Below are 72089 nucleotides of genomic sequence, written 5' to 3'. Positions count from 1 at the left end.
AGTCAAGATTCCTTTCTGGATAAAGATAATTACCATCATTGGAAGGTAAAATTGCATCTCCATTTACTTTCTCAAGATGAGGCCTATGTAGATTGCATAGAGAGAGGCTCTCATGTACCAATGAGAGCTGCAACTGGAAATGAGCCATCAGTCCCCAAGCCAAGGCATGAATGGTCTGATCCTGATATTGAACAAGTCAAAAAATATAAGAAGGCCATGAATATTCTGTTCAATGGAGTTGATGGTGACATGTTTGACAACATCATCAACTGTAAAACTGCCAAGGAAGTTTGGGATACTATACAGATTATCTGTGATGGCACTGAGCAAGTAAGGGAAAATAAGATGCAGCTACTCATTCAACAATATGAGCATTTTTATAGTGAAGAAAGTGAGTCTCTCACTGACATCTTTAGTAGGTTTCAAAACCTACTAAATGCTCCGATGTTGCATGGAAGGGTCTATCAGACAAAAGACTCCAATATTAAGTTCCTTAGATCTCTTCCAAAGGAATGGAAACCTATGACAGTTTTATTGAGAAACTCTCAAGATTATAAGGAGTTTACTTTGGAGAGACTGTATTGCATCCTGAAAACTTATGAGCTTGAAATAGAGCAAGATGAGAGGATGGAGAGAGGAAAGAAGAAAGGAGGGTCCATTGCACTAGTTGCCGAGTTAGAGAAAGAGAAGGAGATGAAGATGGAAGCTGTTGAGTCAACTTCAAAGGTCTGTGAAAATAAGGGCAAGGGGCTAGTAGCAGAAAATGAAGATTCTTTGAGCCGAGATGATATGGAAGATATTGATGAACATCTAGCATTTCTTTCCAGAAGATTTGCAAAGCTCAAGTTCAGGAAGAACTTTGGAGCAGCCAAGCCAAATAGAAACATGGTGGATAAATCAAAGTTCAAATGTTTCAAATGTGGCTTGGCAGGGCAATTTTCCAGTGAGTGTAGAAAGTCAGATTCCAGCAAGAAAAAGTTTGAGCCTGTGGATTATAAACATAAATACTTTGAGTTGCTCAAACAAAAGGAAAGGGCTTTCATTACATAAGAAAATGACTGGGCATCAGATGGTCTGGATGAAGATGAAGATGTCAGCTATGTCAATCTAGCCCTAATGGCCAAGTCTGATGAAACAGAGACAAGTTCTTCAAGTAATCAGGTAATCACTACTAACCTTGCACATTTATCTAAAGCTGAGTGTAATGATGCTATAAATGATATGTCTACAGAATTATATCATTTGCGTGTTACACTTAAGTCTCTTACTAAGAAAAATGCTAAAATCAAAGAAAACAATTTGTTTTTAAGTGAGAGGAATAATGTGCGAGAGTCTCAGTTCATTGAATTTGAAAAATTAAGAATTGAGTGTAAAATTGCTAAGGATGAATTAACTGAGTCCTTGAAGAAAGAAGAGATCTTGAAGAAGCAGCTTGAACGGGAACATGAGGTGATTAAGGCATGGAAAACATCTAGAGATGTTCATGCTCAAATCACCAAAGTTCAAGGTATTGAGTCCTTTTGTGATGCAGCCTGGAAGAAGAACAAGGAGAAGCTAGAATCCAATTTGGTGGAAGGATTGCTAACAGATGTAGACTCTACGGAATATGAGAGTCATCCGTCGGATAACAAAAAGGGTTATCCGTCGAGTGATATAAATCCTCATCCGTCGATTATGAGCAAGCCTGTCAGTAAAGCCAAACTTGTCAAGTTAAATGAGAAATATGGATCAGTTTCCAAGAACTTTGTTTCAGGAGAATCCAGTCTAGTGAAGAAGGAGAAAAAGGCTAATGTTGGTCATATGACTGTCAAGCAATTGAGTGACAGACTGGAAAAAATTGAGGTTAAAACAGAGGCTAAAAGGAAAAATAATAGAAATGGTAAAGTAGGAATTAACAAGCATAACAACTACAGACATGATAAATATGCTCCAAGAAAAATCTGTGTTAAGTGTGGTAGTGTAAATCATTTGTCTGTTAATTGCAAATCTGCCATACCTACTTCCATATCTGTGCCACCTCACTTTCCCAACATGAATGCCATGCCTTCTATGCCTATGAATGCTATGTCTACACAGAATATGAATGCATAGTTTGCTAATATGCCATTTGCACCTAATCCTTATTATGATGCATTTAGTATGCCACAAATGCCATTTAGCATGCCTTACTGGAATAACATGTTTACTAATAGCATGTCATTCCCTGTCAATCAAAATATGCATGATAATTCTGGTGTAATGAATGGTTTCAAAGGTCCAACTCAAATGACTAAGGATGAATCTGATATCCCAAGTCAAATGAGATCAAACCTAAGAAACAGAAAAAGAAAGCTAACAAGGCGGGACCCAAGGAAACTTGGATACCAAAATCAACTTGATTTGATTTTGATGTGTGCAGGGAAACAGAAAGAATCTATGGTACTTGGATAGTGGTTGTTCAAGACACATGGATGGTGATTCTACCCTGCTCACAGAGTTGAAGGAGAGAGCTGGCCCAAGTATTACTTTTGGAGATGACAGCAAGGGTTATACTGTAAGATATGGCTTGATTTCAAAAGACAATGTCATTATTGAGGAGGTTGCCTTAGTGGATGGTCTCAAGCACAATTTGTTGAGTATCAGCCAGCTTTGTGATAAAGGCAACTCAGTAACCTTCAACTCAGAAGCCTGTGTTGTGACTAACAAGAGGAGCAACAAAGTGGTTCTCACTGGTGTGAGAAAAGGTAATGTGTACCTAGCTGACTTCAACTCATCAAATGCAGAATCTGTTACTTGTCTTCTTAGCAAAGCAAGTAAGGATGAAAGTTGGTTATGGCACAAGAAGCTATCCCATCTAAACTTCAAGACCATGAATGAACTAGTAAAGAAAGAACTGGTAAGAGGCATTCCTCAAGTGGAGTTTTCTAAGGATGGATTGTGTGATGCCTGCCAAAAAGGAAAGCAGATCAAATCATCATTCAGGAAGAAGCTTGATTCAATAATTGAAGAACCTTTGCAATTGCTACACATGGATTTGTTTGGACCAGTCAATGTGTTGTCCATTTCAAGCAAAAGATTTTGCCTAGTAATTGTAGATGATTTCTCAAAGTTCTCTTGGACATATTTCCTAAAGTCTAAAGATGAGGCTAGTGAAATCATCATCAATCACATAAGGCAAGTCAATAATCATCCTGATTTCAAAGTTAGAAGAATCAGGAGTGACAATGGAACTGAGTTCAAGAATTCCGTCATAAGAGAATTTTATGAAGAAAATGGGATTTTGCATGAGTTTTCTGCAGCAAGAACTCCACAACAAAATGGAGTAGTAGAAAGGATGAACAGATCACTTATTGAAGCTACAAGGACAATGCTTGAAGAATCAAATTTACCTACATATTTCTGGGCTGAAGCTGTAAATACTGCATGCTACACTCAGAATATTTCTCTGGTTAATCAAGCAAAATGCATGACTCCCTATCAATTATTCAAGAACAAGAAGCCAACTATAAATTTTCTTCATGTCTTTGGCTGCAAATGCTATATTTTGAGAAATTAAACTGATCAGAATGGGAAGTTTGATGCTAAAGCAGATGAAGGAATTTTTGTTGGATATGTTGTTGGTAAAGCATATAGAGTCTACAATCTAAGAACCAACATTATTGTGGAATCAATACATGTTGTGGTTGATGATAAAAAGATTGAAAGACTGCAAGATGAAGATTACCATGAGAGACTCAAATTTGACAATGTGGAGATGGTTAGTGATGACAATGATGATGAAAGTGATCAAGAAATATTATCAAAGAATAATGCAGAAAACTTACCAATGAAGCACAAAATTCAACATCTGTCGAGTTGCAAAATGCTTCATCCGTCGGGACACAATCTGTTTTATCCGTCGGGAGACAATTAGCTTCATTCGTCGGTACTCAAAATTCACCATCCGTCGGGTCATTAAGAGAAGCTGGAAGTCAGAATAGATCACTTACAGAAAGCTCCCCTTTCTCAAATCAAAGATCCACTAACTCATGGGGAGTTTCTAATAATCAAAACTCAATCACACATCAAGACAACAATGAGGCCTCTTCATCTAGAGCTAATCTACCTCAACAAAGAAAATGGACAAAGGATCACCCATTTGAGCTCATCATTGGTGATGTATCTTCTAGAGTTCAAATAAGGAGAGCAACTCAAGAAGAGTGTCTATACAACAGCTTTCTTTCCAAGGAAGAACCAAAGAAGGTAGAAGAAGCTTTGTTGGATCCTGATTGGATTTTAGCTATGTAGGAGGAGCTAAACCAATTTGAGAGGAATAAGGTATGGAAGCTAGTGCCCAAGCCTAAAGGAAAGAATCCAATAGACACCAAATGGGTATTCAGAAAAAAGATGGATGAAAATGGCATAGTAGTCAGGAACAAAGCCAGATTGGTTGCTAAGGGCTATTGTCAACAAGATGGAATAGATTTTGATAAAACATTTGCTCCTGTTGCAAGACTTGAAGCCATCAAAATTTTCTTAGCCTATGCAGCCCATTCCAATTTCAAGGTCTATCAAATGGATGTCAAAAGTGCCTTTCTGAATGGAGACTTGGAGGAGGAAGTCTATGTCAGTCAGCCTCCTGGTTTTGAAGACCCAAATTTTCCAGAATATGTCTACTATATTTTGAAAGTACTTTATGGACTGAAGCAAGCACCTAGAGCCTGGTATGACCCTTTATTAAAGTTCCTTTTGGAAAATCACTTCACAAGAGGTACTGTAGATAAAACTCTATTCTTTAGAAATGTTAACGGCTCTAATATACTTGTTCAAATTTATGTAGATGACATTATTTTTGGCTCTACAGATGAAAAACTTTGCAAAAAGTTTGCCAAATTGATGCAGAGTAAGTATGAAATGAGTTTGATGGGAGAACTAACTTACTTTCTTTGTTTGCAAGTTAAGCAAGTTAGTGATGGAATATTCATTAGTCAAACTAAATACATTTATGATCTTTTAAAGAAGTTTGATGTAATGGATTGCACATCTTCAAAAACTCCCATGGCCACTGCAACTAAGCTACTGAAAAGTCTGTGGATATTTCAAGTTATAGGGGCATAGTTGGCTCACTTCTGTACTTAACAGCTAGTAGGCCAGATATAATATTTGCTACATGTTTGTGTGCTAGATTTCAGGCTGATCCTAGAGAATCTCACTTAGTAGCTATTAAGAGAATTTTCAGATATCTCAAGGGAACACCAAAACTTGGCATTCGGTACCCTAGAGATTCTGGTTTTGATCTAACTAGTTATTCAGATACAGATTTTGCAGGTTGTAGAATTGATAGAAAAAGTATAACAGGAACCTGTCAATTTCTAGAAAACAAGCTTTTGCCCTGGTTCAGTAAAAAGCAAAATTCAGTTTCTACTTCTACAGCTGAAGCTGAATATATTGCTGCTGGCAGTTGCTGTGCACAGATTTTGTGGATGAAGAATCAATTGCTAGACTATGGTTTGCAAGTTGAAAGGATTCCTATTTTCTGTGATAACACAAGTGCAATTGTCATCACTGAAAATACAGTACAACATTCAAGGACAAAGCACATAGACATCAAGTACCACTTCATAAGGGAACATGTAATGAATGGTACTGTGGAACTACATTTTGTTCCAAGTGAGAAGCAGCTTGCAGATATTTTTACCAAGCCACTGGATGAATCCACCTTTTCAAGGTTGGTAAGTGAGTTAGGTATGCTCAATTATTCTTAAATCTTTTCAGATAATTTGCAAGTTGTTATGCAGCAAGAAATCTAATTGATTTTTAAGTCTTAGATGGAATTTTGGCTAAGTCAAAATTTACATCTCGACGGATGATCTTTATCCATCGAGTTTGATCATCCGTCGGAATGCTGTTTGTAAATAAAACCAATTATTTTTTTGGAATATTTTATAACTCGACGGATAACAGTTTATCCTCATCCGTCGAATTGTCTAAATCCTAGCCCTTAATTCCCTAAACAGTATCCATCGAGTATACTTACAGTTTGTAAGTATAACACGGCGAATAATTAAGGAATTTTTATAGTTTATTTTTAAATGGCTATTTTGGGCAATTCTAATTGGTTACTTTATTTTACTTTATTATTTTTTGACAGTTATTTTTGAGATAGAATAAAAGCTTAATTCATTTCCATTGCTTTTCTTTTATCATTCTCAAATTATCTGCTCTAAATTCTCTCTCTCAAAAGCAACTATCATCTCAATCTCTGCAATTTCCACTCTCTAACAATGGCACCAGTAGTCAAGATCATGTCACAAACTGGATACATCTATGAGAAGAACAACTTCACGGCTCTGGTAAATAAGGGGATTCAACATTCAAGTGACTACCACAAAATGATGGATTTTGTGAAGAACTGCAAACTTAGCTATGCAATGCTAGAATCACCCACCATCTTCTATGAGGTTGTTGAAGAGATGTGGACCACTGCTACATACCACTCAACTGATAAGACCATCACACTTACTATCAAAGGTAAGGAATTCTGTATTAATAGTGTTGTTATTAAAATATATTTCAAAATTCCTGATAATACTGTGACCTCACCACACACAGATACTTATATTATTAATATGCTTAATTCCATGAACTATGCACTTTTTACTTCTAAGTTAAGTGATATTAGGAGGTTGGGTCTTAAGAAAGAATGAAGTTTCATGCGTGATATAGTTACCAAGGTCTTTTCTGGTAAAGTCAGTAATTTTGATTCTGTCAATATTTCCATATTTAACATGCTTTACATGCTAGTGACATATAAGTTCTTTAATTTTAGTGATCTTATTTTGTTTGAGTTGGGGTTTAAATTAGGGGAGTTAAACAAGAGGGGTAAAAATATTTATTATGCTAGATTTTTCATGATGTTAGTTAACCACCTCTCTGAGGAAATTGTGCTTGAGAACCCAAACAACAAATTAGATTGTTGGGTTCAAGAGAGAAGAATTATTGCAGATTTGAACAGGACAAATTATCATGGAGAGGTGCCACTCATCTATTTCCCTGTAATGGAAGCACCTCAGGTAAGTGAAGTAAGTTCATCTGTCCCTACTATTCCAACTTCACAAATTTCTTTGAATTCTAGTGTAGCTATGGCAACTGTGTCAATGACCTAACAGTTGCCTACCCAAGCTACCAAACCATAAAAAGTTTCAAAATCCAAATCAAAGAAAGCCCCCTCTGGTATCTCTTAAAAGATGCCAGTTGTAAAATCCACCAAAACCAAAGAGGGGAGTGTGAAGGTGGGAAAGGTAGGTGAGGGACAGGGTGAACATAAAAGAAACCCTAAGGATAAGGATGGAGAGTTGAGTGGTTCCCAGCCTAGCCACACTACAGTTTCCCAATAAACTGCAGTGATTAATAAGGATAAAAGCTCATTTCTAGTTGCATCCTCCCAAAATGATGTGACAATTGAACAAAGCTCTCAACCAAGAGCACAGGTCAAAAGGGTAAGGGACACTAGCTCACCCTAAACTTATGCCAGAAAGAAGAAATCCAAAACCTTTGGGGATGCACAGGGTTCACATACTGTGCAAACTGGTGCTAAAGACACAGTCACTGCACGTTCACAAATTCAGCTTGATATGGCTCCAATAAATGTGGAGTCACAACCAAAATCATTAGTTATAGAAGCACCTCAAACACCAAATTCTCCCACAAACTCTCTGGATGTGGATATGATCAACACATCAATTCCTGATTCCTTCTCTTTAACCTTGTTGGGGAAGCCAAAATCTAGTGCAAGTGAGCATCATCTTTTGGATGATTTGTTGGCTCACTTGCCAATTCTTTCAGGAACTGTTGAAACATCTACGCCCAAAATCTCATCAATCAGCACAGAGTCCACAATAGTTTCAATTCCAAGTTCATTCATTTCTACTCTCTCGATGGATATTGCTCATCCGTCGAGTAGTGATTGTATCCCGACGGATAAGCTTAACAGCATTTATTTGTCGGATAATCAAGCTGCTAACCCGATGGATATTCCTCATCCGTCGGGTGTCTCTGCACAACTTCAAATTTCATCTATTATCTCTAGTGCAGAAGACTTAGTGGTTGTACAGTCACTCTTAGGATTGAGGGAAGAGAGTGTTATGAGTGAGAGTCTGGGTTGTTCCCAGGAAAAAGGAGAGGAAAAGAGTGAAAATATGCAATCCATTTCTTCAGGATTGGAAAAAGAAAGTGAGAGGAGTCCCACCTTAGATGGTGAAGGTGAGGGTGTGAGGGTGGGGAGCCAGGGTGAGACCCTGATGCAACAAAAGAGAGAACAAGAGAGAAATGCAGGTATATGAGCTATAAGGATGGATGTCATTGCTAGTGAGTTAATGAATGTCCAGGATGCAGACATGGAGGGGCTATCTCAGCAACCTCAAGCTATTATAGATTCCACCTCCTTGATGCTGAGGCATTTACTCACCCTGTTCCAGCATATCAACTTCTAGCTGAACAGGGCAATGACAATGCAGAAAGGATGCTCAATTTGGTGCATACCACTCAGTCAATGCTAAGAGCTAAGGATGCCATCACAGCTTTGCCCTCTACAGCTGGTGATGTTGATTATGAGACTGGTGGTTCAGCAGATTTCTTTGGAGATGAAGGTGGAGATAGTGAAGAAGAGCCATTGGACATAGGGGAGAAGTAGGTTCCAGTTCAAGATCAGGCATGCTATCATGGGCATTTTCAAAACATTGTGATGAACACTACTTCAAGACAACCCTGATCCAACTCATAAATCAAACAAATTCTGCTCTTCAAACCACTACAAATGCCAACACCAAAAGCTCCTTCAAGCACATCTTGCTTCTCTACAACTATAACAGATTCAAGGCTTCCAACATGCTAGAGATGTCAACACCATCAAGGGTGATATTGATGAAATGAAAAGGCTATTTCTGACTAGATGGACTCTAAGTTTCCAGAAGCTATAATGCTTGACATTAAGAGACAACTCAGGAAAACTTCTGATCTTGCCACAAAGATAGATGCCTAGGATACAAGAATGTCAGCTATGGAAGCATCTCTAACAGCCATTCATCTGCATCAAGCTCAACAGACATACTTGCTTCAGAAACTGGTGGCTGCACAAATCTCCTCCTCTACTCAACTTGATGATAACAAAAAGGGGGAGAAAGGACCAAGTGAGGGGGAGAAGCTTGGGGAGAAGCTTGGGGAGAAGCTTGACATTCAAATCAGTAAAGTAATTCTGCCTACAATTGCTTTCATCAAGCCACCAGTAACAGACATTATTGATCTGATCAATAAAGCAGCAGCCAACATAAGAGCAGCTGAAAAGAAGAAATTGAGTCCAATCAACTGGGAGAAAATTAATGAGGACATACAAAAGAAGTTTGGGCTAGTAAAGAAGCCAGAAAAGTCAGCCATTCATCACTCTCAAGTCAAGCAGATTTCTGTGAATGAAATGAGCATGAACTATCTGGAAAGAGGACATCCATACTGCATCAAATCTCCAAAGGCTGAAATAATTATGAAGCCAAGGGTGAACTATCCAAAATCATCATTAAAGAACCCTTTGGATACAGTATATGAGACACATAAGCCTGATGAGAAGAAGATTCTGTCAAGATCAATTGCCTTCTACAAGGATCCAGCTGATTCAGCTTTAAAAAAGAGAATTGCTAGAGTTTTCAGAAATGGTAAAGAAATTTGTGTGGTGGCTGGACATCCTCAATTTGCTCAAGCAAAGAGAGAAGAAAAGGCAAGACTAAAGCAAGAAAAGAAGCAAGCTGCTCTAGATGCCAAAAAGGCTAAGCAAAAGAAAGAGCAAACTGCTATCTTGGCCAAGCTACAAGCTGTAAAACCAACACAAAAAATTCCTGCTCAGCCATCTGAAGTCACTGAATTTCAAAATCCAAAGAAGCAAGTTGAACCATAATAGAAGAAAGCTCCAAGATACAAGGAATTAGCCAAAAGAACCAAAAGGAAATTGGACTTTGTTGATAAGGAATTGGAGTATCAGTTTTCCAAGGAATCCACTCCAACTACAACTCAAGCATCAAAACCCTCTGTGGTATTTGAAGACATCAAGGTGATGGATCCTTACAGAAACATTCACGGTGAACCTATTGTGCCTAAGGATGAACCGATAGACTGGGAGAGTCTACCAATTCCTGACTTCAATCTGCCAATCCTTAGCAAGCCAAAAAGAACAAAGTCAAGAGCAGTCAAGAAAGTGAAGTTGTCACCTCTCAAATCCAAATCTCTAACTAAAGATCAATACAAAGTCAACAAGGGAGATTACATGTACTTATGTAACATCAAGGAATTCTCTGATCTAAATCTCTATTTAGATGAACTAGAAGAAGTGAGAGGAATTGATGCCTACATGAATCTACCTGAAAGGATGGATTTCAAGTACAAGGGAGGAAAGGAGATTCAATGGCCATTTCACAGGATCCTTCAAGAAAGCCAAGCTGTACTGATTAAGGTTTATTCATCTTTCAAGAAGAACTTTGGGTTCAATGTTACTGTAAGAAAATTGGTTCTGAAGAAGATTGAAGAACTAAGGATTGTTAGAGCTAAAGATGCACTCCCAAAGACTCTAATCATCCCTTACACATGGAAAAGAGTGCATCTAAAGCCCTACTGGCTGATGGAGTTCATGGATGACAAAGGAGTGAGAAGATTTTTCAGATTAGAAGACCAATTGAGCATCTCTAGCAATGAGACTCTATTGGAAATGCAAGAAAAGCTAAATCTCTCAGAATCTGATGAACTGGAATTCCACAAATAGCTCCAAAATCAGATAGAAGAAAATAATAGAAAGCTTGGAAAGAGATCCAGATCTTTAAGGAAATAGATTAATCTGCTCAGGCTAGAGGAGAACCTTGAAAATGACTGTGTGCAAAACTTTGTACATTTTGTTATTTGAAGCACTTTACAGTATTATCTACTTTCTTTTAAAGTTGTATTTTTAGGGTGTTTTGTTATCATCAAGTTTCTCTTAATTTATGGCTACAATTCCAGTAGACATAAATTGGGGGAGATTGTTGTGAATATGTTGTGAACTTGATGATTTCATCAACAAAACACCTTAGTAGATTTTATGAAGTGAAAAATGTAACACTCGACGGATAAGGATTGTAGTCCCGACGGATGACTCAATATAGTCCCGACGAATGATGAGTTGTTATCCATCGAGTGAGTAGCTTGTGTAACAATAAGTCTGTAGCACATGTCTGCATACACATTGTTTAGATTCTGTAAGTAGTACTCAAGTCATGTTGACTTTAACTAGATATGCAGAATAGGTTGATTAATTGTACCTAGATGATGTCTTGTAATTCTGCATAAATGAAATGAAGGCAAGTGCCAGATTGCTACCGACGGATAAACAACAATGCCATTCGACGGATGATCAAGAAAACAACCCGACGGATGATCATGAACTCGACGGATGATTATGAACCCGACGGATAAAGAATTCAAACATCTGTTGACAGTGACAACACAGTCACATGCGTCGAGTATATGCAAATGAAATGTGGAAGCCTATTCAACTGGGTTTTAGAGAACAAATCAGCATTTCCATTTCCATGCTAATATTAAGATATTCAAAGATGTTGGAAAAGAGTAATAAAGTAGCATAGTATTAGACTTGATAGTTTTTGTTTTATTATCTTGTCTTATTACTTTGTAATCTTGGTGTTATATAAACTAAGAAGTAGCAAATAAAACAACTAACTAAGCAACCAAGAGAGAAACATTTGTAAGTTGTATTCTTAGCATTTCTCTACAATCTTAGTTGTTAAAATTTGTAAGCAGTTGTGAGCTAATTACTACACAGAGTTCTCTTGATATATTATATATCTCTGGTGGATACATTCAAATCCACCAGAAAGTTTTTAAAGACTTGTGTTTTTAATTACTTGTATTTTGATTTATTTCAAGTTATTATTCCGCACTCTGCAAATCAATTCACACTGATATATATATTTAAGTTAGAACACTTTTTATTTTTGAAAAAGTTTCAAGAATTCCATTCAACCCCCCTTCTGTAATTCTTGTTGCATTGTTAAGGACTAACACAAACTTTTAAAAAAATTATAATTTTTAAGTTACATCCTCCGTTTCACTAATTTCTTTACAGTTTTTGTCATGTTTGACACGCATTTTAAGTGCTTGTTTAATTTGACATGAGAATTCACTTTCTAAGTAATGTCAAATCTACCATGTAAATAAAGCTCCTGGGAAGTGCTAATATATTGTTCGATTAATGGAATTAATTCAAATTCACCGGGTATATATTTCCCGTTAATTGTTAGTTACAGAGTCTACTTCCCATGTAATATATCTAAAATGACCACTATGTCCACGTGATGTAGTACAATCATAGGTGCATGTTCTATTTTCTGGGGATAAGAGAGACTTTCACGTTATATTTGATCCGGGAAGGGTGAATAGACAAGGTAAATGTGGGTGGGCCACTTTTAGGCGGGGAAAATGTGAAACTTATCCTAATCCGATTTGAACGGGACTGACTCGCCCCGCTTAAAGAAGGAATGACACAATGATGGAGATCAAAATGTTATTTTATTTTAATATGGGTCATGTACGGTATATATATATGATCCCCATGGATAAAATCCACCATGCCCTGAATATAGAATATAAAATATATGATTTTATAATCAAATATAATTTTTTATATCCAATAATAAAATATAATTATAGTATAGAATAAACTATAAATACAATAAAAATATTGTATGGCATGTTTCAAATTATCTATGCAATTATTTCAAATTTGTATAATAAATTATAAAAATTAATTTTATTTTTTTTAAGTTAATTATTAAACATGGTGATGGGACGTGGTGTGGTAGGTGTGGGGACTAAGTTCTACCCGTGGGGCAAGGATGGGGATACACTTAAATCCTCGCGGGGATACGGGGCAGGTCTGGAGATTTTTTTTTATATGACGGATATGAGAATGTCGATCTCCGTCCCGAATCAGCCCCATGAAGAACCCTAGCCATTTCCTGGTTATATGAGTAATATAACTTACCGGGTACTTTAATTTTCATTACTTTTGACAACCAACCAACCTTATTACTTACTACTTCCCGAGAATTTGGAATACCCGGGCAAATTACTGATAACCAAACAAGCACTAAGACTTCTATAAAGTATACTTTCATAATTTTTTTTCTAAACTTTTCTCCTTTTTGTATAAAAATATAAAGATAAATTTATAGAAATTATATTTTATAGGAGTCATAAAATATGTGTTGAGCCCACGTCCCTCTATTTAAAGAACCCGGTGGGACGGGGGATTAAAATTTATCAAACACATTACCAACTTAAGTAATTTATATTTAAAAAATTTAAACGCCTAAATAACATATAAGTTACATTTTTCAAATCACTTATATGACAATTTTCAACTTTAATCATAAGTTATACTCCTTCCGTCCCATTCATTTCTTTATATTTTCCTTTTTTGGCAGTCCAACCATTTCTTTACATAACTGTAAATTGAAACTTTTATATATTGAAAAAAAGAAGTATTGCTATTGTATGACAAGTTGACTGTGTGTTAATAGTGACTTATTATTGCTAATCCTTTTGAACAAAACTTTTAAGGCTTTTAACATTTTAAGACCCCCCTCTCTCTCACTCTCTCGTTTGTTCTAAACAAACCCTAAAACCCAGTTTCTTTTTTCTGTTCATGAATTGAACTTAGCTGAGATCTTCTTCTAACCAAGGAGTCTCAATTTGTCAATGATTCATTCCCAATTCTTGATATTTATTTTGAAAATGCTCTTTCTTCCTCTTCTTCACTACTTCCTCCCCAAAATAATTTTTGAGGATAATCTGGAACTTTTCCATTTCGTTGAAGATAAGCCAAATAATCTTAAAGAGCAGTTCATGAACGAAATCGTTGAAGATACGCCTTATATGATTATTGAGCAATATTTGAAATATAATAAGAACACTTTGAAACACAAAAAATTGTAGTTTGAGGACCCAACTAGAATGACACAAATTTTCCTCCCCCAAATTGTGTAAGATTTCTTATTTACTTACGATTTATGTATGTTTTGAGTAAAAATACAATTTGCCCATATTTTTGGATTTTTTGTTGATTTGTGATATATGTATGATTTGTTGCAAAAAAATATGTCAGTACTTCATATGATTTGTCTACTGATTCTTCAAATATTGTGCCTTTAAGTGAATTACAGGTCCATGGTGGGCACCTATATGTAAATATACTTGCTAAGAAAGAAGATTGTGTGACAAAGGAGCCAGTATAAGCTTTACAATCAACAATATGTTTTTTTTCTTTTATGTATCAAACTTGTAAGCTCTATTTTCTTTTATCTGATTTGTGTGATTTATCTGTGTAAACAAACCTGAGTAGAGATATTATCCTACATGGAGTTTATATCACGTTCATTGCATACATATAAATTTTGTCCAGCAGATAATTATACAAGGAGTAGTTCAAAAGATTATAGAGTAGGTTAGAATAAAAGATTACAGAGTAGATTAAACAGCAGCATTATAATTCAAAATATTAAAGAGTAGATTAAATAATTGTGTGCAAAAGTCCTTCCCAATGCAAAAGTCTTGTCCAGTGCAAAAGTCCTAGGTTGTACCATTTAATGCCTTTTGCACAACATCTAGTGGAGCTGTCATTTGAGTTGGTAATTGGACAAGTCGCTCGAGTCTTTTATTCCCTAGATGAGTGAGCTTGTAATCATTATTGCCACCATTTTTTAGCACACCATTCATACAATTCAATAGAGATAACCACACGTAATTATAAGTTGAAGGTTCCACTTCTTTATATACTTCAATCACTGCATCAACTAGCTCACGAACTGCTTTAGGGACTTTCTCATGTTACAATTCTTGTATGATTCTAAACAAACCTAAATCATTAATATTCAAATCTGGACTATATAGCCGGTTGATTAGCCAATGTTATGTTAAACTATCAGAATTTGCAGTATCCGTAAACTCTATATCATCACCATTGATATAAGGCCTAACATTGTCTTGTTGTATAATGATTTATTTATTGTTGTCGTGTGGCCATTTGTCTTTGATAGCCGGGAGGATTTTCTCGATTATACATTGTTTAACCACAACTTTGTTGATGTATTCAATCAATTTGAGTTCCATAACACCATTTTCTCTATTCTTACTTGTTCTAACAACTATTTTTTCTTGAGTGAAAGGAAATATGCCTATTTTTCCATCAAAAATACATTTTTCATTTTCATCAAATCGAGGCCTAGCCACTGCACTCATAAACATAATTTTGGTTATAAATCTTTTGGACTTGCAAGTTTCATGTAATTTTGGTTCATTAAGCATTAGATAGTACTTTTGTGTAGTTCTAGTCAGATAAAACTATTTTTCATCTATATGAGCTATAGAAAACCTTTCTAGATACATTAGATTTATACGAAGTGTATAACTTATAATATGTTTTAGACAAAATGTCACCCTAACTAGCATATTTGTAGGTGTTAAATAAGGCTTCAAAGCATTGTAATGTGACTTAATGCTGCCTTTTTGGATCATGCTATGTACCGTTGATTTACCAGCCTTTAATTGACAAGCTATTGCCGTAATATTTGTTCTTAGATGCAAATGAATGGATCTTATCTTTTCCAAATCGAAAATATATTTCATGTTACCACCTTTATATCTTTTGTCCACATTAGGTAACTCCATTTTTCCATCTTTAATTGCTTGGCCAATATCTTTTCATATATTACGGATTGTTATCGTGCCGACTCCATGATCAGTGGCAAGTGTGTTAATTAATCCATCTAAAGCTTGTTATTGTTGAAGTCTAATTATAGCCCGTGTACAATATCTCAATGAATTTGTTAACTTTTTCCTTTTTGCAGTGTCCTCGCTAGATAATAATATTGAAGAAGTATTGAATTGTTCACCATTTTGGACATCTCCCAAATATGGAAATATAGACCCACTTTCCATTATTGTTAAAGTACTGTGTAAAGTAGATATGGAGGAATTGTGTATAAAGCTATATATTATAGAGTAAATGGCTGCAACTTGAGGCAAACCCATTTTTTTGTAATTTCTTGTAAAGCTTTTTTAATGTTAATGTCATCTATAGTACTTTTTTAAAATATTAATTTATGTAGTCAACTTGTGTATTTTATTCATTGTTCTTGGTCTTTGTGCTAAAAGATAATATAAAGAAAATAAAGGGACGTAGAGAGTATGCTTTAAGAAATCTCAAACTTGGGCCTATTATATTAAAACTGCGTGGGCATACGGGTAAGTGCTGTAAAGATGTTCACGTATCTCAATTTGGAACATTCCGTAACATGCCAAAATACACCATTCTATCTCCAGTCAATAGTCTTCACTTTAACAAGCCATAGTAAAAAAAATTGAAACTGCAAATTTATGTCATATCAACAAACGATGTCGATTATATATGTTATTAGAGCATCTCCAAGATTGATAACAAAAATTATTAGCTAAAATATGATAAATAAGGATTATCTAAATTTTTACCTAAGCGAAAGGATATACACTCCCATGATATTATACATAGTATGTTATGTAAAATTATACCGAGCATTTCCAATACTATAAAACCCTTAGTTAAATAATATAGGTGGCATCTAAGTGTTGTAGAGTATCTTCAACAGTGTTATCTAAAATGGTTGGTTAAAATAATTTAAAATAATAATTATGTAAGATGTGTTTCAATGTGGTTGGCTATAATGCTAACTTTGTGTTTACAGATTTGTAACAGTTCTTGAGGGTTTTGACAAATTTAGCAAATATAACAAGATAGGCTATAATTTTAGCTTATGAATTTGCATGGTCGGAGTTCTCAAAATTAAACAAATTATGTATATTTTATGCCATATAGGATATTTTTGCTAATGGATTCTCCCACTGAAAATGCTTGGCATATTTAGAGAATATATAAAAAAATGCGCTCTAATCTTGTATCCGCTTAGCAAAAAATATAGACCATCATTTTTAGTTGGCTATATTATTCAAACCAATAAAGCACTTAGATATAATTTTACATGATCAAAATAATACATAACACCATTGAGCTACATTTCAAACCCCTTAGCTAAACTTTTATGTAATAATAATAGCCAACAATTATAACCAACCAATTTACATATTTTAGCAGTGGAGCGGAGATGCTCTAAGTGTTTGATGGTTCAACAAAGATACTCAATTAAATGTGATTATTTATATTTTTTGCTAAAGGTCAACATGATTAGAGTGATTAAATTTTTACTAATCTTTTTAAAATACTACTTAGATGTCAAGAAAATAATATGGCTAAGAGTTTTGTTCTTTGAAGATGCTCTTAATTGGACACCTCCCTAGACGAATAAAATTATGAATTTTAATGTATATTTATTTATCGAGATACAGTCGTAGTTACATTTTAAGTTCATCACAATTTTAAGAAATCACCAGATTATCTAATAAAGGCCATAACATCACTACTTGAAATTTATTTCGGACTTAATTTAAATCGGACCATTATTTAATATTGAAACAGATTTCAAAATCGAGGTCCAAACGTACTCTTTTCATTTTGTAATACACGTCCTTTGACTTTTTGGCACATGTTTTATGAGTTTTAACCGCATAATTATAATTATTATTTTTTAAATATTTTTATTCAAATATTAATTTAGCACTTTTATTTACAAAATGAAATTTATGAAAATAGTAATTTTAAATATTTTGTGTATGTCAAAGAGTCAAATATCATGTATTATGAAACGAGTAATGCTACAGATAAAAAAAGTTACAAAAAAATGACAAAAAGACGTGATGTTGGGTGATGTGAGAGTATAGATAATTTAATTGGTGTTATTAGTGTTAATGCAGAGAGGTCCACTTTATTTATTCAATAAAGATATAACACATGGCATTTTATAACAATTTTGAGAACTAATTTAGGAAAATAAATTGAATCGTCACTCAATTATTGATGTTTTATTATTTGGATTCTTGAATTAAAGATTCTGTATTTCAGGTCATTTAACTGAAATCGTCACTCAACTATTTTCGATCAAATCCTTCTGTTAAAAAGATTATAATGGACGTCAGAATCTTGCTAAGAGAAATCCGGTTATCGAATAATTTAACTAGGAAAATCCGGGCAAGCTAGAAACACCTCGAAAAAAATGAAATTAAAAAACCATTAGGTACATAATTAACAAATCTTTACATATGCATCAAAAAAATCAAAATAAAGGCTGGATTTAAGGTTTTTCGGTCAAAACTCAATTATTCCGGCGTATTATATATTTCGACCCCAAAAATTGAAATTACACCAATTAGAAAATTTGAGGTTAGAAATAAAAAAAAGATTAATTTGGGATTCAGTATTTGATTATTAAAATTTGTAATTTAAAACTCACCGACATCTTCAACCATGCTTTGATTGTCAAAACAGTTAAAAACTCATATAACCCCCGTTTGTTTGCCCAGATAATAATACCAGGACTATTGTTTCTGGACTGTAATCATTTCAATGTAATCCACTGGACTATTGATCCTTGGCATCAAAGCTATCCCACGTTTGTTTCAAAACACATAACCATATGATTAAATTTGCAAAAAAAAATAAATTCAAATTTATGTTAAAGAACTATATTTTTTTAAAAAAAATTATCTTTCAATTTAGGTTATCTGCATGTAATCTTTTGATTTAAATTTATTGTTTTCATTTTCTTTAGCATTTTACTAATTTTTAGACGAGTTATTAATAAGGTTAAGGAAAAGATGTAAAGCGAATGAACTATCTTGTTCTCTTCATCAGCATGATTATATGGGTATAAATACTAATACAAATACAACCTGAACTGAATCCTATCTAGTCATAGAGATAAACTATTAAGTTTATCATTTATCTTAACATAGTGCAAGATTATCTATAGTACAACAAGATTATCTACTAGAGTTTGTTGAGAATACATAACTTCATGAAGATGTATTTATCTTAATCTTATCATCCCCCCCAAGTGCGGCAAGGAGTGAACGAGGCCAAGCTTGTGAAACTGATGCAGGAAGGTAGACTTAGGCAGAGGCTTAGTAAGCAAGTCAGCTACTTGATCAGTTGAAGGAATGTGATGGACTTGAATGGGCTTCCTTTGTATATGTTCTCTAACAAAGTGAAAGTCAAGTGCAATGTGCTTCATACGGCTATGAAATACAGGATTTCGGCACAGGTATGTAGTGCCTACATTGTCACAGAAAACATCAGGAGCAGACTGTAGTGGACATTTTAGCTCAAACAATAGATTAGATATCCAATTAGTCTCGGCTACAACACTAGCAACAGCACGGTATTCTGCATCTGTGGAAGAGCGAGCAACTGTTCATTGCTTTTTAAAAGACCACCTTATGGGAAATGAACCATAGTAAAGAACATGTCCTGTTGTAGAAGTCCAATCAACAAGATTTCCGGCCCAATCTGAATCTGAATACACTCGCAAACATGAATCACCCCTACAACTTATGTTTAAACCAAACATGCAAGTAAGCTTAAGATATCTCAGTAAACGCTTAATAGCCAACCACTGTAAATGTTGAGGATGATGCATACATTGAGCGAGCTTATTGACAGCAAATGCAATATCCGACCTAGTAAAATAAAGATATTAGAGTATTCCGATAATCCGTCGATACTCAGTAATATCAGTGGTTGAAGCATTTGGATCAGTTGTGAGAGAAAGAGAGGAACTCATAGGTGTAGGCATGTCGTTACTCTCATGCATATTATATTCAACCAATAAGTCCTGAATATACTTGCTTTGAGACAGTATTAGACCACCAGAACACCGAAAAACTTCCACTCCCAAGAAATAGTGCAGAGGACCGAGATCTTTTAAAGAAAATCAACTAGATAATTGTTGAATAATTTTTTCAACAATAGAATCAGTTCAGCCAGTGACTATTATATCATCAACGTAAACAAGAACATAAGAAATAATACCATCACGGCTTAGGATAAATAAAGACCCATCAGACTCAGATTTAGTGTAACACCCCCAGATCCGGGGTCGGGGATCCGGGTCGTCACGGTCTTTCTTTCCACAATATCACTTCACTTAATTAATAATAAATAACCTTATGCTGTGACCCCACACTAACACACACACCACAACCCGTTATAGTCTCAGAGATGAAATTGAAATAAGTACAAGTCTTTGAATCCACAATTTAAAAGTTATTACAACCCAAAATGATTACTTGATAAATTTACAGTTAATTGCCATTATCTGCCACAAGTTATAATTATACATAATTGATTCTCAAAAGTAGATGGTCTGATCTACAAATAGATCTACCTCTGCAGCTATAGCAGCTACAACCTCATCGGGAAGACGCGGGACGCTTCCCACGCGCTTGCGCTGGGTCTGCTGGAGTCTGGCCATCTTTCCTAACTGTTGTTGTATGATGAAGAAATAAAGCAAGAGTGAGCCTTACAGCTCGCAAGATAATATATAGTGATAACAATAATATAAGTATCTAAATGGATACTTACTAGAATCTTTTATCATGCGTAAGATAATTACTTACAAGATATAAGTAAAAACAAGGGATGAAGTTACCAAATACTTCACTATACTTATATCATTTAAAAAGCTGCTTGAACTACCACTGTTCAAAGTATAATGAGCTTTCAACAGTTCATCAGATAGATGAGACTACAAGACAAGATTTGAATAGATTAAATCTTTGAAATATTATTAAAGGAAATATAGTTATGATATACTTCATTAAGTTCTGATATATATATATATATCCACATATACATCTTCTTTATACAATTTCCTGAAAACCTCTGTCATGTAAAGTATGAACAGAATTGCAATATCCAATAAATTTGGAAAGGGAAAGAATTTGGCATAAACCAGATATCTTGCTGATCAGGCAAAGATACCTATAAGTAACCTTTTCTACTAGTAGATGGACGAATTCCCCACTGGTCATCACCCTGGTCGTAATAGGACCTTATGCTGGACTGCCACTCAGCCACTTATGCATTTGATGGACTCCCACTGAGCCACTTACACTATCATGGACGCCCACTGAGCCCATGTTGCTTATGCCGACTCAATAGATGGACTTACTTCCCGAACGTTGGGTAAGTAATCAATTCATTTACCAAAACTGCAATCGTGTTGCGAATATAAAATACACCACAGAGCCGGATCCCTCAGGTTTTGAGCGAGTATTTAAATCCCCTTAAAAAGAAAGATCTTAAATATAAAAATGAGTTTTGGGATCCGCTCTAACTTTTAAAAATCATTTTGAAGACTCGGAAACACTTTAAAGAGTGTTTGGAGTAAAGCTGATTTAATGAAGTAAATCAGTCCCCAGAATATTTAGAAAATGTCTGAATATTATTATTTAAATAATATTCCCATAAAGAATAATCTTTATAAAAATAATTTGAAGTAGAAGTATTAAAACTTATACTTGAAACGAGTATTAAATAACCAAAGATATACTTATATGAAAGTACTATCTTTATTTGAATAATCAAAAATAAGTTTGATTATTGACACCTTATTCTTTAATAAAATAAAGAATATATCTCAGCAAATAATCGGAGTCATAGATCCTCAAATGAATATTCAAATAATATTCATTAAATAATATAAACTGAGTCATAAGCCCTCGAATGAATATTCAAATAATATTCAATAAATAATACAAAAGAGTCATAAGCCCTCGAATGAATTATTCAAATAATATTCAAATAATAAAATAAAAGGAGTCATAAGTCCTCGAATGAATATTCAAAATAATATTCATTTAATATAAAGGAGTCATAAGCCTTCGAATAATATTCGAAATAATATTCAATAATAAAATAAAGTTAAAGTTATCGAATAAACCTTATTCGATTAATAGTTTTGAAAACTATGACCATATATATATATAAGTATATATATATATATATTTATATCCATATATACAAAATCTACTCGGGATCCTCGACTCCCGGTTTTAGAAAATATTTTCACCTTTGGGTCCCTATACTAAGGGTATATGCAAATTACCGCTATCCTCTAGCATAGGTATTATCAACTGAATCAACAGATATATATGGAAAGAATACGAAACAGGCATGCATATATATATACCATAGCAGCATGCTTCAATATATAGCAACATTTGCTAATTAACCAACATGCATCTATCGCAAGATAATGCAAATACATATATACATCACCACAACAGTTATAACTGGTAGAAAACTTGCCTGAGCGACTTGGGGTGATAAAAGGCTCGGGACGAGTCTGGTAACCTATAAACAACAAGTAAGTTGGAATTAAACCAAAGTCACTTGTAAATCTATACTTTAACTAACTTAGACTCTAACGCTTGTTTTGCGCTTACTGACTCGCTTAAGTCACTCGGGTACCCTCGGCTCCACCATTTTTAATAATTTAACCTTTACGAGTTTTAAGGCGATTCCTTCGCGAGTGTCTTACCAACTGCCTAACACACTTCCCATAAATGTTTCATACATTAATTAACCCTTTTTGGTCTTTAACCTATGTTTTAAAGTAAGGCGAGGGGAAAAGTTTCGTTCGCGAAACGCCGTTACATAAAACGGTCGTTTCTCCTAAACCGTGCATCGGAATCGAACGAACTACATATCAAAACGAAGCTCGTAACATGAGTTATCTAAACATGGCAATGGTCATAATCTAGAAGGGGGTTCTCGGGTCCTAATGTTATGCACAAAAACAGTCTAAAGAAAATCGGACGTTACGACGGCTATGTTTACGCGATTTCCCAATTTTAAACCATTCAAAACCAACCCAATTCAACCTCAAATCCAACATACAACCCACATCCATCCTTATCACATCATAACAACCCCAACCAATTCAATTTTAACATTCATACTTATGCCTAAGCTTAACTTTAACCATACTTAAGTTCTTTTAATCAAAACAACAACATTTACCATTCCATTTCAATACAATTTCAATCCCAAACTCTAAATCACCAACATCAAGCTACAATATCACCCTACTAATCAAAATCATCTTATAATACATAGGAATCTAGGGTTTGGAGATGATATACCTTCCTTGAAGTGGTGGGAGTAGCTAGGAAGCCTTAAGAAGCTTTGAGAAGTCTTAGGAATGCTTGGATCTTCAAGGAAAACAAGAAAAATTTCAAGTTAAAAACTTGAAAACACTATTCATAGTCTTCTTCTTTGATTAAATGAAGAAGATGGAGAAGGAATTGATGGCTTAAACTCATGATATAGCCCTAACTAAGCATGAAGATGATTAGGGAATTAACTCACCAATTTAGGATGCTTGGATCTTTGATTTTGAATTTCCTTGCCTTTTGAATAGTAAAAAGCCGAGAGCTCTCAAGAACAAAGCCTTGGTTCTTTTTGATTTTGATGAAGAATGATTTTGCTTGGCTTGGTTGACTTGTTTTTGTGTTTGATTTAGTTCAATTACCTTGTTGCCCTTGAATTTGTGTGGTTCTAAATTCAACCACACCTCCTTCCTTCCCATGTCATGCCTAGGTCATGTTGTGATGTCATCCTTTCCCTCCTTGTCCTCCTCTCATTGGTTGGGTGACATCACTCCCTCTAATCCCTTTGCTTAACTTCCTAATCGTTTGCCTAATGACCGCTGATCTGTTATACGGTTCGCTTAACTTTCGTTCTCGTTTATCGTTTGAAGGATCATACCCGGGATCTTATTACTTAGGTTCCCTTAACCTTTCTCAATACATTATATTCCTTTTTATGATCCTCTATCATAATCCTTTAATTTAATCCTTTTTATCCTGTTACCTTATACTCAATTCTCTCCGTATCTAGTGGATTTCCGGGAAAAACCAAGTGTTCGGAATTGGATTCTGACGATCTTTACATACACTATATACCGTATAGAGTACTAATAATATCTCAGAAGATCCATAACAGAACCCCTACATAGTGTGGCATGAAAAGTTTTCTCATTCAGCTAAAACACTATTCACAAGGGTTACAAAAAGTTGAAAATTATGGGGGTTATTACAGTCTCCCCTCCTTAAAAGGATTCCGTCCCGGAATCAAACAGAAAATAAATGGGGGTACTTTTCTAGCATTGTGCTCTCTAGTTCCCAAGTTGATTCTTCCACTATTATGATTCTGCCATAGTACTCTACTAGCTTGATCACTTTGTTCCGAAGCACCTGCTCTTTCTTATCTATAATCCTTACTGGCTTCTCCACGTAAGTTAGATCTGGCTGCATATCCACCTGCTCGACTCCACTATATGTCTGGCATCCCGATGATACTTCCTTAGCATTGACACATGGAACACATTATGAACTTGTTGCAAGTTAGGGGGTAAGGCTAGCTCGTAAGCTAACTTTCCAATCCGTCTTAATATCTCAAAAGGTCCAATGTATCTTGGGCTTAGTTTTCCTTTCCTTCCGAACCTCATTAATCCCTTCCAAGGGGATACCTTTAGCAGTACTAAGTCCCCGACTTCATATTCCTTGTCCTTTCGGGCTAGGTCTGCATATTTCTTCTGTCTGTCTTGGGCTGCTACAAGTCGCCCTCTGATAAGATCCACTATGTCTTTGGTCCTTTGGACCACTTCGGGTCCGAGCATCTTCCGCTCTCCTACTTCATCCCAGTATAAGGGAGATCGACACCTTCTTCCATACAGGGCCTCATAAGGCGGTATTCCGATGCTAGCATGAAAGCTATTGTTATAAGAAAACTCGATCAACGACAAGTGATCATCCCAACTCCCTTTAAAGTCTATTGCACAGACTCTCAACATATCCTCTAGTGTCTGGATGGTCCTTTCACTCTGCCCATCCGTCTGGGGATGATACGCGGTACTCATATTTAACTTGGTCCCCGCACATTCCTGAAAGCTCCTCCAAAATCTGGAGTTGAACCTGGGGTCTCGGTCTGAGACAATGGACGCTGGGACTCCATGTCGCGTCACTATTTCCTTAAGGTAAATGTCCACCAGTCTATCGACTGTGTATCTCTCATTGATAGGAATGAAATGAGGTGACTTTGTCAGTCGGTCTATAATTACCCATATGGCGTCGTGATTGGCTTTCGTCCTTGGCAATCCTACAACAAAATCCATCGCTATCTGTTCCCATTTCCATTCGGGAATCTCCAGGGGTCGTAAGAGTCCACTGGGTCTCTGGTGCTCTGCCTTTACCCTTTGGCAAGTCAAACATTTGCTTACCCATTCTGCTACGTCCCTCTTCATGTTGGGCCACCAGTAATATTCCTTCAAATCCCTATACATCTTGGTACTTCCGGGGTGAATGGAATACCTTGAACTATGGCTTCCATCCAATATCTCATCTTTAAGCTCTTGAACATTCGGAACCCAAATTCGGTAGGAGTACCTCATTATCCCTTTATCATCTTTCTCAGTATGGATCTCCTCTCCAGTCATTGACTCTCTGCCTTCATTCATTATTTTCTCCTGGCACAATCTGATCTTTTCCAATAACTCTGGCTGTATTGAGATCTCAAAAAGCTTTTCAGTTCCGGTTCCGGTTACCTTTACTTCTATTTCCATTCTCTCAAAATCGCTTATCAATTCTTCCGAAGTCGTTATCATTCTGAGTCTTTCCTTTCTACTAAGGGCATCAGCCACCACATTGGCTTTCCCTGGATGATAGAGAATCTCACAATCATAGTCCTTGATTAGTTCTAACCATCTCCTCTGGCGCATATTGAGCTCTTTCTGCGTAAATATGTACTTGAGGCTCTTATGGTCTGTGAAAATCTCGCACTTCTCTCCATACAAGTAGTGCCTCCAAATTTTTAAGGCAAATACTATTGCCGCGAGCTCAAGGTCATGAGTAGGATATCTAACCTCGTATTCCTTCAGTTGTCTCGACGCATACGCAATTACTTTACCGTGCTGCATAAGCACACACCCTAGTCTTTTGTGCGACGCGTCACTATATATCACAAAATCTCCTTTTCCGTTCGGCAATGCCAATACCGGAGCCGTTATCAACCTTTTCTTTAATTCCTGAAAACTGTTCTCGCATTTCTCCGTCCATTCAAACTTCTCTGTCTTACGAGTAAGTCGTGTCAAAGGGGCTGCGATCTTCGTAAAGTCCTGTACAAATCTATGATAGTAGCCGGCCAATCCTATGAAACTCCATACCTCTGTGGGTGTGGTTGGCCTTTCCCAATTTGAGACCGCCTCTATCTTGGAGGGGTCGACCAATACTCCTTCTTTATTGATCACATGTCCTAAAAATTGTACTTCATTCCGCCAGAATTCACACTTCGAGAATTTGGCATATAATTGTTCCTCTCTGAGTATTCCTAGAGCTATCCTCAAATGCTCTGCATGTTCTGTCTCAGTCCTTGAGTAGATCAAAATATCATCGATAAAAACTATCACACATTTGTCCAAGTACTTCTTAAATACTCTATTCATTAAATCCATGAAAGCCGCTGGGGCGTTGGTTAATCCAAAGGACATTACCGAGAACTCATAATGCCCATACCTGGTATGGAACGCTGTCTTGGAAATATCTTCGGGTTTAATCTTTAGTTGGTGATATCCAGTTCTCAGGTCGATCTTGGAAAAATAAACAGCATCCTTTAGCTGGTCGAACAGATCGTCTATTCTAGGTAATGGGTACCTGTTCTTTATGGTTAGCTTATTCAACTCTCGATAGTCTATGCACAGCCTCATGCTCCCATCTTTCTTCTTAACAAATAAAACTGGTGCTCCCCATGGAGACACACTGGGTCTTATCATACCCTTATCCAAGAGTTCCTGCAATTGGATAGCTAATTCCTTCATTTTTAACGGGGCTAACCGGTAAGGTGCTTTTGAAACTGGCGCCGTCCCTGGGGCCAACTCAATAGCAAATTCAATTACTCTATCGGGTGGTAATCCTGGAAGGTCTTGTGGGAATACATCTTCAAATTCGTTGACTACTGGAAAATCTTGTAAGTTGGGCACCTCCTTCTGCGTGTCCACCACATAGGCTAGGTAGGCCTCATTTCCTTTTCGTAGCATCCTTTTAGCCTGGGCCATGGTCAAAAATTTCTGCGTCTGCCTCTTTCCTCTAAATATAACTTCTTTCTTCCCTGGGACATTTAGCTTAACTTTCTTCCCTTTACAGTCTATCTGAGCATTATTGCTAGATAGCCAGTCCATTCCCAAAATTACATCAAACTCCCCTAATTTAAAAGGAATCAGATCAACACTAAAGGATTGCTCCCCTATGCCTATCTCACAGGCGGGGTGAATCTGGTTAACAGGAATAATTTCATGATTGGCTATTTCTACTTGTAAGGGTTCTATCAAGGGTTCAGCCTTAAGTCTTAACTTACGCGCAAGGTCCTTTGATATAAAAGATTTAATTGCTCCCGAATCAAATAAAACATTTGCACTGACTGAATTTAGAGAAAGGGTACCTGCTATCACATCTGAATCTTTCATAGCATCCTGGACTGTCATGTTGAAAGTCCTCGCAGTAGGTGGCTTATTAGAAGCAGCCCTGCTTGCTCCCGAAGCTGCTGGTTTGTTCATTGGGCATTCCCTCTTCCAATGACCCGGGCGTCCACACTGATGACAAGTGGTGGTTGGAATGACGGCAGGGGTTGATGATGGGCACTTAGTTGAATAGTGGCCTTCCCGACCGCACTTAAAGCATGTTACTGGCTTTCCTTTACACTCCCCAGTGTGATTCCTTCCACATATGTTACAGGCTGGTAATGGGGGTCGAGACTGGTTGGAATAGGACATTCTTGATTTCTGGCCGCCCTGGCTCACACTCACACTCATTGGCCGCTTAAACCCAGTGTTCCTTCCTGGTAGGGACACTGCTCCTCGATTAAATCTAGTTGGGAAGCTTCTTCTTGCGAAACCTCCACCCATGCTCATACTTTTCCTCTTTATTCCTTTCTTCTCTCTTTCCTTCTGCATCTGTTCACTTCCGACTTCTACAATCGTTGCCTTTTGCACCAGAGTGGCATAGTCCGTAAGCTCAAGGATTACCACCCTATTCTGAATCCACGGTTTCAGTCCCTGCTGAAACCTCCTAGCTTTCTTTTCCTCGGTGCTCACAAACTCCGGCACAAACCTTGATAACTCAGTAAATTTCGCTTCGTACTCTGCTACAGACAAGTTATTCTGCTTTAGCTCCAAGAACTTGAGCTCCATCTGGTTTTCCATAAACCTCGGGAAATACTTTCCCAGAAACAACTGACTAAATCTCTCCCAGGTTATAATAGCATCTGTCTCCATGTTTTTCTTGGCCTCCCACCAGTAGTTAGCTTCTCCTTTCAGAAGGTAGGTAGCAAATACAGTCTTCTGTGCCTCATCGGTACTCAAAATCTCAAAGGATTTCTCCATTTCCTTTAACCATGCCCTTGCCTCAACTGGGTCGGCTGATCCGTGGAACTCAGGGGGCTTAAGGGACTTAAAAGCCCTGAAAGAGTTTGCCACAGTATTGTTATTTCCTTGAGGGGGTGGGTTGGGTTGACGTTCCAAATTCTGCCTTAGGAGTTGCATGAACTGGCCCATGGGATCCATGCCTGGGTTTGGTACTGGTTGCTCAACCTCGGTTTCTCCTTCTTCAGCCTCTATCTCAAATCCCTCAACATCATATGTTTCCTCTTCCTCTTCATACAGGGAGTCATCCTGTTCCACATAATCCTCATCTTCCTCTTCACTGTGTTCCTGGTTCCTATCATCCTGGTTATGGCTTCCCTGGTCCTCAGACCCAGGGTTCGCCCTAGTTCCAATCTTTCTTGGCGGCATGATTCTGATAATAAAAAAAAATTATTGGGAAAATTCAACGTTAGGTCACAATCATATACAACATTGTGCCCTGCACAGCTCTTATAATGGGGAGAATGTATATCGCAATTCTATTATTTTATGACAGTTCTAATACGAAGTGTAGTAATAATAATGATAAAAACAGTGATCCCGTCACTAATGAACTGAACCAAAGGAAACAAATATATACATAATGCGAGAAATACATAGTTTGATCTGGTCAAAAGTACAACAGTGCTACAGTCATCTGTCCCAAAAGTGATACACAAGAGTCTATCTGTCTAGTCAGAAAAAGGGATGCTATATACAAGTCAACTATCCCGGAAAATTGGCTCTTACTAAGGCCTTGGCTAACTAGACAACTAGACTATTCCATCATCAATCCTGAATCACACACCGGAGCGGGTCAGCTCCCATACCCTTTCCATCGCACGACGGAAGATATAGTCGGCCTGCCGCCTGGAGATCCTACCATGCCTGTCCCCGTGGAGCGATCTGAGCCTCGCTCGGGATGTGAGCTCTATCCCCGTAAGCTCCCTCCTCAAGGATCGGGGTATAGAAGCCCTAGTCTCATAAGCTCGGGTACGCCTACCCGCCCTCTCTGCATCCAACTCCCTCCTGGCCTCATCCATTCGGGCCTCGGCAACAGCCACTCGGGTCCTCAGAACATCCTGAACATATCCATGAGCTAACGAAGACTGCCTGTGGGCAGGGTCAAGAGGTGGTGAATCCGGAGCCGCTGAGGGTGCCTCCTCGGTCTGCCTAGGCTCAGAAGTATGGGTCTCTGAGCTGTCATCATCGGGAATCCAAGATAGGGATGGAGGGGTAGGGGCTCTGACCACCGGAAGTGTGGGTAATGGGGTACCAGCATACACTACCATAGGTCCAACACGCTCCTCAGCTACTGGGACCTCATCCGGGTCCTCCTCATCTGGAATAGCTATAACCTCTGTCTCTGACTCCTCTGAGGGGTCCTCCTCATCTGAAATAGCAATGACCTCCGTCTCTGACTCCTCTGAGGGGTCTTCCTCATCCTCCTCCATCTCAGGCTCCTCCTGATCCTCAACATCTAGCAATGCCTCATCATGCTCACGCTCGAATATCTCAGGGTCCTCTATCTCAGGCGCCTACACATTAAACGAGCTAAGTTACTATCATGATACTTATAAGGGTTCCCGTAAGGGTTTTAACTGTTAGCACTACTTTAAGTAGTCCGACCATGAACTTGGCAAGAGTTCTTATTATCTTTGTGAGTTTGTTATTATATCGTCACATCATCTCTGAGGTTTATAACGCTTAGCTCTGATACCACTTCTGTAACACCCCCAGATCCGGGGTCGGGGATCCGGGTCGTCACGGTCTTTCTTTCCACAATATCACTTCACTTAATTAATAATAATAACCTTATGCTGTGACCCCATACTAACACACACCACAACCCGTTATAGTCTCAGAGATGAAATAGAAATAAGTACAAGTCTTTGAATCCACAATTTAAAAGTTATTACAACCCAAAATGATTACTTGATAAATTTACAGTTAATTGCCATTATCTGCCACAAGTTATAATTATACATAATTTGATTCTCAAAATAGAATGCCTGATCTACCAATAGATCTACCTCTGCAGCTATAGCAGCTACAACATCATCGGGAAGACGCGGGACGCTTCCCACGCGCTTGCGCTGGGTCTGCTGGAGTCTGGCCATCTTTCCTAACCGTTGTTGTGTGATGAAGAAATAAAGCAAGAGTGAGCCTTACAACTCGCAAGATAATATGTAGTGATAACAATAATATAAGTATCTAAATGGATACTTACTAGAATCTTTTATCATGCGTAAGATAATTACTTACTAGATATAAGTAAAAACAAGGGATGAAGTTACCAAATACTTCACTATACTTATATCATTTAAAAAGCTGCTTGAACTACCACTGTTCAAAGTATAATGAGCTTTCAACAGTTCATCAGATAGATGAGACTACAAGACAAGATTTGAATAGATTAAATCTTTGAAATTTTATTAAAGGAAATGAAGTCATGATATACTTCATTAAGTTCTGATATATATATATATATATCCACATATACATCTTCTTTATACAATTTCCTGAAAACCTCTGTCATGTAAAGTATGAACAGAATTGCAATATCCAATAAATTTGGAAAGGAAAAGAATTTGGCATAAACCAGATATCTTGCTGATCAGGCGAAGATACCCATAAGTAACCTTTTCTACTAGTAGATGGACGAATTCCCCACTGGTCATCACCCTGGTCTCAATAGGACCTTATGCTGGGCTGCCACTCAGCCACTTATGCATTTGATGGACTCCCACTGAGCCACTTACACTATTATGGACGCCCACTGAGCCCATGTTGCTTATGCCGACTCAATAGATGGACTTATTTCCCGAACGTTGGGTAAGTAATCAAGTCATTTACCAAAACTGCAACCGTGTTGCGAATATAAAATACGCCACAGAGCCGGATCCCTCAGATTTTGAGCGAGTATTTAAATCCCCTTAAAAAGGAAGATCTTAAATATAAAAATGAGTTTTGGGATCCGCTCTAACTTTTAAAAATCATTTTGAAGACTCGAAAACACTTTATAGAGTGTTTGGAGTAAAGCTGATTTAATGAAGTAAATCAGTCCCCAGAATATTTAGAAAATGACTGAATATTATTATTTAAATAATATTCCCATAAAGAATAATCTTTATAAAAATAATTGAAGTAGAAGTATTAAAACTTATACTTGAAACGAGTATTAAATAACCAAAGATATACTTATATGAAAGTACTATCTTTATTTGAATAATCGAAAATAAGTTTGATTATTTACACCTTATTCTTTAATAAAATAAAGAACAAATCTCAGCCAATAATCAGAGTCATAGATCCTCAAATGAATATTCAAAAATATTCATTAAATAATATAAACTGAGTCATAAGCCCTCGAATGAATATTCAAATAATATTCAGATAATAAAATAAAAGGAGTCATAAGTCCTCGGAGGAATATTCAAGTAATATTCATTAAATAAAATAAAGTGAGTCATACATCCTCAATTGAATATAGAACCCCAGAAATTTGATATATAAACGATCCATAATAAGAACCCCAGAAATTTGATATATAAACGATCCATAATAAGAACCCCAGAAATATTGATATATAAACGATCCATAATAAGAACCCCAGAAATTTGATATATAAACGATCCATAATAAGAACCCCAGAAATTGGTATCAGAGCCAGTAATAGGCGGAAAATGAACAGTAAAACACTGTAGCAAAAGTAGCCGTGAATAGTAAACAGTGAATAGTAACTAATGAATAGTAAAAAGGAAATAAAATTTGATAGTTAAATGAGACCTCCGACAAGAATAAATAGAGAAAAGAATAAAAAGATATAAATCTAAAATAATAGCAACTCTATTAATTTTATTTATGGTAGAAAACAAAGTAACACAACAGATGTGTAAGAAAATTTTATACAGACAATTAATCTGACTTATGGAAGATTTAAGGATACGATTAATTCAGTATATAGCTGATAAAGAACCAACATATAATAGGCTAATAAATCAACATATTGAAAGTTGTAAGATAAGCATGCAAATAATAAATGAAAAATTAGATATTATAGCTATATTACAAACAATGTTGGAAGAAAGAGATGAAAAAATTAGGAGACTAGAGGAAGAAAAACTTTTATTAAAACGAGGAAAATTTATTAAAGAAACTAATTTAGAAATCGAAATAAAAGACTTAAAAGAAGTATTAACTGAACAATATAGATTAATAGACGATTTAAAACAAAAAATTAAAAAATGAATTGGACAGATCCAAATGCAATAACTAGAAATAATTATAAAACTAAAGCAATTAATAAAAAATCAAGAAAAATTAGAAATAGATCTGGAAAAATTACTAGAAAGAAAAAATAAAATAACATGGACAAGAGAGAATAACGAAGAAATTATGAGAATTTACCAACAACTTGGAAATATGATAATAACATTTAGAAATGATAAACTAAGAATACAAGGACTTAAAAGAATAATTTTAACAAATAATATAACTGGATAAAATACAGATGGATAAAATGTCATTAGAAGAAATAAGTGAAAAACAAGATATGTATTATCAAATGGATGAATACGAAGGAGGAACATCACAAACCCTAAGTTTTAAACCAGATATATATAATCAAATTCAAAGTGAAACAGAAGAATTAACAATAAAAAAGATATTCAAGACATCATATTTTGAAAGAAATAAGGAAGTTAGGTATATAGCCCAAAAACATGAGAATGTAATAGATATAGATACAATAAATGGAAAAACAAGAATAAATTTAATAACAGATGGATTAATAAAAAGAGAATTATCCAAATTAAAACAAAAGGAAGCAAATAAACTAAAAAACATATATTTTGGAGCAATAGAATTTACAATAAAAGCATATTTTCAGAAAAATATCGATACTCCTATACAGATATATGTATTGGATGATAGAATAATAGGAAATATACAAGATTCATTAATAGCAGTAATAAAAGGAAACTTGATATATCAGAAATTAAAATTTATAATACAACCCGATTTTAGTATATCACTAAGGGATGAAAATAAAGAAAGATCTTTAACATTATACTATAAGTTAGATGGAATAAAAATGCAAAAAGGAAGTAAAGTTATTAGTATAGAAACCAAAATGGTTTATGCTATGACTGGAAACCATCACGTAAAGAAACAAACGGAATTAGGAATAATAGTACCAAAGTTATATAATGATATATTAGAAAAAATTGAACATAAAGAAGAATCTCAAATAACAATCCCAGAAGAAATTACAATAGATTTTAGTAATAGACAAATGATTCCAAGGCAAAGAATTAAACCAATATTAGAAGGATCTAGATTAAGTTTTAGAAAAGAACAAAATCCTATAAGATTAATTAGATCAATGAGTATGATGAGTAGAAAGATAGATTTAATAAAAATAGATACTGATAGTTTGAAAATAAAAATAATAATATTTGACGAAACAATAACAACAAGAGACTGTATAGCAGAAATTAATACAGGAGCTACCAAAAGTTTTATTCATATAAGCAAGGTAAATGAAGAAAATTGTAAGTGGATAGAACCTCAGACTTACAGATATGCAGAAAATGATAGAGAAATATTTATTACTAAATGTACTAATTTAAAGTTTAAAATATTAGACTTGGAATATAATATAAATATAGGAGTAATAGAATATGATAGTTCGAGTGAATTATTATTAGGAAGCGACTTCTTAAAAATGATAAATTATAAAATTAATAATAATGGAATAAAGATAGTAGATCAAGGAAAAGAAAGATTTATAGAAAAACTATGAATATACAAGAAAAATTAAGGAATAAGAAAGAAAAGTTAAAGAAAATACAGAGTATGTTAGAAAGCGAAATAGATTCACAAATAAAATATTTAGAATATAAGGAAAGACAAACAAAGTTAGAAAATGATATTAAGAAATTAGAAGAACAGAGTAAAAATACTAGTAAATATTGGATAGATGTTGGAAATGGTTGGAAGAGGCGAATCAACAAATAATAAAATGTCAGACTCAGAATTTATAAAAAAAATATGGGAAGAAATAATAGTTAAGGAAAAACTAAATGCAATAATGAGATTGGTAGAAAAACAAGATAATCAAGAAAATTTGAGACAAATAATAAGAGAAGAGTTAACAAGCTTATGGAATAATTCTGAAATACCTACTTTAAAAATGATACTAGACAAGTTAATAAAATTAGAAGAAGGAAAACAAAAAATTATACCAGAAAAAGAAATTACAAATAAGCCAGAACTAAAAGCCATAAATGCATGGAGAAGAGTTAATGAGCCAATGATGATAGATATAAGTAAAATGAAACCTAATATATCTGAACCAATAGGAAAGGTATTAGATAATTTGGGACAACTTAGTAAAAAAGGAAAGTTCTAATGGAAACTAAAGAACAAAAAGAATATAACGTGATAACATTTTTAAAGAATCATGGAAAAGAAATTTTAGAAAGAGAAAAATATAAGTATGAACCATTAAAAAAGGAAACAACTAGTGAAAGCAAAGCTGAGTTTAAGATTGATACAACTGTGATAGAATATTTAAAGTCAAAATTAGAACAACAAAAGGAAGAAATAGAAGAAATAAGGACGGAGAATAAAAAATTACGATTAAATACTAATGAAGAATGGTTAGAAAAATATAAAAAATATAAAAATAAATATAAAGAAACTAAAAAGGAACTAAAAGATGTAAAAAGAGATTTAAGACAAACAAAAAAGGAATTAAATGAAAAAACAGAAGAAAATAAAAAAGAAATAGAAATATTGAAAAGGCAATTAAATAAGTTAAAAGGAAAAAAAGAAGATACAAGTGAAGTTTCTAGTACTGTATCTACAAATAATAATACAAGTACTAGTGAATTGGAACAAGATAATTTAGGAAAAACGGTGAATATAATAGAAGAATATAACAGTAGTTATGAGGAAAATTCTGAAATGGAAATAGAAAATAAAAATATAATAGAAGCTTTAGAAAGAATGAAAAATGTAAATGCAGTAATAAAACAAGAATCGAATAGTGACCAAGAAGATAAAGATAATTATACTGATATAGAAACTGAAGGAATAAAAAATGAGGAAATGGATAACTACCCAGAAGAAGAAGTAACCGACCATAATATGGAAGTTATAACAAGATATAGGAACACGATACCAAAACACATACCAATAGGACAACATAATGAATTTAAAGAATTTATAGGATCAATGTCACAAGGCGTAAACTTGAATGGATACTTTTTAGACTTAGATAATGTATATGAAGAACAAGAAATTAGCAGGAGAATTACTGATTGGAATTTAGGAATGTATATAGCATTAATGAATTCTACTCATACAGATGAGTTAGAATATACTTATAACTTGATCTCAAAAACGTTAATTGGAAAGGTAGCATATTGGATAGAATCCATAGAATATCAGTTAAAAACTGAAGTACTAAGGTATGCAACGGATTGGAAATCAATGTTACAAATATTTGATATGATATTAAAAAGAGAATTCTTAGGAGAACCTTGGATAGTAGCTAGAGACCAAGTTTTAATAGAAAGAAAAATAGAAATAATAATGAATCTAAATAACATGAAATGCTGTAAAATTAACAAGTTACCAGAATATACTATAAGTTTTACTAAATTCTTTTATGAAGCTAGATTCTTACCCGAAGAAGGACATATATATCAACAATTATATTATGATCATTTACCAGAACCTTATAATACTGAGATAACTAAGGAATATAATAAGTTAGAACCTCGTGAGAACACTCTGGGTGAAAGAATAAGAGTACTAAGAGGATATCTAATGAGAAAATGTGAAGAATATAGGGTACAACAAAAGGTTAAAAAGGATAAAAAACTAGGATTAAGAGAAATATGTGGATTCACTGAAAGAAGATTAGTATTTGGATGTGAAGATAAAAAACCCTATAGGAACTATAAGAAGAGGTATAATAAGAAAAAATCATATGATAAGTACAGAAGCAAACAAAATAGAAATAATTATCCTTATAAATACAACAGATATAAGAGAAAAAGATTTAGGAAATTTAGAAATACACCAGAAAATAGGAGAAGATATAAAAATAAGAGAAAGTTTAGAAGAAAACCTTTTAAAAAGAAAGATATAAGTGAATGTAAATGTTGGAATTGTAATGAAAAAGGACATTATGCTAATAAATGTCCTAAACTGAAAGAAAAGAAAGTAAAATATATAAATACATCAAAATTCATAATGGATATAAAACAAATTAAAGAAAATGACAATAGATGGTATGAATATGAAGAGTTTTATATTAGTGAAACTGATAATGAAATAAACTTTATAAATTATGAATCATCTAGTGAAAGCAATTGGGAGGAATGGTAGCAATATACATAGAAGCAGATGTAGAATATAAAAAATATAAATTCCTAAAACAAAAAATATTTATAGATAGTGGAGCAGATCTATGTCTAGTAAAAAAGGAAGTTTTAGCTTCATATAGATGGGAAAAATCTAATGCACATAGAACTAGGGTATCAGGATTTAATGAACAAAAGAAGGAATTAGATGTAATAGCAAAAAACATGAGAATAAAGCTAAATAAAACATTATTCAGTTTACCTATTGTATATCAGAATAAGATGAAGCAATCTATATTATTAGGAAATAACTTTTTAGATTATTTTAAAACACATATAGTAACTTCAAATACCCTATCATTACAAACTCCGTGTAATAAGTGGATAGTATTAAAAAGAATTATGCCAATAAGTACTATAAATACTATAAGAATAAACAATCTAAAAATAGAAAGAAATAATAATCTACAAGAATTAACTAAAAAATATAATAATTTATTAAAATCCAACTTCGGAGAAAATCCTATGAGGTTATGGGATAAGGAAAAGATATATGTATAGCCCTTCAGACCAAAAAGAATTTGATAATCAAATCAATGAATTATTAAAACTAAAATTAATACAAGAAAGTAAAAGTCCACATAGTAGCCCGGCTTTCCTTGTAAGAAAATATTTCCACCTTTGGGTCCCTATACTAAGGGTATATGCAAATTACCGCTATCCTCTAGCATAGGCATTATCAACAATTATATATGGAAAGAATAAGAAACAAGCATGCATATATATATACCATAGCAGCATGCTTCAATATATAACAACATTTGCTAATTAACCAACATGCATCTATCGCAAGATAATGCAAATACATATACTCATCACCACAACAGTTATAATGGGTAGAAAACTTGCCTGAGCGACTTGGGGTGATAAAAGGCTCGGGACGAGTCTGGTAACCTATAAACAACAAGTAAGTTGGAATTAAACCAAAGTCACTTGTAAATCTATACTTTAACTAACTTAGACTCTAACGCTTGTTTTGCGCTTACTGACTCGCTTAAGTCACTCGGGTACCCTTGGCTCCACCATTTTTAATAATTTAACCTTTACGAGTTTTAAGGCGATTCCTTCGCGAGTGTCTTACCAACTGCCTAACACACTTACCATAAATGTTTCATGCATTAATTAACCCTTTTTGGTCTTTAACCTATGTTTCAAAGTAAGGCGAGGGGAAAAGTTTCGTTCGCGAAACGCCGTTACTTGAAACAGTCGTTTCTCCTAAACCGTGCATCGGAATCGAACGAACTACATATCAAAACGAAGCTCGTAACATGAGCTATCTAAAAATGGCAATGGTCATAATCTAGCAGGGGTTCTCGGATCCTAATGTTATGCACAAAAACAGTCTAAAGAAAATCGGACGTTACGACGACTATGTTTACGCGATTTCCCAATTTTAAATCATTCAAAACCAACCCAATTCAACCTCAAATCCAACATACAACCAACATCCATCCTTATCACATCATAACAACCCCAACCAATTCAATTTTAACATTCATACTTATGCCTAAGCTTAACTTTAACCATTCTTAAGTTCTTTTAATCAAAACAACAACATTTACCATTCCAATTCAATACCATTTCAAATCCCAAACTCTAAATCACAACATCAAGCTACAATATCACCCTACTAATCAAAATCATCTTATAATACATAGGAATCTAGGGTTTGGAGATGATATACCTTCCTTGAAGTGGTGGGAGGAGCTAGGAAGCCTTAAGAAGCTTTGAGAAGTCTTAGGAATGCTTGGATCTTCAAGGAAAACAAGAAAAATTTCAAGTTAAAAACTTGAAAACACTATTCATAGTCTTCTTCTTTGATTAAATGAAGAAGATGGAGAAGGAATTGATGGCTTAAACTCATGATATAGCCCTAACTAAGCATGAAGATGATTAGGGAATTAACTCACCAATTTAGGAAGCTTGGATCTTTGATTTTTGAATTTCCTTGCCTTTTGAATAGTAAAAAGCCGAGAGCTCTCAAGAACAAAGCCTTGGTTCTTTTTGATTTTGATGAAAAATGATTTTGCTTGGCTTGGTTGACTTGTTTTTGTGTTTGATTTAGTTAATTACCTTGTTGCCCTTGAATTTGTGTGGTTCTCATTCAACCACACCTCCTTCCTTCCCATGTCATGCCTATGTCATGTTGTGATGTCATCTTTCCCTCCTTGTCCTCCTCTCATTGGTTGGGTGACATCACTCCCTCTAATCCCTTTGCTTAACTTCCTAATCGTTTGCCTAATGACCGCTGATCTGTTATATGGTTCGCTTAACTTTCGTTTTCGTTTATCGTTTGAAGGATCATACCCGGGATCTTATTACTTAGGTTCCCTTAACCTTTCTCAATACATTATATTTCTTTTTATGATCCTCTATGATAATCCTTTAATTTAAATCCTTTTTATCCTGTTACCTTATACTCAATTCTCTCCGTATCTAGTGGATTTCCGGGAAAAACCAAGTGTTCGGAAATTGGATTCTGACGATCTTTACATACACTTATATACCACATAGAGTACTAATAATATCCCAGAAGATCAATAACAGAACCCCTACATAGTGTGGCATGAAAAGTTTTCTCATTCAGTAAAAACACTATTCACAAGGGTTACAAAAAGTTGAAAATTTTGGGGGTTATTACACATACTCTCCCATAAACCTAGAAAGTTCTGTAAACTTCTTCTCGTATTCTCCAACTGTCATATTATCTTGCTTCAACTCAAAGAATTTCATCTCCATTTGTGTTTGCATATATCAAGGAAAATACTTATCCAAGAACATTCTCTTAAACCTATCCCAAGTAATGACTTCAGCAGCTTTTAAAGCCTTCGGTGTCTCCCACCAACAGTTCGATTAACCTTTAAGAAAGTAAGTGGCATACTCCACCTTCTGATTATCTCCAACATTTGTTAAGGCAAAAGTCTTTTCCATCTCCTTGAGCCAAGCATGAGCTTCTACTGGGTCTTGAGTTCCTCTAAATTCTGGGGGTTTTATAGATTGTAATGTTTTGAAAGTAGTGACATTTGCCGGGGGTGGTTGAGGTGGTTGTATTTGTTGAAGAAGTTGTTATTATTGGGCTATAGTAGCAGTTTGTTGGCGTACCAATTCCATAAGTTGTGCTATATCAGGGTTTTGGTTTTCTCCTTCATTTTCTTGGTTATTTGTAGGTCTTCCTCGAGCTCTTCTAGGTGCCATTTTCTGAAATAAGAGTTATACAGTTTGAGTGATGTAGAAACTAGGGTATTATTTGTATTCAGCATGGTATACAGTTTTCAATATAACAATAAAGGTGATGCATGGTTATGAGCAAGAATTTAAAAGAGCAAATATAGGAATCAAGAAAAGTGCATAACTGAATTTAACATGGTTCAAGTCGAAAGGTACGAATCACAAGGTACAAATATAAATACAGATCCGAATTAAAATAGTACGAGAGTCTAGAAACGGAAACAAAGAACATGGTAATAAAAGGAACAGCCTAATCCAAGCAACTAAAGGTCAAGTCCCTTATAACTCGTCCTAAGCCTCCTCCTCGGGTTCCTCCTCGGACTCCTCCTCACGGGTCCTTGTGATATCAGGGGTAGTGTCCTCATGTAGCATCTTGACCACGCTCCCAAGCTCATCCACTATCATCTGCACAGTAATCTGACTGGTCCGGTCGCGATGCACGGGCATCTCCTCCAATCTTGATGTGGCCACCTGGACCAGTAACTCGAGCCTCGAAATGGTTTTTGCCTTAGGTCCGCTACCCATCTTTTGCTTACTTGCATAGAGCTCTTCAAGATGTTCCATCAGCCTGGCATACTTTCCTTGGAGAAAGTCATGATGCATCCTTAAGTCAACATAGACAGAGAAAGCGATTGTGTCGCTCGGCAAAATCAAAGATGATGAGTGCGCACGTTGCTGTCAAGTAATATATATATACAAAAGTTAGATACCGTTTACTCGAATATCGCGCCCTAGTACTCCCGATATTATATTATATACTCATATTTCCTATAGTCCTAATTGGTTTATCCAGGGACTCTAAACCTAGGCTCTGATGCCAACTCTGTCACACCCCAAACCAAACACACACACACTAAATAAATGCGAACCATAATTATATTACAAACTTATAAATTCTAAAAGATGATAATCATACGATTACAAACCCATCCAAAAAAATAACAATCCCGAGATCTTTACAAGTTCAGAGTTTGGAACAACCCTTCTAACTAATACCACAATTAATACCGGAGGATATTTCCTATATATATATTCTACCTGCGCCCTCAAATGGTCTTCACCCTACCTACCGGTTGTCTTACGGGCGGTCTGCTTGGTACGAACCATGATTGCTAGCTGTAGAACAGGATTAAATACAAGAAAATGAGCTAAAATGCTCAGCAAGTACTATCAGTTCTATAATACAATGCATTATCTCAAAATTACGGGTTCATGAATCAAGAGGTTATAGATGCTTAAAAAGATGACAATAAGAAACATGAGGTTATAATATAAGGACATGGTAGAATCATAGCAATCGAAACATGGCATATGGTATCATGGCATCAGGGAACATGTTATAATATAAAGGCATGGTAGAATCATAATGACCGAAACATGGCATATGGTATCATAGCATCGGGCAATCATGTTATAAATATCAAATCATCAAAATAATTTTAGGACGCTATGGATTACAGCCGGTGATCAGCCGCGAAGTAATCCCGAACCGCGCTGGGTTCTCAAATATAATGAAATCCCTAGGCAGTATGTGAGCCTATCAATAAGTGTGAAAAGGACTTGCGTCTAGTCCTATTCACTAAGTCAAGAAAACATTTATTTTATTTTTAATGATTTATGACATGGATGTCGGGGAAAGATTTGGTATCACTTTAGTGGAATAACAAGAGAATTCAAGTTCACTAATGAGGTTCACTTTAGGGAATTTGGTAGAGAGTTTAGTATTCACGGTATCATGGATAGGAAATGTTTGGAAAGTAAGGTACTAACAAGATTAAGATTTATTAACGGAAGTATTCGAATTAAGTAATGACATGGTGATTATTACAACTTAAGCATTCACGAAAAAGCATATAGACTTGCACAATTATAAGCATAAGGAGGTAGTAACTTTCCTTTTAACAGTTCTAAGATTATTCGATCTTGACGGCACGAATCTTCCCCTTTGCTCCGGAACCTACACATTATATTAACTTCATTACTATTCACCTTTTACCAACTTATAAGCCTATAAGCTCCTAGACTCACTATTACCTTTATCATAACTATTATTACTCAAGAACTTATAATTATAAGAATACACATAACTTAATCATATGCAATTCAAGTAATCCACATAGTCACATAATCACATAATAGCATGAAATATACTACTTAGTTATTTACACTATACTATCACTTAAAAACCTAAGCACATAAGCAAGTAACACATAAGAACTATTATTGACCTTAACTTAAATCTAAAGATGATGTCCAACACTCGGACTCTTCACCTCTAGGTCCCAAATGCAACAAATACCACTAACGATTCCTAAGGCCACTCTAAGGGTGCTCTCGGGTTTTTTGGTGGAAATGTGGTGTCTCCACCTTGGGCCTTCACTCCAAACCACTTCCTACAGGTTGTTAAGACTCTAAACTAACTTCTAAAGTTGGTGAGACTCAAAGGCCTCACTCCTATAGGCTTACAAAAATCAATACTCATACTAAGGTTTCTGCTAGCACCAGTTTGTACGTCCTGTGCTCCTTGGCCGAAATCTCAACTTCTACATGGGGCCTTCTAACAAAACCAATTCCCATGGATTCTTAAGACCTAACCCTAACTCTTAAACTTGGTTTCAGGCCAAGGCCCCCCAGGATTCTCTAGGCCTCTACTCAAAGTTGACACTTGTCCAACCTCCCTCGAATTCACTCTGCTCTATTTTCACTCAAATAAAACTCACTTTTCTCACTCAATTTTTAATTCTAATGGTTTTTTAAACTTCCTAAGGATACATTATACTTATATAAGCCAAGGCCCCGTGAAGTCCTAGCCTATGGCATGGTTATAATCGACCAAAGTTCAAGCTTACGCAGTTCTAGGGGAGGGGTGGGGAGGGTTTAGGCACGGCCGGGAGGGAGTAGGGAGAGAAGAGAGTGGAGTGATGTGTTGGTGAAGAAAATGAGGTGAAATGAGTGTTTAGTCTAGCTTTTGTCTCATTCAAATGGTAGTGGATTTTGCTTTTACCATTCTATCCTTCGCCCACTACTAGCAAGATTTTGCATGCAAGGTTTTATGGGTCATTTAGTTGGTCAAATGGAGTTAGTGGAGGGTGTAACGATGGTCTTACCCATGATCTCTATTTGGGTGGAATTTGCATGCAAGGGCACACTTGTAATTCAATAACTATTAAAAGTATAATTAAAAAGAATGTGTTTAGTAATTAAAATATAAATCCATAAATCACAAAATTAATACCATAAATACTATGAGATTTTAGAAGTTTAATAAAATTGTTTTCAAAAATTTCGAACAAAAGATTTTATATAAAAAAATAGTTTTTCTAATATTATCATACTAATAAATCATGAAACATATAATTAACACATTAAAATCACACAAGAAATTACAAATAAATTGAATCTACTCCACAATATTAGAATATAATTTATCCGGCTATTCGCAACTTATTCAAATATCACTATATCGCGAGAATCTCAATTATTACTTAATCGCGTAGTCGCAACTATTCAAATATTATCAAATCGCGCTACTTATTTAATCGCGTAACGAACATTTTACTCGCATACAAAAGCTATACGCTTAAAAATATTCCAGCAATATTCGCAATGCCATACGACAAAATTATACACAATATATAATGAATCTACATAGTCAGCCTTATAACACCGAATATTTATGAATAAATACATCGCACTTATAAAATAGCTTAAATATTTACTGGTTGTCACAAAATTTATATAATTGTCTGCTATTTTCTTAAAACTATGTACAAAACTGTAGACTTTGTTACTCTACAATTTTGCGGATCTTGGATTTTAGGCCATAAATCTTGTATCTTTTTTTGGGATGCGCTAATACTTAACTCTTCATTAACGTGTCAAAGTTTTAGGTTTTAAAATACAAATATTTCACTTCACCTCCAACAGAGGCTAGATGATTTATGTTAAAAACTTAGAAGTCTCTGTTAAGAAATAAAAAATATTGGACTAATACGTTACACTAGTATGCCAAAGAGATGGACTAATATATTTTGACTTGAACGAGATTAAATACGTCTTTGAAAAAGTACAAGTCATTTACAAAAGTATCAAAATATAAAATGATAAAATTATATTATTAGCTTTTAAACAAATTAAAACAAACCTTTTAATATTAACAACAAATACTTCTTTTATGTCGTATTTTAACTTGTACGAATATTTTTCTGCTCGGGATCAAAATTTATTTTATAGTCGAGAATTCAACAAGTAAAGTTTGGGTATAAATATTATACATTTTACACATGAGACCTTTAAAACTTGTAATTCGAAGTATACAAAATTTACTTCTCTCCGAAGGTAAACTGAGCTAACTTGCAAATGCTCGATAAGAAAGTTTTGTTTATATCTCTATGGGATTATACGTTTATGTTTCTAACTCGGAATATGAGTTAGACATTTTACTTACTAAAAAATTTAACAAGAAATTTTTTACCCAGTAAGGTTAATTTTTTTAGGGGGTGGGGTTTGGATACAATTAACCAATAAATCGATTTATCACAAAAGTAAAGTATTAATAATAAAGAACAGATGAATCAAATAACAGTTTATATTGATCTTTAATAAACTGTTACACTGAAGAACAATATTCTTAAGAGCTGCTAGATTATGAAAATAATCGAGTTAAGCACACCACAAAGTGATAACATATTATGTGTTTATATATCACACAATTACTCAATCAATCCCTATCAATTACAAGAAATGTTACAGTATAAATTATCTAGTTTCTATACATATCTAAATCAACATCCACGATCCTATAAATTAACAAATTTTAATTTATCCTGTTGCTGTGACTTATCTAAACATATCCTGACAGTTATCACATCCTGATGCATATCCTGACTGCATCAAATCCTGATGCTTGACAAATCCTGATTGTCAGACAGATCCTGACTGGCTTCACATTCTGACAACTCTTGACAGATCCTGACTATAGCATTTCCTGATTCCTGATATAGACAATTTTCAACAATCTCCCCCAATTTATGCTTTACAGAATAAACATAAATTCTAAAGTGTTATCTAGTGCCAAAATCCAGAAAGACAAAATATTAAGTATCCGAGTAGTAAAGCATACTCTGTTTCAGAATTTGGTCTTCATATTTCTTGGTAGACTCTGTAGTATATCTGAACTAAAGCTTTCACTCTATCATCAATCTTCTACAACATTATCTGCTCTAGCCTGATCTTCAAGTTCTTCTCATACTCAGTTTCTTTAGATAACCGGTATATTGCAACTCTTAAGTTTTTGATTGGAGTTCTTTCAATCATCAATTCATCCAGTTACATATAACAAGCTTTAGGGCCATCATGATTCATGGTTATATATGTTTGAGTGAGAAAAGTTTCAATTATAGCTCCTCCTTTTCTCATGTTGACTTCTTGCATTTTAAAATTTATGTAAGTGGGAACATAAGACAAAAATGAGAACCATTATCAAGTATCCTTATCCTCATAGTTGCAAGAATTATATTGGACTATTCTCTGGAAGCATCATCTTCAACTCTTAGAAAGTAATGGATATATTTGAGCTCCTTGGTTGTCATGATCAGCAATTCATCTCTTGAACTTGAAATTGAGCACCTTGAAATTAAAGTAGAATCTTTTGCTTGGGTTCCGAGCCATCATGTCTATCAAGTATGATCTTCACTACTTCTAGCCTGTCTAGATGATCAACTGTAACTTCCTGACCAGAACTATCAGCTAAATTAATCATTCTTAGATTTACCAAATAAGCTTCATGATGCCCAATCCCGACTCTTGCATAAGATGCAGACAGTTTGAGAGCATTGGCTTATACCATCCAGGATTTCTTATCTCTCATACTATTAGAATCAGGTAAACCTTCAACCCTTATACCTCCAGGAATAAAATCCATCTCATCATTACAATTAAGATCAACAATTTTCTTCCACTTGTACTTATTCTTGATCTTGGGAAAATTTTGAGCTCTCATTTCTGCTCTTTCACTCAACATCCTCCTATCAGTACTCCTCCAGGTACTTTTTCCAGATCTTCTAAGCATGTTGTTAAATTCTTGATTACCTCTGTCAATAGATATCCTGATCTTTCCTTCTTGTCTCCTTTCCTCTTCATTAAAAGCATCAGTTCTTTCATCTCCACCAACTTCAGCATTGTATACTTCAACATAAGTAGAAAGAACTTCAAGATTCAACCGAAAAAGAGCTTCTTCATCTTCATTCTCAAATAACTCAGAAATAGACACCCAGTCAGGATCAGGAACTGAACTGTCAGGAATTGCAGTGTAATATCTGGGATATACCGTGTAATTATTTTGCTAATAAATAAGTATTATGTATGTTTAGTATTTATTCTATGAATTATTTGTTAAGTGTTAAATGTGTTTGGCTGTTTAAAAATAATATTAATTGATTATTTTAATTTTTATATGTCCAAAATAAAATATAAATAATTTTCATATCTTCCTATTTATTTTTATGTTGATTTATGATTTTATAGGAAATATATGGATTTTATAAAATCTTTTTTCGAGTATTTAAAAACTATTTTATACAATCGGGAACCAATCGACGTCATCCGTTTTTACGTTTTTATAACCCGAAACTCTTCCGAGAACTCCTTCCTAACCTAATTGCAATATTCCGAGCATTTTCCATGTTTCGACTTTTTCGATCCGGATTACGGTTTGTCCTGTGCGGGTCCCGGCGCAACATTTTCGATATATTATTCGTTTCGGTAAATCAATAAAACTCGTATTTTTGATAAACAAGATCTTTTTATTAAACTATCACAATTATCACCTCGTAATACGTGTAACCAGGCGCTGAGACCAAAACCGCAATACAAATTGTACTGATTTGGATAATTATCCCGAAAATCGGTACCGATTGGATCAGTTTTTATAAATAAATGTACCATTTTATATCCGGAATGATCCAACGGGATACTAATTTTTCGTAATTATAAATAGCCTTTACCGTATTTAAATTTGTACCGAAAATCATTTGCAAACAGTAATTATATAGTTTTACAGAGAAAATTCATATATTCATAAACCTTTCTGAAAATCAAACCAACAAATCGAGGTGTTAGTGATCTCTGTTTGGAAAGCTCAAGTAACCAAATCGAAGGTCTTAAGGTGTACTTTCAGAATCTGTGATCCATACACCTGCATAAATCAAGGTTTTTTTCTATAATTTTTATTATTTTCGAATTATTTTAATTAAAAATATGAATTTTTGTTCGGATGAGTGTTTGAATGATTTGATGATTTCATGTTGTAGAGCTTGATCTCCTGATGATTTTGATATATTATATGACTGATTTGGAGTTCAATAACATGTTCAAAATTGAGTTTGATTTTCGAATTTTGAAATTAGGGTTTATAACTCGTATGAATGTTCTTAATTGAAATTTAGGGCTTTTTGATCTAGGGGTTATTAGCTGTTGATATATAGTGGGTTGTGTTCCTTATGAAATTTGCAATCGATTGGTATATAGCTCGTTAACAGAGGATTCGTGAATTGAAGGGAGTTGTGATTTTAAGTTCACGTCGAGTTCGCTGGAAACCGGCGAACTTCTCGGCCAAATTCCGGCCAACTCAGGGATGGGTTGTGTGATTTGATGGCATGGTTAGATTCCTGGAGTGGTGTAGATCATATCTGGAGGTGGTGGTGGCCTGAGCATCCTTGAATCGTCTTTTCCGGCGAGAGAGGGCATTTTCCGGCGACCTCCTGTAAAATTACAGTTTGATACCTACACTTTTGGGGACGATGCAGTTTGGTCCCTGAAGTTTCCAGAGTTTGCAAAAATAGGATTCCTGTTTTAAAAATGTTTAAAAATCATATTTTCTATTTATTTTAATTATAAAAATTCGTTTTTAATTTCTGAAAATTCCAAAAATTATTATTTTAATTCCAAAATTTATTTTTAATTCAAAAATAAATCTAAATTAATTAGTTAATTAATTTTAGTTAATAATTAATTGATTAATTGGTCAATTAATTCGAAAATTAATTGATTAATTGATTTAATTAATTATTAATTGATTTTAATTAATTATTTAATTAGATTTAATTATTTAAAAATAATTTAAAAATTCTGAAAAATAGTTTCGAGATTTAAAATATTATTTTAAGTTATTTTTAAGGCTCGATAATTATTATAAAATTGTTTTGGAGCCAGATTTGGCCAACCGAACCCTGTTTATTGCTTTAAAATTTATCCAACGACCCGTTTTAATTTTGAAAAATATTTTAAAAATCATTTTAAATACCCGAAAGCCTGTTTACACCCAGAGACTCCTTTATAAATAATATATCATTGATTGTTTGACGTGTTACGTGTTATATGTGACTTGTTGATTGATCATCGGTCTATATGTTCGGTGTTTACTTGTTTATTGTGTAACTTTCAATCCGTTAATCGGATTTGGGTAAAACGAAGGGTAGATAGAAGTGTGTATCAAATAGAATCATATGAGTTGAATATTGATAGATGCTTATGATATGTGAGCAGAAGAGGCAAGGCATAGGATAGGGAAACAGATAGTCGAGGAATAGACGGTTGTAATTGGAAGTTAGTGCAGTATAGCAAGCTAGTACCAGGCAAGTGTTCTGAACTTTCTCGAAATATATTGTAGTTGCTTGATAGTCCTGTTTTATATTGCAAGTGCTTTGAAGCACTGAACCCTAAACCCTGATTCCAGTTATTGATCTTGAGCCGTAAACCTTATTCTTTCTAAACCATTGATTGTTGTATACCCAAATATGAACCATAAATATACGATACTACTCCACAAATACATACAAACTAAATACCAAACACTGAACCGGATTACTTATATATTCAAACCATTGTACCTTATGCTTTGAGAGACCAAATCCTTGAAACCTTGAAACGGTGATTCATTTGTTATCCAATTCTTTCATTACTTAACAACCAAGCTTTGAAATTGCCACATTGATCCTTTGTGAAGATTGAAACCATTTTATTATCAAACATCCATTGTTATTTATGATTATGTTTATTGTTTTACATTGTTTATTCTGTTATTATGTTAGAATTGGATTATTTTTATAAAATTGTGGACCAGATTCGTGGTCAGACCATATTAACGGTCAAGTTAGGCCAATGTGTGCCTTTGATCCAGTAGTTAGAGCAGTGCTGTGTGCTTTGCTCGGGGTTAGTGCGTGACTGATCAGCAGCCTAACCTTGGTTTTTAAAATAAAAATATAATATCCAATTCTAAATCATAATTTATTGTTCACTTGATATCATAACCCTTTCCACTTGATGATCATTATTCTCAGTCTTGTCATTGAGACTTGCTGAGCTAGTTAGCTCATTTATGCGATGTTGTTTATGTTCTTTTCCAGTTAAGAAGGAACCAGTTGGTAGCGAGGATCCCCAATCCAGTGCGAGAGCTAGGGGTCCAGGTTGATCGAGTTTAGCTAGCAGGCATCTTTTGGGATAATTTAAGTTTGTAAAAGTTTATAATAATGTTAAATACCCAGTTCCGAGTTTGAATAGTTGGGATTTGGACGTTTGTAATATAAAGTGTGTGTGTGGCTTGTGTACATACTTTAACCTGTTGCGGTCCGTGGTAGTTGGTAAGTAGGGTCACTGTATATTATTATTATCTTTATTATTGTTATAAGCAGGTTATAAATAAGGTATGTGTGTGTGGACCCCAAACTTCTGACCCGGATTTGGAGGGCGCCACATGCAGTGTTAGTATTTCTCCTGTCAGGAATTGATACTCTGTTATCAGGATTTGCAGTTGGGTTGAGAGGAGCATCTTCAATCTGTATTTGCCTTGTTCTTCTTAACACATGCATATCAGTATCTTCACTTACAACATCATCATCTTCATTAATCAGCTTAATAACATTTCTTCTAGGTTCAACATTGAGATATATGAAGGATCAATTAGCACTTTAGGAGCCTGAGTATCAGGAATCTCCTCAATCCTGACTTCACTATACCTTGTCCCTCTTTGAGAGGGAACACTGGCTTGAACATCTTTCTTAGCAGCTTTCCTACCACCTCTTTTTCCACTTTGAGTCTTTCTTTTTCCTTTAGAAGATCTATGATTAGATACTTGTAGTTGATTCAGAATTTCATTTTGTTTTCTAAGCATCTCTTCCTGGGACATATCTGGAAATTCTTCAGCTAGATGAGTCAAGGCTCTTCTTTCAAACATTTCTTCCAATATTTTGTTCTGAAGGTTTTATAGAATTTATGTGCATCTTCAGGATTATCAATTATCACATCATCTCTCTCAGGAATTGCAGATCTTGACTGTTGCTTTTCCATCAGGATTTGAGAGTGAGTAATTGTCTTGGTCTTCACTGTCTTAGAACCATCCTTGGAGACATGAGTTGACTGAGTAGTCTGAGTTTGTGTCTAAATACCAGCTCTAGACTGAACTAATACATCATCAGAGGTCTTTTTTTCTTGTTTATCACCATCATCATCAAGATTGGCATTTATCCTCAAAACTGACTCAGGTGCAAATTTTGTCTTTGGTACTACTATCTCCCCCTTTTTGGCATCTAGATTTTGTAAAAGAGAGAGAATAACATCCAGTTTAATATTTGTCGATTGCTATTATTCTTTTCCAATTTCTCAGCGATAAGCTCTTGCTTAGACTCCATGATTAACATTCTTTTGACTAGCCCGTTATTATTATTGGTGCATTTGATAGATACTAATATATCTGCAAATTCTTCTTTTAGATTAGTATTTTCTTCCTCTAAAGAATGGATAGAAGAATGCACACCCTTGATCAAAATAGTTGTGGCCTTGATAGAATTTTTGAAGTCAGGATTTTAGACCAAGTGAACAACATGATCCGCAATTGAATTTGCAGCCTAAAAAAATGCTTTCATGTGGCAACCTCCAAGTATAATTCCATTCATGAGATATAAGAGGATCCAAAGGAGCATGGCCTGATGAAGATCCAAAGTTAGAAATCTTAGAAGCTTGCACTGCAGCTTTGAATGCAACATCATCAAGATTTTCATCAGTATCATCAAAATCAGTGATGGCTGCTTCAGGAACATCATGAATTATGTCAGGAACTTTACCTTTAAGCTTCAAATCAGGAATTGATTTAGAAGGCCTAGTGTCATGTGATGAACCTGAAATAAAAGAATCAAGAATACCTAAATCTCTATGTTCTTTTAAAGTGATCTCATCACTTCTCACACATATATTACTGTGAATATTAATATTTAGCTCACTTTTATCACTCTTATCTACCTCTCCTTTATCCAATACATGAGACTACCTCTCAATATTTCCATTTTTCTCTTGATCTTTTCTCACAAACTGACTAGAAAGGCTCAACTCACTAGCAATAGAAGAAATAAGGGGGGGCAAAGAGGAGTAGTCTATAGTTATATAAATTGAGGTATCCCTATGAACGGATCTATTTATAATCATGTTATTAGATAAAGTAGATTTAGAAAGAATTGTACCTTTAGAGTGTGATTCAATAGGTATAACAGGAAAATGAGTGACCAGGATGGCTCCAATGTTATCCTTAGCAGTTACCAGTACATCAGGATGTGAAAAATCTGAAACAGCTGTATCAGGAATTGACCTTGTGTCAGGAATGGACTGCCTATCATGAATTAATCTCATATTAGGATTTGATGATAAGTCTGCAACAGTATTTTAAACTATTGGTTCTTGTGGGATTAGAGGTTTAGAAGCTTCTACAATCCTTTGAACTGAAGGTTCTTGTGTGCTTCCCTCAAAGATGGGATCATTTATGACATCATCCAGTTGAATAATGTGCTTCTGATGAACTTCCCTTTTCTTGTACAATATCCTGAATATCAACATCCACAAAAACATGACTCCCTTGAGCAGTGTTAAGAATAGTATGTTGATTATATGTGCCTGCACCAACATTTGAGTGGGTGGTTCCTTTGTAGATGGGGCATTAACAATTGCATCTTCACTTTGAGAAGATGGTTCTTGTGGATTATACCCCTTCTATGGAGACTACAGCTTAGACTATTTCCTTACATAAAGTGTTGTGTCCTCAGGTTTTCTTTTGGCAGATGTATCTAGACCAACTTCCCTAGCTATTTCCCTCACCCTTTCATAAAAATTTTCAATAAATTTTGTTGGTGGGGAATCAAGAACTGTCTGATCAGGAATTATGATCACTTCATTAAGATTTAACTGAGCTTGGTCGGGAACTGATGAGGTGATGTCAAGATTTGCAGCAGTTTCCTGATCAAGAGCAACACTACCTAGAACTTCAAGGATGTCCTTTCTTTTATGAGCCTGAATCATGTCAGCTTCTTTCATCAATCTTCTTCTCTTTAGCACAGAACCAGCAGCTTCAGTTTTAACTCCTTCTTCTTCTGCAATAGCACCAATAACCTCCACAGGTCTAGCAGGCAATTTAAAAACAATACGTCCATCACTGTTAGTATCCGATGGCTCATCAAACAACCTGACACCAGCTGTAGCAGTTGATTTTTTTTTAACTATACCCTGTTTAGTTCTTGATATTATTATACTCTTCCTCCTTGCTCTACCTTATTTCTCCAATGATTTAGGTAAAGGTGAACCAACTCTTGGACCTGATTGTCTCTCAGACACAGTAGTCTAAGCTAGTGGCTTTGATTTTATAACTGATTCCTTTTGAGAGAAATTATAGATTAAAGACTACTTAGATTTATATTTTGAAGGTGAAACACTTGGGTCAGGAATAGGGTGGATGTGCCCTGTTCCAGAGTGTAAGAGTTAGAATATCTGTGAGGAATTTTGTTAGAAAAAAATACCCATATTTCCCTTGGTAAAGTAGTACTCCTTCTAAAATTATCTTTCTTTTAGCTAAATCAATCGGAGACTTAGAATTGATTTGAAAAATCATTAGCAGTTCATATTTCTCAAATCTTACATCAGGTAAGAGATATGTAAAAAATCAATTATAAAAATAAAGTATAACCAATGCCACTATCCTTATCACTAATCTCAGCTATCAGGAATTGGAGAATTGTATTGCCATAGTCAAATGCATAACCTTCCAACAAAGAATACCCCAACTGTAATGAAGATAAAGGCAGAGCATCAAAGTTAGATACCTTATTGATAAATGCTCTGCTGATATAGTCAAAGTAAAAGTTCCATTCCTTTCTGAGCTTGGTTCTGAACAACTCTCTTGCTTTAGTAAATTCAGTATTATGGCCAATTTTTTTGACCCATTCGAATAAGGTAGCAGTAGGAGTCACAACAGGAGTCCTTCCATTCAATGCAGGCAATTTAAAGGCCTCCTTAATCATCATACTCTTTGTTATCATAAGTGAACAAAATCACTCATGTTTCAGCATCTATGGTAGAGTTATTTCTGATCTGCATTACCTGTTTAAACCAGACTCTAGACGGAGTAGTAAGAGCATACTCAATATCACTACTAGCTAAGAAATCTTGAATCATTTTGAAATAATGAGAAATATCAGTTTCATGCAAAGGGGCTTTAAAATTTTTAGCCGGAAAAGTCTTATGATTAAGCACATACTTGGTAGCAGTGAGGATGAAGAAAAAATCAGTGGTGGCCATTTGAAAATTAGGGTTTTGGTGAAAAACTTGAGTTTGAAAAGTTTTCAGAAAGAAGGAAGAAGATGAGCAGTTGTGTGTATTGTATATAATATGAATGTGAATAGTTTATCAGTTACTGATAGTATCAGTAAAAGACAGTAAGACAATAATACACATGACATGTTTTAATTGGATGGCATTATTAGTGTAATAGATAATGTGCAAATATAGTTAATGATGCACAACTTTTAAGTAATATATATGTGTTATTGTTCCTAATAACTATCAATTAATCTGCCATAATTATCCAAAATACAAATGGCTCTATAATTATGCACAAAAAATACTCTCAAATAAACTTAATTAAATCAAGTATTAATCAAGAAAAATAATTGAATAAAAATCATAAAATACTCACAATCAGTATTTAACATTATCAGGATTTGATTACCTCATTAGGATTTGACATACCTCATCAGGAATTAACTTGGTATGTTAGGATTTGATGTGTTAAGATTTGAGTGATACAGTCAGGATCTGACAAATCATTTCTTCTCATAGCTAATCATTCCAAGCTCAGGTATTAACTTTCCAAAGGTTGCTTCTGTTAATGGCTTGGTGAAGATATCAGCTACTTGTTGATCAGTTGGAACAAAGTGAAGCTCAATTGTTCCTTCCTTTACATGCTCCCTGATAAAATGATATCTGATGAGTGTTGCACTGGATTACATGTCATATCAATGGCACTTTAATTGTCACAGTATATAGGATTTTTGAGTAAGATAATCCATAGTACAATAGTTGATTTCTTATCCAAAGAATCTGAGCACAGCAACTTCCAGCTGCAATATATTCAGCTTTAGTTGTAGATGTAGATATTGATTTCTGTTTCTTGCTTTTCCATGTAACCAATCTACCACCCATATACTGACATCCACCTGAGGTACTCTTCCTGTCAATTTTGCATCCTGCAAAATCTGTATCAGAATAGACAACTAGACTGAAATCTTATTCTTTTATATACCACAAACCAAGAGATTGAGTTCCCTTAAGTATCTCAGAATTCTCTTCACAACAACCAACTGAGGTTCCCTAGGTTTGGCTTGAAATCTTGCACACAGACAAGTTATATACATAATATCTGGTCTACTAGCAGTTAGATAGAATAATGAACCAATCATACCTCTATAGGCAGTGACATGAATTTATATACCTTGGTTAAGATCTAATTTTATAGCAGTGGCCATTGGGGTTGCATCAGTTGTACTTTCCTGTATATTAAATCTAGTCAATAGATTTTTTGTATACTTAGACTGATTAATGAAAATTCCCTCATCAGTTCGTGTAACTTGCAGTCCAAGAAAGTAACTCAACTCTCCCATCATACTCATTTTGTACAATCAGAAAATTTCTTGCACAACTTGTTGTTAGTAGACCCAAAAATAATGTCATCAACATATATTTGCACCAAAATTAGATCACTATCCTTATTTATGTAAAATAAAGTTTTATTAATAGTACCTCTTTTGAAACCACTCTCAGTCAGGAATTTGGCAAGAGTTTTGTTAGATATTGAGTACAAAAAATTGGGGGTTAAATGTCTTTCTTTGGATTTTTAGCCTTTTTAATCTTGTTTGGATATTGTGAACATAGCAGTTCAATATTTGCAGAGATATTGTGTTAACAGAAATATATCAACAAGCACAATATTTCAAAACTCACTTGTGACGTCCTCCAAACCCGGGGTCTAGATTTGGGGGTCACTAGCCACTAAACTAAAATAAAATAATCACAGCGGAATAATATAATAAATATGACCCCTTGCATGCACTGGATCGATCACAGGTTATAGTATGGAACAGGCACTAATACAAACCAACTGTTATTACAAACCATAAGTCTAATTAGTTTTACAACTTATTCAAATTTTATGACAAACCTCTAGACTTATTCAAGCATCCCAAAACAGCCTACCTGGAAAGCACACCCAACCATCTACAAGCACTCGACTTCTGATCAAACCTGGAACTCAAGCCCGCTCTGGCTTAGCTGAAAGATTAGATTGATAAACAAGTTTGAGTGAAAGAAATGCTCAGCAAGCAGTAAATAGCTTATGATTTAGAACAACAACGACAATATATCTGATGAACAAAACCAAACCACAATACCTGAACAATATCATAAACTGATATATATTTGATAATAAACAACATTTGCAATATATTTTGTTTTGGGATTGAAATCCTCGAACGATGGTGTGTTGCCGCCGGTGATCAGCCGCGGAGTAACACCGGTATGCTGTAGCATATCCAACTAATAAAAAAGGTACCCAAGGCACATATCGGCCTAGCAAGGTGTTATATCCTGTATAACACATAGCTCACGCTGGACCGCCGCCACGGCCTCTTACGCAACCATCCAACCCATAAAAATAATTTTCCGTTAAAGGAGTCGAATCAAATGACATCCTTAACCACATAACTCCCCATTTCTCATGGTCCGGAGTTATCTCAACAACCAATGGCAAAATAACCAGAACAATTAGTTATTCGCTACTCTCAATTCAAAGCTTCACTGTATAGAGTAATTTATAGCGAAATGTAAAAACATTTAACTACTCTGAACTTAGAATAGTAGAGAAATTGAAAGAATAAATTCAGAGTCAATATCGCTTGACTGATAAGTGAAGATATAAATACTTGCATAATAAGATTCGAATTAAACGTCACTTGAATGATAAGTGAAGTTAGGGTACTTGCCTGGTATGCTCGATAATCTCTTACTATGACTTTGCCTATAGCTGCTGGCTACTATCTCCGTCTAACACTTGACCGCACTCCTTGCTACTTGATTCTATAAACAAAAGGACTATCTTAATTGACAAAACCAAACTCAATCGACGTAACTATACGTCTTGACATCTACCCGATCGTTTATAACTACTCATGGCATTTTAAAACTGTAAACAGATAGCATGCATATCATATAGCACGTAATCATGGTATTCGTATAACACGTAATCACATAATTCATGTAACACATAAGTCAGACCATTATATGATATGTCTCAGTGCATTCAGAATGAAAATCAGGTCAATAATAATATTTACTGATCAGATACCGACTCAAACCGATACACAAATCAATTGTCATTGCAATACAAAAGAAATTAGGACTCAAAAATATTTTTATTGGAAGCGCAATATTTTTCTGAGTCTGTACGCGTTTGTTTCGTATTAAACGGACGAACGGTTTAATTATTATGAATAAAATAAGAAATAAATGGAAATAAATCAATTAATAATAATATTAATTGATTTTTAAATACCAAAATATAATTTTTAAAAGTTTAAAAATAATTTCTAGGAATTATTTGAATTAATTATAAATAATTTATATTTATTTAACTATTTATAAATGAAATTAATTGATTAAATGATTTTTAATCAATTAATTAAATTCATTAATAATTAACTAAAATGAATTATAAATAATTAAATCAAATTAGATTTTTGAAAATAATAAAAGAGAATAATTTTAGGAATTTAGAATAATTAAGAATTATGTTTGGTATTTAAAATAATAAGTAAATGATTTTTAAAATTAAAAGAAAATGTTTTTAGGAAATAAGGTTGAATTTTATTTATTTTTGAAAATGGAAAATCAGAAACAGGTATTGAGTTTGGAATTGGGGGTTTAGGGATTAAAACCGGGTCGAGCAAGGAAATAAAACGTGTCAACAAGAACGAATTCAGGTCGGATTGAACACCCACCAGATTCTGGAAAAATGCCCAGGTTCTGGCAGTGGTTTGACCGGCTCCGGCGTCACTTTCCCGGCCAAAACCGAACGGTTTTTGAGCCATTTTCACTCGCTTTTCAGTATTGTTTCACTCTCCAGTATCCCATCTACTCCACTAAGACGGGATCATCCATCACCACCCGGAATCAAACGATTCCGGTGACAATCACGAACAACATCGGCGACTACTCCGATGAAGCTCGATTCCGAGCAAATCTCAACCAAAATTTACGTTTTAACTAACAAAATGAAGCCCAGAAACTTTGCAATCTATTTATGGACTCACAATCAATCAAAAATCCCTTTAACAATCCAATAATTCGAATTAAAAAAAAGGAAAACATGAACTTCGACTTTAACCTTCCGGGAATCAAACAACCTTATTTTAGACATCAATAGGTTCGAGAAAACATCCTGAATCAATTTCAATCATCAAACAAACCGGAAAATCAACCATAACCAAATACCCAATTCAGACAAAATAATCGAAAAAACGAAATCAAAACATATTCTACCTTAGATTCTAGTTCTGGTACCAACAGATAGGGCTCGTTGAGGGCTTCAAATCGGTATATAGATCGCTCAAAACGAATCAAAAACGCTCTTGGAATCACAAGATAAAGATCAAAGATTGAATTTCACCCCCAAGAACCTTGTTCTTGAATAATCTTATTTTCTGAAATTTTATTAAAATAATATGAATAAAACTGATTTTAATCAGCTATTTATATTAACCTAAAATTATATTCCTAAAATCAAATTAGGGTGTTTTTATCCCCTAATTATAATAATTAGGGCCCCAAAATAATAATTACGGGGAATAATTTTAAAAATGATAAAATACAAAAATAAAGGGTATTTGAAATATGAATACTTTTATAAAAATAAAAACACGGATTTTGTGGGGTTTGACGTCCCGGTGGAGTCCCGGTTCGATGATTTTTGAAAAACAGGAACGATCCCTAAATTACCAGAAAACCGGATAAACCATAAAATGCATTGAAACACGCGTAAAATGAAATAAAACGAGTACCTTAATAAAGACGCTAATAAATACGCGTCCCGATTACAGATAAAGTCATATTATTGCAGTTTAAACGTATTTTAATCAATCGAAAAATTTTCTGGCCCGCACGAAAACACACATAACAGTTACAACATCTAATATCATGGCAATAATTACTCTAAATTTATGAAACACATAATATTTATTTATTTAACATATAATATTCACATAATTTTTTTCCAGGATATTACATCCTTCCCCCCTTAACAGGATTTTGTCCTCAGAATCAGCTTAAGAAAACAAGTGAGGATACTTGGATCACATTTTGCTTTCCAACTCCCAGGTCGACTCTTCAACCTTGGGATTCCTCCACAAGACTCGTACTAAAGATACAGACTTATTCCTAAGCACTCTTTCTTTCTTATCTAAAATCTGCACTGGTTGCTCGACAAAAGATAAATCTGGTTGAATCTCGATTGGCTCATATTCTATCACATGATTTTAATCAAGAAAATAACGCTTCAACATTGACACGTGGAACACGTTGTGAATATGCTGCATGTGAGGTGGTAACGCCAACTCGTAAGCAACCTTTCCCACACGCCTCAAAATCTCAAAAGGGCCAACATAACGTGGACTCAGCTTTCCTTTCTTTCCAAATCTTGATAAACCCTTCCAAGGTGAAACCTTCAATAGCACTCCTTCACCAACTTTATATTCCATATCTTTTATGGCAAGATCAGTATATTTGCGTTGACGATCTTAAGCTACCATTAATCTTTTCCGAATAAGTTCTATTTTCTCCTTTGTCTGCTGGATCAATTCTGGACCCAAAATCTTTCTCTCACCAACTTCTTCCCAACAGATTGGAGATCTGCATCTTCTCCCGTACAAAGCTTCGTATGGCAGCATTCCAATGCTGGCATGATAACTGTTATTGTAGGAGAATTCAACCAATGGCAAATGTTCGCCCCAACTCCCTTCAAAATCTAGCGCACATACCCTTAGCATATCCTCTATAGTCTGAATCGTCCTTTCAGTTTGACCGTCTGTCTGTGGATGATATGCTGTACTCATGTTCAGCTTCGTTCCGAGACAATATTGAAAACTTCTCCAAAATCTTGAATTAAATCGAGGATCTCTGTCTGAAACTATGGATACTGGAACTCCATGTCGGGTCACAATTTCCTTAAGATATAATCGAACCAATCTATCCATTGAAAATCTCTCATTGATAGGAAGAAAATGTGCTGCCTTCATCAATCTGTCAATAATAACCCAAATAGCATCATGATTTGCCCTGGTCCTTGGTAATCCAACTACAAAATCCATCGCTATATGTTCCCACTTCCATTCTGGAATGTCCAATGGTTGTATCAGTCCACTGGGCCTTTGATGTTCCGCTTTGACTCGCTGGAAAGTGTAACACTTACTTACCCATTCTGCAATTTCCTTCTTCATGCTTGGCCACCAAAAATTTTCTCTTGAGTCTCTGTACATCTTCATACTTCCGGGATGAATTGAATATCTGGAGTTGTGAGCGTCTCGAAGAATTTCATCTTTCAGCTCGGCTACGTTGGGTATCCATATTCTGGAAGAAAATCTTAATATTCCTTTATCATCCTTTTGACTCCCTATCTCTTCTCCTGTCAAACTGTCTCATTCATGGTTCATTACTTCTTCCTGACATCTTCTTATCTTCTCTAATAGTTCTGGTTGAAAAGACATTGCACACAATACCTCTGTAAACATACTTGGGGTACTAACCTCTATTTCAAGCTTCTCAAATTCCTTGATTAATTCCTCGGATGAAGTTATCATATTCAACCTTTCTTTTCTGCTCAGCGCGTCGGCCACCACATTTGCTTTGCCTGGATAATAGTTGATGGTACAGTCGTAGTCCTTGATTAGTTCTAGCCATCTTCTCTGCCTCATGTTCAATTCCTTCTGGGTGAAGATATACTTCAAACTCTTATGGTCCGTGTAGATCTCACACTTTTCCCCATAAAGATAATGCCTCCAAATATTTAATGCAAACACCATAGCTGCCAATTCCAGATCATGAGTTGGATACTTCTCTTCATATGGTTGCAACTGTCTTGAAGCGTAGGCTATCACTTTGTCATGCTGCATCAAAACACATCCCAATCCTTTGTATGACGCGTCACTGAAGATCACAAAATTTCATTGATCATCTGGTAAGACTAGTACTGGTGAAGATACTAATCTATTCTTTAATTCTTGGAAACTTTCCTTGCACTTCTCGTTCCATTCAATTTTTTGGGTCTTCCTGGTGAGTTTTGTCAACGGTGTAGCTATCTTTGCAAAATCTTGCACGAATCTTCTATAGTAACCTGCCAGTCCCATGAAACTTCTCACTTCTGTCGGTGTCTTTGGCCTCTCCCAGTTGATTATGGCTTCAATCTTTGCTGGATCCACTTCCACTACTTTATTTCTAATCACGTGCCCAAGAAATCATACTTCTTTTAACCAAAATTCACACTTGGAAAACTTTGCGTACAAATTCTCCTGTCGCAGTATCTCAAGAACTATCCTCAAGTGATCTGCATGCTCTTTTTCGGTCTTAGAATAGATCAAAATGTCGTCTATAAACACGATCACGAATTTATCCAAATATTTCTTGAATACTCGATTCATCAGATCCATAAAAGCTGCTAGTGCATTTGTTAATCCAAATGCCATCACTAGAAACTCATAATGTCCATATCTGGTTCTAAATGCGGTCTTCGGAATGTCTTCTGGCTTGATCTTCAGTTGATGGTATCCAGACCTTAAATTTATCTTAGAAAACCATACAGCGCCTCTTAATTGGTCAAATAAATCATCGATTCTCGGCAACGGGTACTTATTCTTAATGGTAAGCTTATTCAGTTCTCGATAGTCAATACACAGTCGCATATTCCCATCCTTCTTTTTGACAAATAGTACTGGTGCGCCCTATAGGGATATACTGGGTCTTATAACTCCTTTCTCCAAAAGATCTTGCAGCTGAGTTGCCAATTCTTTCATCTCCACTGGTGCCATCCGGTACGGAGCTTTAGAAACTGGTTATGTTCCGGGTGCTAAATCGATCGCAAACTCAATTTCTCTGTCGGGAGGTAATCCTGGAAGATCGTCTGGAAAGACATCTGGAAACTCATTGACAACTCGAATCGCTTCTAGTGCTGGAACTTCCTTACTGGTGTCTACCACATGGGCCAAATACGCTTCACAATTCTGACGCAATAACTTCTTCACTTGTGCTATCGTTAAAAACTTCTTCTCTTGCTTATTTCCTCGAAATATTATCTTCTTCTTACTATCCAAGGTCTGAAGTCTTACTTTCCTGTTCTTACAATCAATCTGAGCGTTATTTTCTGACAACCAATCCATTCCTATGATAACATCAAATTCTCCCAACTTAAAAGGTATTAAGTTAGCAAAGAAATGATGTCCCGCTATCTTAATATCACACCTCGGGCACACTCGATCGATAGGAACTTGATTCTTATTAGCTAACTCTATCATTAATGCTTGTTCTAACAATTTAACTTCGCAATGCAGCTTATCGACAAAACTTTGAGAAATAAATGATCTTGTAGCTCCAGAATCAAATAAAACTTTAGCATCTACGGAGTTGAATGGAAGCGTACCTGCAACCACGTCTGAACTCTGAACAACATCCTTCATAGTCATATTGAATGTCCTAGCCTTGGGCTGGTCCTTTGCTGGTGGTCCTTCAATTCTTGCCACATTAGCTGCTGGTTCAGTTATCTGGCAGTCCCTGGCAATATGCCCTATCTTTCCATATTTAAAGCACACTGTCCCTGATTTCTGAGCTGTAGTCTGACTTTGACACTCATTAGCATAGTGTCCCTTCTGATTGCACTTGTAACACAACACATTAGCCTTACAAATCCCAAAGTGCCTTCTACCACAAAACTTGCAATCTGACGCCGGTGGACGATTGGGCCTCTGCTGATTTGAATTCTGAAAATGATTCCCATTTCCTGGCTGTGGTTTCTTAAATCCCACACTCTTGTTATCCTGAAACTCTGGCCTTTTATTGAAATGGCCCTGGAAGTTACCTTGTTGCTGGCCTCCTCCCGAGGTTTCTATTTTCCTTTTCTTCCCATCCTTCCCTTTCTGATACATATCACTCTTACTTTCAATCACCATTGCTTTCTGCACCACTGCCAAATATGAAGTTAATTCAAACATGGCCACCCTATTCTGAATCCAAAATCTCAATCCCTGTTCAAACCTTCTTGCTTTTTTTTCATCTATGTCAACCTGGTCTGGCACGAACCTTGCTAACTCAGTAAACTTAGCCTCATACTCAGCGACAGTAAGATCACCCTGTGTCAAGTTCAAGAATTTGATCTCCATTTGGTTCTTCATATACCTCAGGAAATACTTTTCCAGGAACAGCTCGGTAAACCTTTCCCAAGTTATAAACTCACCTCCTTCCAATGCTCGTGTGGATTCCCACCAATAGTTCGTCTCGCCCTTCAGAAAGTAATTTGCAAACTTGGTCTTCTGTTCAATTCCTGCTCCGACTAATTCAAAAGCCTTTTCCATCTCCTTGAGCCATGCATCGGCTTCCACATGATCATCACTTCCCTTGAACTCAGGTGGCTTCACTGCTTGAAACTGCTTAAAAGTCACTGCAGGTGGTGCTGCTGCTTGTTGCTGCTGTTGCTGTTGCTGCTGTGTAAGATGTAACATCTGTTGCTGCATCAGTCCCAACATCTGGACAATCGCTGGATCTGTCCGACCCTCGGTACGATCCTCTCCTGAATTATTCCTTCTCTTTGGTGCCATTATTCTAGTAAGAAACAAGCAACATATATAATAATCTGTCAAGCATTGTGTCAAATATGTAGCAATTCCTTAGCATATCAAAATTCTCAAACATTATTCCTTCTCAAAATATCATAAATTTGCTACCATATTAACACAAGTGACATGATTATCACATAATCCTGCTTATTATCTTGAGAATAACAACACAAAGAAAATTGACGAAGAATTATCCAAACCTTTTAAATCCATGCTCGAAATCTCAAATAAACCCACAAACAATGGATAGGGTTGCAACACAACCTCCTAAACTCTTTTCCAATACTTCTTACCATTCTCAAAACCAACACAATAACAGGGCTATAACACAAAGGCCTAAGGCTAAACACAAAACAGAAAACCTAAACAACTTAACTATAACCCAGCCCAATAACCTAAATTTAATCCTATAAGAGCTAAACTACACGCGCCTATCTTATGTGATCTTCCTGTGACTCAACTATGACAATCCTAAGCCTATTTCAGTGACCATAACCTGTAGCTTTGATACCAACCTGTGACGCCCTCCAAACCCGGGGTCTAGATTTGGGGGTCACTAGCCACTAAACTAAAATAAAATAATCACAGCGGAATAATATAATAAATATGACCCCTTGCATGCACCGGATCCATAACAGGTTATAGTATGGAACATGCACTAATACAAACCAACTGTTATTACAAACCATAAGTCTAATTAGTTTTACAACTTATTAAAATTTTATGACAAACCTCTAGACTTATTCAAGCGTCCCAAAAAAATCTACCTGGAAAACACACCCAACCATCTACAAGCACTCGACTTCTGATGAAACCTGGAACTCAAGCCCGCTCTGGCTTAGCTGAAAGATTAGATTGATAAACAAGTATGAGGGAAAGAAATGCTCAGCAAGCAGTAAATAGCTTATGATTTAGAACAACAACGACAATATATCTGATGAACAAAACCAAACCACAATACCTGAACAGTATCATAAACTGATATATATATATATATTTGATAATAAACAACATTTGTAATATATTTTGTTTTTGGATTGAAATCCTCGAACGACGGTGTGTTGCCGTCGGTGATCAGCTGCGGAGCAACACCAGTATGTCGTAGCATATCCAACTAAACAAAAGGTACCCAAGGCACATATCGGCCTAGCAAGGTGTTATATCCTGTATAACACATAGCTCACGCTGGACCGCCGCCACGGCCTCTTACGCAACCATCCAACCCATAAAAACAATTTTCTGTCAAAGGAGTCGAATCAAATGACATCCTTAACCACATAACTCCCCATTTCTCATGGTTCGGAGTTATCTCAACAACCAATGGCGAAATAACCAGAACAATTAGTTATTCGCTACTCTCAATTCAAAGCTTCACTGTATAGAGTAATTTATAGCAAAATGTAAAAACATTTAACTATTCTGAACTTAGAATAGTAGAGAAATTGAAAGAATAAATTCAAAGTCAATATCGCTTGATTGATAAGTGAAGATATAAATACTTGTATAATAAGATTCGAAATAAACGTCACTTGAATGATAAGTGAAGTTAGGGTACTTGCCTGGTATGCTCGATAATCTCTTACTATGACTTTGCCTATAGCTGCTGGCTACTATCTCAGTCTAACACTTGACCGCACTCCTTGCTACTTGATTCTATAAATAAAAGGACTATCTTAATTGACAAAACCAAACTCAATCGACGTAACTATACGTCTTGACATCTACCCGATCGTTTATAACTACTCATGACATTTTAAAACTGTAAATAGATAGCATGCATATCATATATCATGTAATCATGGTATTCATATAACACATAATCACATAATTCATGTAACACATAAGTCAGACCATTAAAAGATATGTCTCAGTGCATTCTGAATGAAAATCAGGTCAATAATAATATTTACCGATCAGATACCGACTCAAACTGATACACAAATAAATTGTCATTTTAATACAAAAGAAATTAGGACTCAAAAGTATTTTTATTAGAAGCGCAATATTTTTCTGAGTCTGTACGCATTCGTTTCGTATTAAACGGACGAACGGTTTAATTATTATGAATAAAATAAGAAATAAATGGAAATAAATCAATTAATAATAATATTAATTGATTTTTAAATACCAAAATATAATTTTTAAAAGTTTAAAAATAATTTTTAGGAATTATTTGAATTAATTATAAATAATTTACATTTATTTAACTATTTATAAATGAAATTAATTGATTAAATGATTTTTAATCAATTAATTAAATTCATAAATAATTAACTAAAATGAATTATAAATAATTAAATCAAATTAGAGTTTTGAAAATAATAAAAGAGAATAATTTTAGGAATTTAAAATAATTAAGAAAATAATTTTTTTGGTATTTAAAATAATAAGTAAATGATTTTTAAAATTAAAAGAAAAGGTTTTCAGGAAATAAAGTTGAATTTTTATTTATTTTTGAAAATGGAAAATCAGAAACAGGTATTGAGTTTGGAATTGGGGGTTTAGGGATTAAAACTGGGTCGAGCAAGGAAATAAAACGGGTCAACAAGAACGAATCCGGGTCGGGTTGAACACCCACCGGATTCTGGAAAAATGCCCAGTTTCCGGCGGTGGTTTGACCGGCTCCGGCGTCACTTTCCCGGCCAAAACCGAACGGTTTTTGAGCCATTTTCACTCGCTTTTCAGTATAGTTTCACTCTCCAGTATCCCATCTATTCCACTAAGACGGGATCATCTATCACCACCCGAAATCAAACGATTCCGGTGATAATCACGAACAACGTCGGCGACTACTCCGACGAAGCTCGATTCTGAGCAAATCTCAACCAAAATTTACGTTTTAACTACCAAAATGAAGCCCAAAAACTTTGCAATCCATTTATGGGCTCACAATCAATCAAAAATCCCTTAACAATCCAAGAATTCGAATTAAAAAAACAAGAAAACATGAACTTCGACTTTAACCTTCCGGGAATCAAACAACCTTATTTTAGACATCAATAGGTTCGAGACAACATCCTGAATCAGTTTCAATCATCAAACAAACCGGAAAATCAACCATAACCAAATACCCAATTCGGACAAAATAATCGGAAAAACGAAATCATAACATATTCTACCTTAGATTCTAGTTCTGGTACCAACAGATAGGGCTCATTGAGAGCTTCAAATCGGTATGTAGATCGCTCAAAACGAATAAAAACCGCTCTTGGAATCACAAGATAAAGATCAAAGATTGAATTTCACCCCCAAGAACCTTGTTCTTGAATAATCTTATTTTCTGAAATTTTATTAAAATAATATGAATAAAACTGATTTTAATCAGCTATTTATATTAACCTAAAATTATATTCCTAAAATCAAATTAGGGTGTTTTTATCCCCTAATTATAATAATTAGGGCCCCAAAATAATAATTACGGGGAATAATTTTAAAAATTCAAAAATACAAAAATAAATGCTATTTGAAATACGAATAATTTTATAAAAATAAAAACACGGATTTTGTGGGGTTTGATGTCCCGGTGGGGTCCCGGTCCGATGATTTTTGAAAAACAGGAACGATCCCTAAATTACCAGAAAACCCGATAACACATAAAATGCATTGAAACACGCGTAAAATGAAATAAAACGAGTACCTTAATAAAGACGCTAATAAATACGCATCCCGATTACAGATAAAGTTATATAATTGCAGTTTAAACGTATTTTAATCAATCGAAAAATTTTCTGGCCCGCACGAAAACACACATAGCAGTTACAACATCTAATATCATGGAAATAATTACTCTAAATTTATAAAGCACATAATATTTATTTATTTAACATATAATATTCACATAATTTTTTTCCTGGATATTACATCACTTAATTTGTATTAATTAAGTTTATCTTGCTACAAATTATGTGTTCTTGAAAATATAAGAACTCAACTTCTTCTTTGAGAGAATATAAGAAAATGTGAATCTGTTTGTTACTACTAAACTAAGGACCAGTGCATGCTTTATACACTAGAAGCACGGGTTTACAAGACTTGCACTAAAATGTACTAAACTACTTTCTAAAGCAACCTTTTTTAATTTCCATTTCTAGCTTAGCAAATTTGTGCAGAATCTTGCAGGTCTGTGGCCATCCTTTGTCCAGTTAATCTTGGCCCTTGATCTTATATTCTCCCAGCTACTTTATAGACTTTTCAATCTAGTTGATAGATCATTTGTTGACTGATAATCTTGAATCATGAACTTGTCTACATAATGTATTTGAGAGGCATATCGAGATCTCCAGTTAGTTCTATAGAGAAGTGACATCTCGATAGGTATAATGACTTATCGAGATCTCTGAGTTCTCTATAGGTATATTTGGCTTGTCGAGGTCTCTTGATCTGTACATGTTAAATGACTTGTCGATATATCTGATATCTCTACATTTAGAAATGACTTGTCGATATCTCTGAGATCTCTACATACATATTTTGACTTGTCGATATCTCTGAGATCTCTAAATGCAGAAATGATTTGTCGATATCTCCAGTTCTCTACATCTTCATTTGACTTGTCGATATCTCTGAGTTCTCTACATGCGGAAATGACTTGTCAATATCTCCAAGTCTCTACATCTTCATTTGACTAGTCGATATCTCTGAGACTTCTCTATAAGCCATTTTGGACTTCTCAATAAGTCATTCTGGACATCTCGAATGACTTCTCAATATAACTTGATCTGTGACTTGTCGATATCTTGGCTTAGAACATTTTTTATAGAACAATTTTATTCAACTCCAAGCTTCTACACTTTTCTCTAAGGCTTGATCATGGCTTGGTCTTCTTCAAGAGTTTATTCCTTAGCTTGAATCTATTCACAGAAAAAATACTCCAGTCTAATTTTCTAACCTTTTTACAGACTCAAGAAATACAATACAGAATACAAAATTGATTATCAAACAACTAAATCACAGGGTTGTCAATGTGACTTAGTCTTGTTATTGTATAAGCATGTCTTGCACAACAATCTCCCCCAATTTGTGAGAAGATTTCTTATCACAAATTCATGCCTGATAACAAGACTAACCCTAAGCTAAAATTAATTATATAAAATATTGACAGATTAACAAATACAGATTTATATATTGAGTAATTACATCAGTTCAAACATTACAAGCATAAGGTAAATTTCTCATAGCCTGGTTCTTTCCTAATGAGGTCCTTGAGATTTACTAGCACTTGTAGTTCTTCAATTATTATGTCCCTCTTAAGGCTTCTACCATCTTGAGCCATTCATCCAATGTGTAACCATTGAGATAACCAACTTTAAATCTTGAAAATCTCCCAACTTGAATGTTCAGAAAATGTCCATCTTTTGATATTCTACTCAACCCCCTTGCCTTGAGTTCATTTGATCTATGCTCAAATATTTATATCTCTCTTTGTATAAACAAACTGCAAAAACCTTACTCCAAATACCAATCAGATCCAGTCTTGTCACACTAAAGTAAATCTCAAACCTACCTTCATTCAAGCCTCCAACCAAACTCACTTCAAGACTGTTGGAAGGAAATCTAAGAAAATGCAAGTTGATGCTGATGTCATTTGGAATTTGTCACGCCCCCAACTTAAACAGCAAATTAAATATAGCTATTACAAAATTTTAAAAGAAATAACACAACCAAATCCAAGATCTTACAGTTTAGGGTTTGGAACAGCCCAACACTACCAACTATTACATCTGATTTTAAATACCGAGTCCTCACACAAACTACTATCACTTATTCTACCTGAGCTCGAACATAAGCATCAGCATCACAGGTCTTACGGGCAGTCTGCTTGAATCTAACCATAGCTGCTAGCTGTAATATCAGGGTAAAACAAGGAGTGAGCCAAATGCTCAACAAGTGCTAACAGTACGATACAAAACATAAATCGAGATATACATTAAGGAATGACAATGGAAAGACATAACCAATGATAACGAGAGATAAAACTATGGGTGATGGCATCATTTTGCTTGTATCAAAACAATTTTAAAATCATGTCTTAATCAAAATCATTTTATGACGCTACGGATTACAGCCGATGATCAGCCGCGAAGTAATCCCGAACCTCGCTGGGTTCTAAAACATTAATGGGAATCCCTAGGCAACTTTTAAGCCTAATATAAGTGTGGAAAGGACTCGCCTCTCAGTCCAGATCCACTATTCAAAGAAAACATTTATCCCCCTTTGGGACTGAAAAACCCATATTTTATTTATTTCAAAAACTGATGACGAATTATAATAAAATCTCTTTTTACAGTAAACATCTTTATCAAGGGAGTATAGATCAACTCGAAACACGGGGAAATGGTACAAACTCTCAGAGCCATGAATCACAAAACTATGCTCTATTAGGGTAACTGAATGGTTTTCAAATATCAAAGTTTGGACAAGGGAATTTAGTGAGGTTATTGGATATCATGAAGGGAAATGCCAAATTGGGCTTAAAGCAATGGTTTCTCATCAAGGTTCAAGTGCTGGATCATTAAGAATGTAAGCTTCATGAATACTAAGGGTGTTAAGGTATGAAGAAATGATTTTTACCTCAGGATATATCAGAATTGTCAAGCTTTAGGATAAGAAAGAGGGGTATCAATCAATGAGGAATCACTTTGATAAGTATCTGACTTTCAGGGTTCAAGGTAAGGTTCTATAGGGGTTCAAGTATCAGGATGAGATATCAATACTTAGGAATCATCAGCATGTTAATCAAGAGGATCAATCAAGTAATATAATAACTCTTTATTTTATCATGGCATTCGACTATCATGAAAAGACTTTTGACCTACTTGCAATACGTACTCGAGGGTTCATGGCATCTCTATATAACTCAAAGATAAACATAAGATACGCTTGATTTAATATATCAAATGACACAGGATAGTTGTAGCAATGTATGAACTATTAGCAGTAAATACGAAGGTCAAGTTGAATCACTTGCCTTGAGAAAGGCTGGTCTGGTCTGACTGGTAGGAGCAACAACTGGAGCTTCACTCGACCTTTATGGCAAGTTTCCCCTCATCTCGAGATCCTACATAAATAATAATAATCCTCATTATAATATATTCTCACCAACTTAACCTATTTACAACCCGAAATTAACACGGATGGCACTTAGGCCTATATGCACTTAATTTTATATTCACTTTTAAATTACAAATGTTCACACATAGCCACATAATCACATATCATATATTAATACCAAATAACACCATATATACCATAATGCAACACTAGGCTTGGATGATCTCGACTCACAACTTAAGTCACTTGGTCGCTAAACTAGACAAAGTCTTCAAATTTTGGCTTCCTAACTTGACGTGCCTTTACTAAATTATCCAAGACCTATTGACCCTCACTTGTGCCTTTTATTCTTCTGACCTTATACTATCTTACAACTATGGTGGTCGACCTAATACTCACTCCTAAGTGTTCTAAAACTATGTGATAAGTGAAAGTGCTCACTGGTGTAAATTTCAGAATGACAACTATGGTTTCTTGAGTGCATTAGACACTCTTAAACTATAAGTTTTCCTTCAAAACTTTTACACAAGACTCTCCTGACCTAAGGGCATCTTCACAAACTTGATGTGGCTTAAGGGCCTGGCTTGGGCCTTCTTGGGCCTAAGCTAAAAGTCCAAGGTTCCCCTGTTTTTCTGGGCAGAAAATGCCCTGACTTGAACTAACTTATGACACATGGTTCTAACTCATATCCTATGAACTATGGTTGGAAAAACTTCTCTGACACTCCCTCTAACTAAGGCCCAACAGGGCCTAATGAGGGCCTACCCATGACATGGTCAAATCTCCCTATTTCTAAGTTGCAACAAAACTGTCCCCTGCTGGACAGATTTTGCTATTCTACTTGTGCACCTAACCAAATGACATGCAAACCTCCAATCAACACCTAAAACCTTCTATATACTCCCAATACTAACTTCTGGTGGCTTAGGCCTCAAAGTGCATGTTAGATATATTTGATAATGTCATGGGTAATATGATTTATGTTTAGATTTCAGATCTTACTTAACAGGACAAGTCAGTACTTAACCATTAATCAGTACTTATACTGGAAGTCAGGACTTAAGGATATCAGTACTTATATTATCAGGAGATAATCATCAGAAGTTAGATATCAGAACTTAAGTGCTGAAGGACGTTCAGATAAGGACAGTAGCTGATTAAAGGAAAGAAGATCGAGATAAACATAAGAAGAGATATGCATGAAGAAGGAGTTCCGTGAAGAATGGAATACTTGGAAGAAAAGATATCTGATTGATATATTTTAGGAAGCAGAATTATATTCCATATCAATTAGCGATTATCTTGTAACTGTGTAGTATATAAACACAGACATAGGGTTTACACTATAAGTGTTATCATATTCGAGAAGATTATTTATTGTAACCCTAGCAGCTCTCGTGATAATTGTTCATCACTGAGAGGTAACAGTTCCATACTGTAACAGAGTTTATTGTTTCAATAAAGTTTGTTTTCTGTTACTTAATATATTAAAGTTCGATTTGATTGTATTATACACTGTATTCACCCCCCTCTACAGTGTGTGTGACCTAACAAGTGGTATCAGAGCTAATCTGTTAACACACTACAGCTAAAGATCCAAACACAATCATGTCTGACACAGAAACTCCAACTAAGCCTACCAAAACTGAAGAACCTCAAAAGACACAAATTCAAAGTCGGTATGAGACTATCAGAGTTCCCATACT

This window comes from Apium graveolens, chromosome 10 (assembly GCF_009905375.1).
Source record: "Apium graveolens cultivar Ventura chromosome 10, ASM990537v1, whole genome shotgun sequence".
In the NCBI taxonomy this organism is placed as follows: domain Eukaryota; kingdom Viridiplantae; phylum Streptophyta; class Magnoliopsida; order Apiales; family Apiaceae; genus Apium; species Apium graveolens.
This window is presented reverse-complemented; position numbering follows the sequence as displayed.